The 60,948-nt window shown below is 38.5% G+C and overlaps 1 protein-coding gene across 1 annotated transcript; it reads left to right on the top strand.

Annotated features, from left to right (window-relative positions):
• Window positions 1-576: 576 nt before the first annotated feature.
• Window positions 577-55,433, top strand: RAMP3 (receptor activity modifying protein 3). The gene is made up of 3 exons (XM_020971573.2): window positions 577-1,223; window positions 29,169-29,301; window positions 53,755-55,433. Exons 1-3 carry the CDS (start codon window positions 1,172-1,174, stop codon window positions 54,008-54,010), a joined length of 441 nt encoding a protein of 146 aa, XP_020827232.1. The 5' UTR covers window positions 577-1,171; the 3' UTR covers window positions 54,011-55,433.
• The last annotated feature ends 5,515 nt before the right edge of the window (window positions 55,434-60,948 follow it).

Raw genomic sequence — 60,948 nt, 5'->3', positions numbered from 1 at the left:
TTCAAATTACCCCTCAGTCACTGATCAGGGACCATGAGCAACCTCTCAGAGCCTCAGTTTCCTCATCTTTAGGGCTACTAGTAAGACACTAGTAACGTCTTATAAATGCCACCTATTATTATTATCACAACTAAAAGAATATAGGAAAAGAGTTTAATGGTTTGGGAATAGGTAGCTATCTTTGGACAGCCTTCATATCTGCTCTTTCCATTTAGACCCATCTCAAGGTAGCTAAGTGGTACAGTGGTTATAGTGCTGGTCCTCGAGTAATAGTTCTTGAGAAGTCAAGAAAAATCAGAGTGGTCTTAAGCGGTGCCCCAGGATAAAAGGGAGCAGAAGCTGCTTAATCAATGCGCCCTAAGCGTTGGTGCTTGAAGAGAGAAAAAAGGGGTGTGTGTGCGTGTGTGTGTGTGTGTGTGTGTGTGTGTGTGTGTGTGTGGCCACTAAGCCCTCTGAATGAAGGTGTTTGGAGAGTCTTGGCAGAGAAAGGAACGATAACAGCTACATATACACATGTACACGTGCTGATGCACAAAGAAAGCAAAACGGATACACACACCCACACCCACACACACAAACACTCAGCCTCTCCAGGGTCCCGGCTTTTTTCTCTCCCTATGTCCGTCCTTCCTCCAGCAGTCCTGCTTCTCAGTGGTTCCGGCCCCTAACTCCCCTGGAGGATACCAGAATAGCCACTACATCCTCTTCATCCTCTGACCCATGCAAAGAGGACCTGCCGTGGGGGAGGAAACAAACCACAACCCCCAAAAAAAGAAGAAACAGGAGAGTTCCAGTTGATGGGCGCTGAGGGGCGGTCTGCCTCTGCTTAGGAGGCGGGGGCAGCGGGAGTCGGGGGGGGGGGATCGCAATGTCGTTGGCTCTCCTCCGGCTCCTGCGCCCCAGCTGGGAAAGCAGACGAATTGAGCCAGGGAAGCACGAGGCGGAGAAGAGAGAGTGCTGGATCATCAGGCACAACCAGGCTGAGCCGGGTTGGTGGGCGCTGCTGTAGCAGCTCACCTACCTTGGGCCGCCTCGGACTCCCCCTTATCCCCAGCTCCTCCTCCGATCCTCCCCTCCCCGTCCCTCCCTTCCCCGCCTCCACTAGCCCGAGCCGGCCCCTGGCTCTCCTCTTTTGGAAGCCTTCCTACAAGGCTTCTCCGGAGCGAGCGCGATGGAACTGCGAGCGCGGCGGTGGCTGCGACTTTTCCTGGTGCTGCTCTGGGGTAAGCAAGGGACCTGGGGGTCTGAAAGGGACAAAAGGACCGGGAGCCGATCGGGCCCGAGGGGGTTTCTCGCCGATGCTCTGGCAAGGCTTCTTGGTGCAGTAAGCCCCCCTTTCTGAATGGAGGGGAGCGGCCGCCCTCCCGCTGGATCCTCTAAGTTTTTCCTATGAAGTCTTGTCTGCCCGCCAGGAACTGTATACCTGGGAAGCCTCGCCCTGCCCTGCCCTATTCTGCCCTGCTCCACCAGTGTGCAGCGGGGGCTTGAGCCTCTGGGAAGGAGGAAGGAGCTGTTCCTGTTCTCCACCCGCGGAACTTGGGCGCATGGTGTGGCTGGCTAGCAAGGCTGTGAAGGGGCTCCGGGGGTGGGGCACTCTTCTGAGCGCCTATGCCTCTTCTGCTCGCTCTCTCTCTCTCTCTCTCTCTCTCTCTCTCTCTCTCTCTCTCTCTCTCTCTCTCTCTCTCCCATCCCTTTCCCTCCCTCTCCCATCCACCCCCGCCCCCCACGTCCTAGTCCGTGGCTAGAGGGCCGGAGGAGTAAAAGAAGAGTTAAAAAAAAAAGTTCCTGTGTTATATTCCTTGGCTGGAGGCGGGGTCTCTTTGTCCCAGGAGGGGAAGGGGAAGTGGATTTGGGGCCGGGCAGTGGTGGTCTGAAAATTCTCTGGCGAGAAACAGTATACCTGGGAGGAGGCTGGACTGTGGCCAGGGAGAGGGATCTGTGTTTTAGGATGCAGAGCTGAGGTGCATTGTTTTTCTGTTTCATTTGTCTGTTGGACAGTATACCTGGGAGGAGGCAGGTTCGGAAGGAGAGCTGGGAAGATAATATGACCTGAGAACGGGCCTGATAAAATTCCAACACCAGTCAGAGATTCAGTTAAGTCAGTGGACTTGGGTTAGAGTCCGGACTTTGTTACTGGCTACCTGTGTGATCCTGAGCAAGTCATTTACCTTCCTCTAAATTTCTCTTTCCTCATCTCTAAAAAGACGAGGTTGCAGCACATGGTCTCTAAGGTCCCTTTTAGCGTCAAGGATAGATCACTTATGAAAGCCAGAGAAAGCTCCTATTTCTTGGATTTTATATATTTTTCTCCCTGTGAAGATGGGGGAAGTGGCGACGGTGCCCGGGGAAAAAGGAAGATTAGCAGTCGTGAGCGGGCTGGATCTTTTTTTTCTCCTTCGGTCTTTGAGGCAGACTGTTCTTTGCACCCCTTCATGGCTTTTCAGTAAATGGCATAGTTGAGGTACAAAAGGCACCTGTTCTAATGAGTCTTAGGGGGCAGGAGTTTCTCTTTCCTATCCCCCTCTTTCCATCATCTCTCTCCCCCCACTCTCACTCCGCACCCCGCTCCCGCTGAGGTTTTGCAATAGCTCAGAGGTTGCGGTTTGGGCTCATTCTCCCCCCCCCCCAAGGAGTGATATCTCATATCTAACGTTGGAGTTTTTGTGGCAAGGACTGTCTTGTTTAAACCTTCTGTCTCTAGCCAACCCTCCCCCTCACCCCATCCTCTCCTTACAGTGCTCTGTATACAGAGGCCGTAATAAATATTTGTTGAATTGAATTGTGTTATATTCCCTCGATTGAAAATGAAAGGTGTGGAGGAAAAATGAGATGGGAAATAGGGGTTGGGGCAAGGGTTTAATTGAGTTTCATTTTTTTAGAACTGAATCGATTGTGTAAGAGTGAAAACCCATTTGTCATAGTTGTATATGAGTGGGTTTTTGTTGTTGTTGTTGATGTTTTTTGGTGGAGGTGGAGAAGAGCTGGTGGTGGTGTGGATTGGATTAGAGATCCTCACTTTCAGGAAGAATAATTGGGAGTGGTATGAGATGAAGGCCAGACATCTATAAAAGCAAAATTACATTTCTAAGGTGATATGGAAGGAACAGACCATTATCCCAAATGGTGGTCCCTCACTCCATCCTATCCTTCCCAAATTCAATTTTTTCTCATTTCTTAATTTGAAATATTCTTGGTAAGGTGATGGCATGACTTCCATTTAGTTTGCATAGACCTGGCAGTAACCTGATGCCATTAGAAGTCTTGTAGGTTAACATTTTCTTTTAATAACACCGAAAGTTCTGCTTTAACTTGCTTTAGCTACTCAAAAGGAGTTACACTAGATTTTTGGTTTTATATATCCTTTAATCGTTAGGAACCTAGAAATGTTTTTGGTATTTATGATGTGCTTTACTTTGAGAGTTAAAAGTGGTGTGGTAAGGATGGTTTGTATAGGCATGTTTTAAAGTTGGCTTTGGGTGTGCATGGGTGTGTGAATAGTGTGTGTACCTACCTCTTTGGCCTGAGGGCTAGATGGAAAGTGAAGGAAAGGAAACTTCCTCTCTACCAGTTTTATCAGGAATAGCTCATGTCAGAAAAGCTCAATTTTGTGATTTTACTCTTAAAATTCCAGATTCTTCATGACCATTCAAAGGAGATAGCACCTTCTCTTTGGATCCTAAAAGTGGTTATTTTGGAAGATCCTTGAAATTAATTATGTTACCTCCATGCATCTGGAGTTTCTGTTATTTAAATAAATAAATAAAAATGTGCTATCCCACCCTCCAAGTGTGTAGATTTCATCATAAACCCTAATGCTTGCCTAGCCCAGATTTTTCGCTTTAGCACAGGACAACTGAAACTGGTGCATATACTGATGCTAGGAGATTATGAAGGGCTTATTTGACTGAATGTGATTTATTAATTAGTTTTTCTCTTCTCCCCCCTCCTTCTCATTAGGATGTATTAATAAAAGGGATGCTTTTGGTTTTAAAGCAGTTTGTTATTTCCCCTTACCCCCTCTTTATTTTTTTTCTTGGACAATTCCCAGAGATTAACAGCATGCTATGGCAACTAGGTGGCACAGAGTGCCAGGCCTGAAGTTAGGAAGGCTCATCTTTATGAGTTCAAATCTGACCTCAGACACTTACTGGCTGTGTAACCTTGGGCAAGTCACTTAACCCTGTTTGCCTCAGTTCCTCATCTGTAAAATGATCTGGAGAAGGAAATGACAAACTACTTCATTATCTTTTGGAAGAAAACCCAACATAGGGTAACAGAGAGTGGGACATGACTGAAAAAATGACTGAGCAAACAGTGTGCTGTCTCACTCTGTGGATCTATAGCAATTGAGGAATGGATATCTTACCAAATATCCTTAGGTAAAATGAGTATTAAGGGGCAGTGCCATAGGACCAGGGTTGTACAAATAGGTGGGTGACTGGCTGCATGACCTTTTAATGCAATTTCCCATCTTGGTTACAACATTAATGTGAAATGACTTGATTGAGGCAACCTTGTGGGGATATTCTTCTAGTTTTTGATAACAATTTATTTAGTGTAATTTATAATGCAAATATACTTCACTTGTTTTTAACCATTTTAGTAGAATTATTTCAGTCAAATGTAAGCTCCTTGAGGTCAGTGACTATTTTTCTTCTTCATCTTTGTGTTCCTAACACTTAGTATGGTGCCTTGGACATAGTAAGCACTGTTGTAGTAAGTGCTAATTTGCATGGTTTGGGGTTCAATCACAGGCTCCTTAGAGCTGGAAGAGTCTTGAAGCATGACTTCGTTCAGTTCCCTTATTTTACAGATGAGCTAACTGAGCCCAAGAGAGTGACTTGTGCAAGTCATTCAGCTAGATTTTGGCAGAACTGATACTGGAACACAGGCCTGTTGGCTTCTGCTGTATGCTCTGCTAATGATATCACACGACCTCCTTCTACCATGGTGATCTTCATTGCTTATTTATTTTTATTTCTGCACAACTCACTTTCCATCTGTTTTTTGCCATTTACTGCTCCCCTCCCTCTGTAGTCTGGAAGTCATTGTTTAAAACAAAAGAAGCAAATGTAACACACACTAATTTATTTTTAGGATCTGTATGTTTTTTTTCCAGCTTTAAGCAGCAAAGAGCATTAGTATTTTTAATGTTGTATTTTATCCTTTTAATAATGTCACAGGTAGCATGAGTTGAAAGGCACCAATTTGTGTTTATAGAAAACCGGTTCCATGTGTTTACCACCTGGGCTGAAGTGTGTGTTTTCTTTCTGGATAGGTGTTTAGTCATTTGCTTAGCTGTATTTGTTCAGGTTCATTATAGATCTATTATAGACTCATAATGAGTATCATTATTCAGTATAATTTGAAAGGAACAAAGCAAAACGAAACACGTAAGTGATTCCAGTCTTCTACTCTGGGTTTGAGAGAGTAGGTCTGAAGAAAACTGGGAAGGGTAAGGAAATGCAAATCACTAAATGCATCACAACCATCTTCATTTCTGCCTTGACACAAAGGGTATCTTTTTTTTTTTGGCTTTTAGGCAAGTTGGGTTAAGTGACTTGCCCAGGGTCACACAGCTAGTGAGTGTCAAGTGTTTGGTCTGAGGCCAAATTTGAACTCAGGTCCTCCTGACTTCAGGGCCGGTGCTCTATCCACCACGCCACCTAGCTGCCCCTACAAAGGGTATCCTTCTGCAAGCAGGAGCAGCTGATTTGTTGTACACTGCTGACTTTACTGTTAAAGTTATGCACCGGGCTTGTAAGTTCCTGGAACCTCATCAAATAACCCAGTCTCAGAATTTCCAAAGTCATGTAGCTCGGCCCATATATACTTCGTGACATACTTAAGAAGTAGACATCCAGCTCCTGTTTGCACATCTCCAGGGATGGGAGCCTACTACTTCTTGAGTTAATTTTTCAAACAAATAGACAAAAGCCCTTATAAACAAAAATACTTCATTAGCAGCTTCAATTTGAACTTCCTTGCCAAATGGTGGAATTGACCTCTGGTGTCAAAGTAAAGAAGTTGGTCCCCAATTTGTTATGTATTTTAATTCTGCAAATTGCTGTCATTCTCCGTAACTAATATAAATGGGGATCTCATGAACTACACGGATGGCAATTTCATGAATTACATAGGATTTTCCAGGTGGTGGCAGCAGAAGACATCACAAATTCATGCCATAACTCCCCAAGCAAATTCTTCTTTGGAAGGGACGCAGCTTGTTACTTCAGCAGAAATAAGAGAGAGAGAGAGAGAGAGAGAGAGAGAGAAGAGAGAGAGAGAGAGAGAGAGAGAGAGAGAGAGAGAGAGAGTCCTTTCTTTTTCTGCCTTTTGGACAGTATATTTTAGCTGACCATTTGTTGTTTTCCTTTTGCTTGAGAAGATAAGGAAAACAGATACAGCAGAACCTATAGTCTCTTGGAAGTCCAGATTTGTGCTCTGGTACTCCATGTCATATGCCTTCAAGTATCTGGAGGAAGCTATTGTGTCTTCCTGAAGTCTTCTCTTCTCCAAGTTTAGACATCCTCACTTCATTTAACTAGTTCTCACTTGCTTTTTTTAAACCAGCATAACTAATCTTCATTCTTTTCATGAGAATTATTTGTTTACTAGATTTGCTTGACATATGAGAATCTAAATGCTTGATGACACGGCACCTTATATTTCACTGAAAAAATTGAAGCTATTCACCAAGAGTTCCTTCTTCTTCTCTCCTCTTCAACTCACAATACTCAAATGCCTTCCAACACTATCTCCTCTGTCATCCCTGTATCATATAACTCTTCTTTTTCTCCTCCTCCTCCTCCTTCTTCTTCTTCTTCTTCTTCTTCTTCTTCTTCTTCTTCTTCTTCTTCTTCTTCTTCTTCTTCTTCTTCTTCTTCTTCTTCTTCTTCTTCTTCTCTCCTCCTCCTTCTTCTCCTTCTCCTTCTCAAGACAAACTCTTCCACATGCACAAGTGATCCTGTTCTGTCCTGTTTCCAGGATATTGCCTCCTCTAACATCCCTACTCATTTTCGGTTTCTCCCTATCTCCTATGTTGGCTCCCTGCTGCCTATAAACACCCATGTATCTCCCGTCTTTAAAAACCCTTCACTTGATCCTGTCATCCTTCCTATCTGTCATCAGATATCTTTCTTCCTTTTTTCAGCTAAATGCCTTGAGAAAGCAGTCTATTATTGGTGCCTTCACTTTCTCTCCTTTCACTTGATTCTACATTTTATGCAATCTGCCTTTTGACTTTCTCATTCAACCGAAATTGCTGTCTCTGAAATCACCAATGATCTCTTAACTAAAAAATTGAATGGCCTTTTCTCAATCCTCATTCCTCTTACCCTCTCTGCAGCCTTTGACACTATTAGTCACCCCCTTTTGACACTTTCTTATTTCTAGGTTTATGTGACACTGCTCTCTACTGGTTCTACCTCTCTGACTGATCCTTTTCTGAATCTTTATCCAGGTCATATCCACTAACTGTGGGTCTTCTGGGGCCTCTTTTCTTTCACCTCCATATTATCTCTCTTGGTGATCTTGTCCACTCCCATGGATTCAATTATCTCTATGCTGATGATTCTCAAATCTTAAATCCAGCTATAACTACTCTCCTGGTTTCCTCTTTCACATCTCCAGTTGTCTATTGGACATCTCAAACTAGATGTCCCTTAGGCACTTTAAACTCAACATGTCCAGCATTGAACTTATGACGTTTTCCCCAATCCATTCCCCCTTTCTACCTATTACTATGCAGGATATCACTATCCTCTCTCACTTAGATCTATAGCCTGGATGTCATCTTTAACTCTTCACTCTCTCTCATCCCCCACATTCAGTCACCAAATCCTGTTGATTTTACTTTTGCAACATCTCTTGTACATGCTTCCTTCTCTCATCTGCCATTGCCACTGCTCTGATCACTCTTAACCCCATCACTTCACACCTGAACTATTTCAATAGGCTTCTGGTTTCCCAGTCTTTCCCTATTTCTCCTCCTCCTCCATTCAGCTATCAAAGTAATCTTCCTAAAGTGCTGTTCTGACCACCATGTTTCCTCTCCCTTTCCCATTCAGTAAACTTAAGTGGCTTTCTATTAAATCCAAGATCAAATATAAAATTCTCTGATTGGCTTTTAAAGCCCTTTATTACCTGGACCTTTTCCACCTTTCCAGTGTTCTTATACTTTATTCCTTTCCACATATTCTATGATCCAATGACATGACCTCCTTGCTTTCCCTTAAATAAGTCATACCATCTCCCAACTCTGTGCATTTTCCTTGGCTCTCACCCATGCTTTGAATTCTTTCCCTTCTTATCTCTACCTCTTGGTTTTCTTCAAGTCTCATCTAAAACTCTACCTTTTGCATTCTCCCTTAAAGCTACCACCTTCCCTCCAATTTATTCTCTCTCTCTCTCTCTCTCTCTCTCTCTCTCTCTCTCTCTCTCTCTCTCTCTCTCTCTGTCTCTCTCTCTCTCTCTCTCTCTCTCTCTCTCTCTCTCTCTCTCTGTCTCTCTCTCTCTCTCTCTCTGTCTCTCTCTCTCTCTCTCTCTCTCTGTCTCTCTCTCTGTCTCTCTCTCTCTCTCTCTCTCTCTCTCCCCATTTCCGTTTCTGTCTCTGTCTCTCCCTTTTTCTGTCTTCTTCCCTGTCTCTCTCCCTCTGTCTCCCTCCCTCTGTCTCTGTCTCTCTGTCTCTTTTCTCTTTCTCTCTCTGTCTCTCTCTGTCTCTCTTTTCTCTGTCTCTCTCTTTGTCTCTGTCTTTTTGTCTGTGTCTCTCTCTGCTTTGTACATAGTTGTTTGGACATTGTCTCCTTCATTAGACTGTTAGACTCCCCCATTAGACTGTGAGCTCCTTGAAGGCAGGGACTATTTTTGCCTTTCTTTGTATTCCCAGTGCCCACCACAGTGCCTGGCATATAATAAATGCTTAATAAATACTTTTAGACTTGAAATTTTTTTTTCTCCTTCCTGACTTTTTTTCACTCTAAAATAAGAATGATGGAAGAGAACTTTTATGAATATTCAAGTCCTGATTAGTATTCTTTTTGTCTTTTTCTTCTTTGGCTTCTTCCCTCCCTTCCTCTTTTGTTTATACTTAGTACTAATTATTATTGATACCATGAACAATAATATGCAGTCCATGACTGTAAGGAACTTATGTTGTAGTAGAGGACATAAAACATATATAAAGATATACTGTGACATAGAATGTTATAAACATATGAAGAATATAAAAAAGTGCTAGGAAACAGAATTTTAGAGTTGAATGTGTTTTCAGAAGCTGTATAGTCAGATCCCTACCTGAAAAATTATACGTAATCAATGTCAACCCCCAGCATAGTCATTCTGAGTCATTACAATCTCAAATGGAGATCACAGCTTATGATCTTAATGGATACTTAGAGTGGGAAAGGATCTTTGACATCATCTGGTCCAATCACCTCATTTTTATGGATAAAGAAACTAAGGCCTAGGGAGGCTAAGTGACTTGCCCCAGATCACGAAGGTATTAAGGGTCAGGAGTGGGATTTAAAAGCACATACCCCCCGGCCCCCCAGCGAGTGTTCTTTTCCTAGCTCTGTGCTACTTGGTGCTCTTTCCCCCAGCTGAGCATTCTCAAAGGCTTTTCATGTATTAATATAGTTCAATACCACCCAAGGTTCATGTTCTCTAAACCTTCTGGTCAGATAAGGTGATGGTGGATGTGATGAGAGGCTGTGAGGTGGTAGTAGGGTATAGCTCACTATAGCTCGCTCTCTCCTTTTACTCTAGCCAGTGCTTAGGAGACAGTGGGGACTTCAATTTAATGCTTTGTCTTTCCTTGCAAGGATAGCATATGGTCTATTCTTTTTTCCCCCAACAGTGGTTGTTTTTTTCAAAGCAGGCAAAATGAGATACATTTATGACATTATTTGGGAAAATTTTTTTGCCATTTTCTCCTCAGAATGGGCTAAAGGATAGAGCAGCATGAGAGGTAAATAAATATGCTACGATTTCTTAGGCATAGGGTAATCCTAGGTGTTTATGCCTAAGAAAATCACTTTGGAGATCAGCTTAGTTTTGAACTGCTGCAAGTGTACAAGTTCCTTAATTAGAACTGTGTGAAGGAGAAAATTATTTTGCTGGTAGAAAACTGCATTTTCTCTGGTTTTGTAAAATCTTAACAATTTTTGGTTTCACCTTAAGAATTCTGGCTGTGTGCCATCGAAGTGATAGGACACATAAATGAATAGCATTTTTCTGGGGCCAAATGTTTTAGCTCTCTCCCCTCCTCTCCCCTCCCCTCCCCTCATTTCCCCTCCCCTCATTCCCCTCCCCTCCCCTCCCTTCCCCTTCCCTCCCCTCTCCCCTCCCCTCTCCCCTCCCCTCTCCTCTCCTCTCGTCTCCTCCCCTCCCCTCCCCATCTCTCCTCTCCTTTCTTTTGCTTTCTCTGTCTCTGTCTCTTTTTATTTTCCTCTTTGGTAATGATTCCTCCCTTCTTTTCCTCCATCCGCTTTAAGGAAATGCATCAATCTACACAAAACTCAAGAATGAGATGTTTTGGCTTGTAGGGTTCCTCTCTGATACCGACAGTGTACTGAACCTTGGTTGGTCTCTGGATCCTCCAGATTGGGGAATCCAGTTCCCCATCTTTCTTGTAGGGCTGATGAATAAATGACCAATTTCTGCAAAGCCCTTCACAGCTATGGCTGCTTCCTGGTTATCACTTTATTTATGAGATAGCATTGTTTTTGCCCAAAGTGCAAGATTGCACATGGGTTCTAAATGCATATAGTTTTGCATGGACTGAGCTTTTTTTTAAAGTTATAAAGACTCATAAGATAGGCTCTTAAGACATGAGGATGATGGCCTGTGTTTGGATGAAGGAGTACCTTTGAGGGTCTTCCCCTCCCAGATTGATGTTTTTGTGATGGTAAATTAGGCCATCTTTTGTCACAATTCTTGCCTTGCCCTTAGTCTTGGCGTGAGAAAGCCTTGATTTAGAAAGGCCAAGGTCATCCAGTGCATCTTGATTCCATCTACTTCCTCCTGAAAGTTTGTGTTGGGGGCCTGTCCATATTTGCTGGGAGCCTTGATATCTCCAAGATGCCAGTGAAAGCCATGAGCTGTCCATCAGATATGCCTCAGTTTTCTGGTGTGACCAACTGGTATTTTTTTCCTCAGATGTTTCTTGGGTGATATATATATATATTTTTTTGGTGAGGCGATTGGGGTTAAGTGACTTGCCTAGAGTCACACAGCTAGTAAGTGTTATGTGTCTGAGGTCAAATTTGAACTCAGGTCCTCCTGACTCCAGGGCTGGTGCTCTATCCACTATGCCACCTAGCTGCCCCCTTGGGTGACATTCTTTACACTGTTTTTCCCATACTCTTCATACATTTATAACATTCTGTGTTACATTATATCTGTGTATATGTTTTATGTCCTGTACTACAATATAAGTTCTTTAAAGTCATGGACTGCATATTATTGCTTATGGTATCAATAATGATTAGTATTAAGTGTAAACAAAATATGCAGTATGGCATAGCCTGCTCACACCCATCATATACCTCTCCTTTGTTTATTGGATGGCCTTCCATTTGAAATCTTACTAGGAATAATGTATTTTAGAAGCAACCCCCCCCAAATTCTTTTAGCTGAACTTGTGTAAGCCAGTGTAATTAGAACTGAGGGAATAAAGGGATTTTTTGAACTGACACCCTGAGTGTGCTCGGTAAATATAGACTGATGGTCTTTTTTTTTTTGTGAGGCAATTGGGGTTAAGTGACTTACCCAGAGTCCCACAGCTAGGGAGTGTTAATGTGTCTGAAGTCAGATTTGAACTCAAGTCCTCCTGATTCCAGGGCTGGTGCTCTATCCACTGTACTACCTAGCTGCCCCCAACTGATGGTCTTTTAACACAGCTTTGGTATCATACTGATTTTTAAAAATAACAAATGTAGAGCAATGGGGAGAATCATAAATTTAATCAAAATAACTGACACTTATAGTGGGGTTTTCAAGGTTTAAAAAATCATATTCTCTGTTACAACCCTGTGTGGTATATAGGACAGATATTTTAGTCCTGTTTTTTAGACGAAGGTACAGGCTCAAAGAGGTTATATTATTTCCCCATGATTGCACCGTTAGTGAGTATCAGAATTGAGATTTGAGGGTTCCTGATTCAGAGCTTGGCACTCTTTCCAAATGTGGAAAATGGTGTGTGTGTGTGTGAAGATAGATGTGTGAGTGTATAGGACGGTGCAGTTTGAAATAATGGTTAGAGCTGGTCTTAGAGTCAGGATTGCTATTGTTCAGTCGTTTATCAGTCAGTAGAGTTGTTTGCATTGGTCCCCAGGATGTTAAAAGATACTAACAGAAGGACACTGAAAAATTGGGTAGAGCTCTTTCATAGGATTTCTGGGAGGAAAATGGACAAAAATTGTACAGGATGAAGAGGCCTGAATAGGTTATGAACTGTGTCATTGTAGGAATTACCCACATCAGTGAGACCATAGCTCCAGTGAAGTGTTATTCAACCCATACTGATGTCCAGTGAGCATTGCTTTTTTTCCTAAGTGCATACTAACTATCAAAAAAAATCAGTTATTTTGGAAAAAGTGAAGAAAAAATTCTTCATCAGGTATGGGAAGTTTCTGAGGTCCCTTCTGAGAAATTCAACACCAGGTTCAGTAGTCTGTAGTTACTAGAATCTATCAATTTTTTGTTTTTTTGGGAAAATTGTAACAATGTTTGCCTATTTTCTGGTGTACTACGCTTTTTTGTTTTCCACAATGTCTCAAATTCATTATAGCAATCCTTCATTTGCATATACAGATTATTTCAGTATCAGATGATGTAATCTATCTGTCTTTAGTTAGACACGACCAAATTTAAAGAGATGACTGCACTCTTAGTCTGTTCTCAATGTAGACCCTTCTGTGATGATTGGACTGTCCTTTGCAGTTTGAAGAGCATTCCTTGATGGAGAAAATGGAAGTAAAAGGGGAGCTCAGTAGTTTCCCTTTCTCCTTGTTAACAGCATTACACCATTAGGACAACTAGTTTATGTTTGTCTGTTACTTTTCAGTTTATAAAGTGTCTTTATGTGTATCCTCATTTGACCCTCATAATGACTCTGAGGGTTGGCCGGCTCTGCATTCTTTATATGAGGAAGCCAAAGCCATTAGAGATTCTTAGGGCTGTGTGACTAGGAATGGTGGGTCCGGGGCTTCTGACTCTTTCTATAGACAGACTGTGATGAATCTCCCTGGTCCTTTACCAAATAGGGGCATGATCTTTTCCTCCTTCTTCTTGCTCCTAATATGAGAATCTTTAGCATTCTCTGTGGTTCTCAATTCTTTTCCTGCCCTCACTGACATTATTTTTACAGTGAATATATATTTGTATATGTGTGTATGTGTGTGTGTGTGTGTGTGTGTGTGTGTATAATATACATATATATGCATTTAGCCATTGTTCTGTGCCCCTTCTTAATTTTTTTTGCAAGTATCTTTTTAAAATGTTTTCTCCTTGGAGAATTTGTAGTTATGCTGGTTTCTTTTATTTAAATTCAATAAACATTTTAACTACCTACTATGTATTATAAGGCACTGTGATTAGTACTGGAGATTCAAAGATAGATATGATATAGACATAGATATCAGTTCTCAAGGAACTTATAATCAAATTTTGCACATGTGTGTGCATGTGCTGTATATGTGTGTGTGTGTGTAGGATAAATACACAAATAATTGTGGCACGTGAGAAATTAAGAGAAGTGCGAAGCAGAGGCTTCACTCAGTATTTTGAGAAATCTGAAGAGGGAGATATCACCATTTCTTGGATGAGGAGTTGGAGGTGTTAGGAAAGGTTTCTTAAAAGATGTTAGGGAATAACACAGGCAGGGGGCAGAACTCACAGCTGACCCTTAGATTACCTTTTCTGAAGTTTTTCCTCATGTGCTATACTCCCTCAGAAGGAAATGAAACCCACATATGCTTTTTTTTGGCTCCAGATTGGAAAGACTTCTGCGTTCTAGTCCAGTGCTTAGCACACTGTCTGGCACATAGCGGGCACTTCATACACACACACACATACACACACATACACACACACATGTATATATACGTATATATGTATGTATTTATTATTGATTGATTTTAGTCAGAAATTGAAAAGATAAATGGGTCTTGTTCATTTATGTTTCTTGGTCACCTCCATTTATGCTTCATTGTTGTTTGTCCTTCCTTCTTGAAGGGGACCAATGACATCATGAGGCTGGTGTCTTGATTTACAAGTGAATTGGATTTGAGTTGTGCAAAGTCATTAGCCTCACTTTCTCCTCCACAGCATTGGAGTTCAGTGGTAAGACATAGGTTAGGATGATGGGTGATGGTGCTGGACGCAGTGAGAGACCTTAGCCTTTTAAAGCTTTCCCATGTCCCATGTTGTGTGAGGCAACACCCACTCAGTAGTTAAAGTCTGGGTAAGAATTGAGGAAAAAGATGGCCTAGTTTGCCTTTACAAAAGAATCAGTTTGGGAGGGGCAGACCCTCAGAGTTTCTGGCCAGAACAGGATTTAGGCAGTGGGGTAAGGAATATTTACATTGCCATTTGGAAATCCTGACTCTCAGTTAAAAATCCCAATTCACAAAGAACTCACATTTTTAACAAGTCATTAGTTTTGAGGATAAAAACTTATCTCCTGGAGCATTCAGACCCAGCAGTCAAAGTATGAAAGAGAATTAAGGTCGAGAGACAAGTTTATTATTAAGACACTATGCTTTTTGCCAAGTGGTGATTGACATTTCCTTGTCTCTGAAGACTGCTGCCAGGCTTTCGATTCTGTTATTCATCTCTTCCCTCCACTATTCTGACAGCTCAGAACGGTAGAATTGAACTATTTTTCTTGGCTTTTGCAGTGGAAACTAACCCTATAGACTTTTGTGAGCGCTGAAGTATGTGTGTGTGTCCCCCCTCACCCCCCGGAACAAATGATATCAATGATCTCAAAAGCCTGAGAAGTAGTTGACTCTGCTTAGAGAACCTATTCCTTGTTGAAGAAAATAAGTTAGAGAAAACTTGGCTTGCTCAGGTGTTCTATGGATGAACACCATGTATGAATGCTTATGATGTTTATTTCTTTAGCAAATTAAAAGGTGACATTCTTTTAAAAATTATTTTATTTTTAAAAATTTATTTATTTTTAGTTTTCAACATTCACTTCCATAAGATCTTGAGTTCCAAATTTTCTCCCTATCTCTTCCTTCCCCCTACCCCAAGATGGTGTGCAATTTGATATAGGTTCTATATACATACATTCGTATTAAACCTATTTTCACATTAGTCATGTTGTAAAGAAGAATTAGAACCAATGGGAGAAACCATGAGAAAGAAGAAAGAAACAAACAAAAAAGAGAGAGCAAATAATAAGCTTCGGTCTGCATTCAGACTTTATAGTTCTTTTTCTGGATGTGGACAATATTTTCCATCATGAGTCTTTTGGAGATGTCTTAGATCCTTGTATTGCTAAGAAGAGATAAGTCTATCAAAGTTAGTCATCACACAATGTGGCTGTTACTGTGTACAATGTTCTCCTGGTTCTGCTCACTTTACTCAGCATCAGTCCATATAAGTCTTTCCAGGTTTTTCTGAAGTCTGCCTGCTCATCATTCCTTATAGCACAATAGTATTCCATTACATTCATATACCACAATTTGTTCAGCCATTCCCCAATTGATGGGCATTTCCAATTTGCCACCACAAAAAGAGCTGCTATAAATATTTTTGTATATGTGGGTCCTTTTACCATTTTTATGATCTCTTTGAGATACAGCCCTAGAAGTGGTATTGCTGGGTCAAAGGGTATGCACATTTTTATAGCCCTTTGGGCATAGTTCCAAATTGCTCTGCAGAATGGTTGGATCAGTTCACAACTCCAAGGTGAAATATTCTTAAAAGGAGCTACATGAGTGGATCTTATTTCTATTCCAGAGAATAACCATTTTTATACAATTTATTCAAAGATATATGTATAGTTGGTAAAATGGGAATAGAAGCGGGTGTATCTGAATATTAGGTTGGATATATTAACACGTGGCATAATCTAAAATGTTTATACTTTTTTTCAGTGGAGGGGAGGTAATTAGCATTAATCTTCTGGTCCTAGAAATTATCTGCTGACTTGATATTGTAGGAATTTGCTCTGCCTCCTTTATGGAAGTCACTTAATACTATATACCTGTCTCCAGTAATACAAAGTAATGGTGTTTCTTTACATCTTCCTGGGTAGTAGAGAGAACGCTAGAGTCAGGATAAGAACCAATTTCAAGTTTTTGTTCTGTTGCTTATTAGCTGTTCGACTTTCAATCACTTCATCTCTCTGCTCTCCGTTTCCCCATTTTTAAAATAAGAGAATTGGATTAGATAGTCCAGTGCTTACACAGTGCCCAGCACATAGTAATAAGCACTTAATAAGTGCCTGTTGATTGACTGGCTGACTGTCCCAAAGGTCTCTTTCAGGTCTGACGTGCTGTCATCCTTGTAATAATTATGGAATGAAACTTCGAAGGCATTTCAGAGGTTATGCAGTTCAACCCATACCTGAATAGGAAATTCTTCTACAACATCTTTCCAAAGTTGGTGCCCCACTGTTGGAGGGCTTTCTGAGGAGGCTAGATGACCACTTGTCACATGTGGTATGAATGAATGAATGAATGATTGAAAGAGAAAGGACTTATTAAGCACTTACTATGAGTCAGACGCTGTGCTAGGCTCTGGGATACAAATACCAGGGATACTTCTTGTTCTCAAGGAACTTATAGTCTATCTATCTATTTATCGATAGATATCTATCTTTATGAAGCGAGGAAAATAAAAGGGAAAGAACAGTAGACTATATACAGAGTCTTTCCCTATTATATGTTATAGATACACAGTCTTTATTATCCTTCATATAATATATATACACATATATACATATGTGTATATATATGTGTGTGTGTGTGTGTGTGTGTGTGTGTGTGTGTGTATCTATCTTGTATAAAGGGAGGAAAGAAAGCATTTATTAATTACCTACTTCATGCAAGGCACTCTACTAAGCACTTTACAAATATTATTTTATTTGATTCTCTCAATAACCCTGGAAAATAGGTGCTATTATTATCTCCATTTTGCAGCTGGAGAAACTAAGGCAGAGAGAGGTTAAGTGACTTGCCCAGGATCACAGAGATAGTAAGTGTCTGAGGCTGTATTTGAACTCAAGTCTTCCCAGCTCTAGGCCCCACACTGTATCCATTGGGCCTCCTAGTTATCAACAAGGAATTGATAGCCAGGTAATAAAATTTTAGTTTGAGGCGTTAAAGGGATGGTGAGAGGAATCAGAGCAGTAGATTAGCATTTTTTTTTTAAGAAGCAACGGCAGTCATGATTTGATTGCACTTTCTAGACAAAAGATGGGAAGTGGGGTGGGTGGAGGGAGTAGAAGCCTAAGCCTGGTGGCAAGGTACCTGCAGTGAATGAGTGCATGTGAAGCTAAATATAGAGAATATGGGAATATATCATGGTGGGGTTTCCCTTTTGGAACAGCAGGACTGTATGTCCCCTAAAATCCTTTCTAGTTCTCAAATTCTGTAATTTTGTGGTTATCTAGCCACTGCTTGAAGACCTGCAGTGATGGGAACTTAATTCCTACAAGATAATGCTTTAAAATCTTAGAACTTATATGAAAGTTCATCTATTTGCATATACGAATTTTAAACTTACGTTTTGCCTTTATTTAACAACCCGAGCTCTTTGACATCCACCCTTCTCTTTATTGTACGTATTCCTTTGCTGGCTGTTAGAACTAGATCTAGAAACCTGAAACTGCTTGAAGCGCTGATATTTGTTCGCACATATTACAGTATGTGGTTGCAGTTTCTATTCCTTTTAGTATCTTTTCCTGCTAACTTCTTCATGTTCATCGTTATTATCATTACCAATCCTCATTGCCAGGTCCTGACAGAGAGATTTGTCCCTGTGTTTGGATAAATATTTATACAGCATCTATTATGTGCTTGGTGCTGTGGAGAATACAAACAAATATATAGCATAGAGTCTTAGAGTGGAATAAGCCTCTGAGGTCATCTACTCCTTATAAGTATAGCTAGGTGTTCAGTGGTTAGAGTGGTGGGCCTGGAGTCAGGAAGACCTGAGTTCAGATCTGCCCTTAGATACTTACTAGCTATGTGGCCTGGAGCAAGTTACTTAACCTTTCTCTGCCTCAGTTTCTTTATCTGTAAAATGGGAATAATAATAGCACCCATCTCCCAGAGTAGCTGTGAGGATGAAATGGAATATTATTTGTTTCCTATAAAATATATATTTATATAACAATTTTTGCAAGCTTTCAACTACTGTAAAAATCCTATTATCCTCATTGTTTGAATAATCCCCTGTTATTTGAAACAAACAGGGCAGTATTGCTACTATCATATTAAATTTATTATGTACTTAAAATAATCTATATGTAACAGGGATATAGTGTCATATACAGTTCTCTTTTCTGTTATTTGTATATAGAAGTGTTCATGTTTGTTGATGTTTGTCAAGTTCAAAAGAAAAACAAAAGCATTTTATAAGAATTAGTATTTTTATTATTAATTAACTCACCAGGTAGTATAATTTCCTTACAGAACACTAAGTTAATAATAAAAATAAATCCAAAATCTAATCTTCCTTCCTACATATCAGGAGTCTAACTTGCATAAACCTACACAAGAAAACCATGGATTGGTTCTCCCCTCCCTTGTGCCATAGCAGAATAACATCCCGTATTCTTTTCTTGGTTTCCAACCTCAAGGCAGTGTGGGCATAGTCTGTACATACTGTGGGCAATCTGGGGACCGAGCACTCATCCCTAAACTCCCACCGCATCACCTCTTTCAGAAGTATAGATAGAAGTATCACAGGTGGAAACCAAGTGCTCCCACACAGGGGAAGGATGCCAAATTTATATTCCCCCTGTGACAGGGTACAGCTCTGTACTGTACAGATGCAGGCAGCTAGAACTCACAGAACGTGATCCCTAAAGCTGCCCACGGGCTGCAAGTTCAAAACCAGATGGCTGTACCACATCTTTTTTTTTTTCTTCAAAGGAAGTCATACAGTTTAATGTAATAGAAGTTGGAACAAATTGGTAATTAGGAAATGAGGAGGAGGATTGAAAATATCAAAGAAAATCAGAAAGATGCACAGAAGTAATAAAAAGAACCAGAAACAAAAAATTTTATTATCTGAGAAATTTTATTTAAAATAACATTGTAGCTCTTTACAATACCATCACCATTTCTAGCCCCACAAAGTGTCTTTCCTGATTCTGTATGGAAGATATTATGTGTCTGTAAGACTGAGCTAGTGTAGTGGTCTGGACTAAGCAGCTAGGTGGCGCCATAGTGCACAGAGCCTTGGGCCTGGAGTCAGGGAGGCTCATTCCCTGAGTTTCATCTCTCTTCAGACACTTACTAGCTGGGTGACTTTGGGCAAGTCACTTAACACTATTTGCCTCAGTTTCCTCATCTGTAAAATGAGCTGAAGCAGGAAATTGAAAACCACTGTAGTGTCTTTGCTAAGAATACTCCAAATGGGCCTATGAAGAATCAGATACAACTGAACAACCAATTCAACATTTATTAACAATTACTTAGATGAAGACATAGACGTCACACTTATCACATTTGCAGAGGACACAAAGCTGGAAGAGATAGCTAACATTTTGGGCAACAAAATCGTGATTAAGAAAAAACGTCAGCAGTCTGAAATGTAAAGGGCTCAAGTAGACCAAGTGGAATTTAAAGGGGGGTCCTGCACTAGTTGGGGCAGTATGTGACAGGGGAGACTGAGCTTGGTGACCAATTCATGTGAAAAAAAATTTACGGATGATAGTTGACCACAAGCTTAGTATGAATCAATGTGATAACTGTTTGAAAAAAGAAAAGAAACTAATATAACCACTAATACAATCACAGGCTTCATTAATATGAAATGGCCAGAAATGATAAACTAATTATATTCTTTGCTGATCAATCCAATTTCCAGTGATATGATGTGCATCCCATTTTAAGAAAGACCAACAATAAAGCACAAATCACCTGGAAGAAATATCTTACTAAGTATTTGCTGCATTGATTAAAATTGTTGAGTGTTTAGGAACTGGTCAATAAAAGGAGGGGGGAAGTTACTGGTATGTTTAGCTAGGAGAAGGGTAGTAGAAGGAGAGGCATTTTAGTTGTCTTCCAGTATTTTATGGGTTATGATATAGAAGAGATAGTTGACTTGTTCCATATTTCTCCAAAGGAGTGGAAAGTGCAGGGAGTCAAATTTTGACTTAATATTAAAAAGACATTTCCAACAATTAGAATTGTCTGACAGTGGACCCTCACGAGGTAGAGTTCTACATAAATAGAGGTATTCAAACCAATGCTAAATGGTATTGTTATGGTGAAAGCTGTTGAAGGCATTCATTTAGGCATGTTTTACACATGCCATATACAAAGAACAGCTAAGAAGATTGTATATGACACTATGGATCTCTTGCATATATTCTGAATATCCTACTGTTCTCTTCTGTGTATTTTCTAAATGTTTCATTGACATTCTTTCTTTCTTTCTTTTTTAATCACTGTCTACCCCCACTACCCTATCTCATATAAAAGTTCTCCCTCATAATGTGTGGTCTATTTTTCTCTTTCTTTCTTTCTTTCTTTCTTTCTTTCTTTCTTTCTTTCTTTCTTTCTTTCTTTCTCTCTTCTCTCTCTCTCTCTCTCTTTCTTTCTTTCTTTCTTTCTCTCTTTCTTTTCTTTCTTTCTTTCTTTCTTTCTTTCTTTCTTTCTTTCTTTCTTTTTTTGGCTAGTCAATGGGGTTAAGTGACTTGCCCAGGGTCACACAGTTAGTACATCTCAAGTATCGGAGGCCAGACTATAACTCAGGTCCTCCTGATTCCAGGACCAGAGCTCTCTCTACTGCACTACCACCTGCCCCATGTGGTCTGTTTTACAAAGGATATTGTGTACATCCATTATCCCTTAGAACCTCAGAAATTCCAATCCTATAAGATAGTTGGGGGGAGAACAGGTGGCATTGTTCCCATTTTATAAATGAACAAATGGGGATAGAGAAGCTTAGTGACATCCCCAAATTCACATTGTTGATATAAAAGAGGGGAAAGAGAAAATCATATTAGATTTCAATGGAGAAATTGTGCAGTTCTTTAGAGAGCTCAAGTTGCTTGTTGTTGCAAAAAATATATTTTTAAAATACTTCTATTCTTCTAGCAATGCTATATGGCTTCAAATAACAGAATTCAGTCAGTTCAGACTGGTTAAAATTGCAGGTGATACCAAGGGCAATGGAAAAATACATGGCGGAAATGATACGCTGAAGTATGTTACCAATGATGACTTGCATTCTTGAAGAGGTTTAGGACGCATCAAGGAAATTCGTGACTCGAAAAGGAAGTGAGCCAGCCTTGTAGTGAGAATGAGAGAGAACAGATGGGTAGATTGAGTGTTGTTTTGGTTTTCAAAGAAATATTACCAGAGCCCCATGGCAAAGCCTCCAATTCATTGGTAGATTTCTGTGGAAAGAAACAAGAAAGAATCATACAAGTCAAGAAGGTATGCAGGAATTTCTCCCTGTATTGGTAAAGGAGGCCAGTGTACTGATGAGACTAAAGAGCCATTGAAATATCCAAAGATCTGAATAGCGCTTTGTAGCTCATAAATACATTATCTCATTCAGTCCTTATGATGACCTTGTGAAACTAATAGTGTAATTATTCTGATTAGGAAGCTGAGGCTTGATGAGATAAAGTGGTTTGCCCAATATTAAATGATTAGTTCAGTGTTAGAAGTGAGACTTCAACCCTGCTCCCATGACTAATAACCCGTTTTTTTTTTTTTACTAGACCACGATGAATGTACCCAGGAAGTTGAATGTAGTGGCAATGTATTAGGACAGTGAGGATCCCTGCTGAGAGGAGTAGAGGACTGTCTTCTCCAATGGAGTTAATTATCACAGTGGATAAAACTCTGGGTTTGAAGCCAGGGAGAACAGAGTTCATAACCTGCCTCAGATACTTGTTCTTGGACCCTGGGCAAGTCCCTTAACCTCCATCTGCCTTGATTTCCTTACCTGTTAAACGAGGGGGGGTTAGATTCTGAGGCCTTTAAGATTCTTTGTAGCTCTAAAGCTATAATCCTAGTTTCAAGTATGATCCTATGATACTGTGAGTTGAATTATTCTACATATAACTTTTTATTGTTGGTCTTGTCCATCACAAGTAGTAGGACCATGGGCCAAATTTCCTTTGAGAAATTCTGCCACTTTCCCTTTGTGTCCACGACAGCCTCCTTCCATTTCCTTATACTTGGCTTGGCACTGATTTGTTAATCAGGTTTGGGAGAAGAATAATACTTTAATAAAATAAGAATTAAGTTGACATTTCCAGGACCTAGATTTTTTGTGAGTTCTTTTTTTGATTATACCTAGATGCCATCTTTTTCTTTTTCATTTTACCTGATTTTTCATTAACCCTAAAAATTAGGAAGGGCACAACCATAGGCATCCTGAAAGCATAAACTTATACTTTGATTTTGTTTGGAACCAATTTTCCATTTTCTATTTTGTATTTTATCTACATTTACGCTGAATTCTCTTGAATAAATTTCTAGAGTCAGAAGACTTGAGTTCAAGTCCTTACTCCACTGGCTGTATGATCTCATAGGAATCACTTCCCCTCTGGGCTTTTCATATAAAAATATTTAAAATTGAAGAACTAGATTTTCTCAAAGGCCCTTTTTGTCTCTGAAATTCAACAAATAAATTAATGATGAACAAGCATTTTAAATCAATGGCTTCTTGGTATTAAGCTTGAAAACTTTGAAAAGTCAGGTCTATGCTTTAATAACACATCTACATTTAATGTTCGACACCTCTCAATCTTGTACTAAAATTTTAGGTGTTTCAAATACTGTAATTAGTAAAGCTACAGTAGCAAATTGATGATTTTCTTCAAAAAATTAAAGCATGGCCAAGTCAATACCACTCCCATAAAAAGTTGTGTTTCTAATTATTTCAATAATTGTAAATGTAAGAAAATTAAATGAATCCAGAACTTTAAGATGAGACAATTGAAATGAGCTTGGCTTGTTTCTGCGTTTTCTGGGATTCTCTTTCATTTTGTGTGTTCCTAAGAATAACGGAATGTTTCCTACTCAGAGAAATACCATCCCAGGAAAGAGCCTGGCTTTCCAGTTGGCAGATTCTCGGGGATGAGTCTCTTCACCAACAGGCTAAAAATATTCTCCCTGCTCCAGTTGTTTGCTTCTCCACACTGTGCTTTCATTGTCTCCAAGCTATCCAATTTTAGACAGACATACTCCTCTGGGAGAATTTCTCTCCAAATTCCAGCTCAGTTCTTAAGACCAATGGTCTCATAATTCTGAGTATCTCCTTTTTCTTCTCTAGGAAGCTTCATTATTTAAAATAATTAATTTTTTGAATTTTTTTTGGTTTTCTCTAGGAACATTGAGCTTATACTTCCTTTTCTTGATATTTATTGGGTTCCTCCTACGTGCTTAGCCCTTGTATGGGGGCAGGGAGGTGAGGGAAGAAGAATATAAGGAAGAATAATTTATGTTCCACCCTTGAAGGCTTTGTAAAACTAGTTGGAAGATTGTAAACTTAAGTAAAAATACAAGGTAGTATATGCTAAATTGAGAAATGTGTGTTACACAGTAAGTACATAGGAACCGAGAGAAGGGAAAAAGTCTCAGTGAACTAGGAAAGGTTCTAGTGAGCTGCTATGGTCAGGGAAAGACTCACAGAGGTGGTGTGACTTGAGCTAGGATCACTAGATGGTTAGGTGGAGAATAAGGGTTAGTGGGAGCAGGAGATAAGTATTTGTATATATCCCTTTAAACTATAAGCTTGATTAAGATAAAGTTCATGACTTACCTAAACTCTGTATCTACCTTGATGCAAAAGATAATAAATAATTGTTGTACAATTCTAACATAGTTATATAATGCTATATATAAGATTTAATATGTTATGCAATGTTATATAATTGTCATATAACAATACTTATTAAATAACTATTATATATAATAACATTAATAATGATGATATAACATATAATAATGATGCAGCCTTGTAGAGGGCTTTAAAATTTACAGAGTGCTTTCCTTATAATGACCCTGTGAGGTAGGCAAATATAGTTATCTAGGAAACTGAGGCTTAGAAAACTGAAGTGATCTTCCCAAGATTACACAGCCAGTAAATTTCAGAGCCAGGATTTGAACCCAATCCCTGTGCTTTTTTATGCTGTGCTGAATTTGTGTTGAATGAGTAAAAGTTTAGAGTCATGAAAACAGATGGCACATTGAGAGTACAATGGGTAATAAATTTGACTTGAAACAAAATTTATGTGGGAAGCACTATACAACTTGTGCTTAATTGTTAAAGGGAAAAATGCAGTGGAAGTGAAGATTAATTCTATAGATAGTTTGGGATATGATTGGGAAATAAAGACTACAGGAATTAGACAAGTAGAAGAAAGCAAGAGGTCAGAATATGAAAGAAACAAGACAGGTGAAGTTAAGGAAGCTGCAGTCTGTTTGCACTGACAGTGTGAGTAGAGGGTTTGAATGTAAAGGGTTTTGAAGCTTTGGAAAGGGAGATTTGAAGAAGGCTTTTGATCTCATTGAGATAAGAAAGTTGTGAGAAATGTTATTTGATTATTCCTTATGATATATAATATATAGAAATATAATTGCAGCATTGGATTATTTAAGGATAACATACCAAAATTCTATCTTTGAAGGATCGTTAGGAGGGTATATTTTAGTCTTTATGTGAGGAATATACATTCATAATGAAAATGCAATACTCACTTTTAAATCTTTGGCAGTAGACTAAGTAGGAGTAACTGGCAAAATATTACCATTTGAAATTAACCAAGTAAACCCAAACTTGATTTGATTGAATTTTTTTCTAAACTATGAAACTAAATTATGTGGTCTCGTTTACAATGAGATGTATTAGCCTATTAGGATAACTGTAGTAAATCAGAAGTAAATGCCAAATACATTGAGTACATGTCTCAGAAAGCCCAAGTTCAGGTCTGGTCTCAGAAATTTATTGGCCGTGTGACTTGATGTAAGTTACTTCACCTTTGTTTATCCCAATTTCCTAATCTGTAGAGGGATAATAGCACCTACCTTCCAGGGTTGTTGGGAAGATCACGTGATTGTTAATTGCTTAGCACAATTCGTGGCGCATGGAAAACCCTATATAAATGTTAGTAAATGTAAGTACTCTATATTGGTCTTGAATGCAATCAATATAGAATGCAGAAGGTGATGAGATGAATGATTTTCTATGTAGGATGATTTGGAAATACATTAGACTGAATCAATGCCAACTGACTGGTAATAAGTTTTGTTTCATGTTTTAAATACATGGTATCATGTATGTTATCACTGTGTTTCTAAATTTTTCTTATATTGTGAAATTTAGTGTGCCATCATTAGATTAAGGGAGAAGCTCCTTTCCAGCAGCATTCTGATACAGTGGCATACTGCAACTTCTCTTTTAATCTGGATGCTGTCAGATTGTGAATTAATCTGCTAAAAGAATGTGGTAAAATGTTTAAAAATGGTTAAATATTTGAGATGTTTTGATTTAAATTGGATAATATTAACAATGATAATAATTTACTCTTGGGAGAAAGAGTAGCAGTTATATTAATTGTTACTGCACACTTGAGATCAATAATAATAGCCTAACCCTAAACTGTGATTAGTGAAATTTTGCTATTTAAGATAAAATCTCTTGGGACTGTAATTTGATATTGTTCTAAGTTTTGATTTCAGGTATGGTTGTATGGATTGGTATTAAGCCAGTAATCGTCCAGCATTCAAGGGGAATGCCATATGTACTGAGGTCTGAGAACTGCTACAGGTGGATGTCTGTCCTTGGGAAAAGTTGAGGGGATGACTTTGTATAGACAAAGATAGGATCCTCTTGGCTCAGTTTCCCCATTGTGCTCTCTTTCTACACTGGAAATTTCCCCACCTGGTTAATTATGAACCTGGCTTTTGATTCCCTATGAATAATGTGGAACTATGCTATGTGACTGGCTGTTAACTATGCCTGGAAGCAAACAGAACGAAGGAAGTTTTCTCTTATTGTGCTTTATGTCAGGTCAGTAGGTGCTCTTGAGGGGACAGTCTTGATATCATCATAACCATGTCCTTCCTTTTTCCTTTTATAGAAAATTTCTGTAAATACAGCAGGTGAATAGTGAAAGTTTTGTGCAATACTAAATTTATTAATTAATAGATTAATATTAAAACATCTCTGAGTTTATATAATAGGGATGCAAGTATGAAAAATCTTTCCATTTTGATCAACTCATTCATATACAAGATTACTCATACCTTCAGGTGATTTAGGGATAATATTCTCATGGGGGAGGACTTACGATTTACATCTGAAAGCAAAAGGATCAGTTTCCTCATCTATATGTATATGTATACACACACAGTTGGTTTATATATGATTGGTTTCCAAATGTTTGTAATGGAATATACAGGCCTTGAGTATGTTTTCATAATAGTTTCTCAAAATTGGGTTAAGTATTTTAATTGCATTGATAATTGAAATTATTTCCCTATTTTGAAGTCTCTGTCTGATGTAGGCTCTTCCTTTAGCCTGTTGATAGCATTGTTCATATCAGGTAGAGGGTTCAAGTGAATATAGAATGAGCAAATGGTATGTAAAAAATAAAACTTTCAGAAGTTTCAGGTGAATGATGGGTTCCTAATTCAATGTTCTTCTTATAGCTCTGTTGTTAAAAGAATCAGAACCATAAGATTTGAGCTGGTTTTCACCACATGAACTGGTTAGAGGAGGAATTATACTAGATTTGCTTTTTCAATAACTGGTTCATGTGGCAGATTTTAGCAGAATTACCTAGGAATCTCTTCAAGTGCCTTGGAACCAGAGAAGCAGATCTACTAGGAGGAGCATCCTTCAGAATGCTGCCCTGAGAATGAGACCAAATCCGGAATGTCCAGGGGAAGATGTTTCTAGGGATCAGATGACTAACTGGGATGCCGGTGACTCAAGATGAAATGTGCTAATTAAATGAACATTGGGAATAGGTTACAGGCACAAGAACACTGAAATAACTTTAAGTAACCTGGTAACCTACTTGTTATTGTATTGCTTTGGTCTTTTTGTTTCATAGTATTTATATTTGCTGAATTTTCTTGGTTACCTTCTTGTTGAGTCAGTCCAGTGTGTCTGATTCTTTGTGAGCCCATTTGGGGTTTTCTTGGCAGAGACACTGAAGTAGTTTGCAATTTCCTTCTCTAGCTCATTTTACAGATGAGAAAACTGAGACAAACAGGGTTAAGTGACTTGGCCAGGATCACATAGCTAGGAAGTGTCTGAAGCTAGATTTGAACTCAGAAAGATGAAATTTCCCGACTCCAGGCCAGGCGCTGTATCCATTGTGCCACCTAGCTGCTCTTGATGACATGTACATCTCTCCTCTTAGTAAGTGTGTAGATGAGTGATCCATTGGGAACAGGTTCCTCAAGGATCAAATGGGGGGGGATGGAAGAGCCACATTAACTCCATTTTGTGAACAGCATTCATTTTGTGACATTAGACTTCTATATTCCTGTAAAAGCCTTGTTCATTTGGTTTCAGGGAAATACCATGAAATGTTCTGTATAACTTGTGGTTAGTACCTTTTGGTTTTGTCATACTCTGGCCAATCAGAAAGAAGAAATGCCCTTGTTGCTCAAGATTGTGGTACCTGATATGTACCTCATTACTGACTATAAGAAAGCTTTGTTATCTATTATTCAGTGTCTTTGTACCTATTAAGGTGCCTGGGATCCACTTTGTTATGCAACTGCATGCCTTGCGAATAATCAACATGCTAAGATGTAATTGCCTCAGCTTTTACGAATTTCATTTGTAACAGCAGTACAATATGTAGTGGGCTGAATGGAATCCAGAAGACCTGGGTTTTTACCTATTTGATTCTGGGCAAGTCATTTCACCTCTCTTGGCCTCAGTTTTCCTTACCTGTAAAATGTGTATTATAAGAGCACCTACCTTACAGGGTCATTGTGCTCATTGGACTTGGAATTGGGAAAACTTGAATTCAAATCCTGCTTCAGACACTTAGGTGTGTGACCTTGGGCAGCCTCAGTTTCTCAGTTTCCCATCTCTAAAAGGAAGATAATAATAATAATACCTACTTCACAGGGTTGTTGGGAAGATCAAATACAATAATACATGTAAGGCAGCTTGCAAACCCCAAAGCACTCTATACATGCTAGCTATTATTATTAGACCAATTTGTCAACATTTGTTCCTTTTTTTTTCGTTCTGAAACAGAGGCACAATCTTTCTAAGTATAGTATCTCAGGCAGTGTTCTGGAATTCTGATATACTAACTTGTTTGTTTCAGGGTTGAACCAAACCCTCGCTAAAACCACTCTGATTCTTAGTGTCTACATCCTTAGCGTCTCTGATGTTAACTTAATAGTTGTATCTTGAAACTAGGACATGATTAGGGGAAAACAATTGTCCTGTGGGGAATCATTACTGAAAAGCAATTTCAAGTGGTAATTCCTCTTGTAGAACCTGTTATTGCTGTGGCAACAGGCTGACTGCCCTCAACTCCTCCTCGAATGTCTTGTCATGGTGGAGAAGTGACTGTTGCTTTTCTGAAGCTATGACTTTGGAGTGTCAGCTTTGCAAAGGTCCTTCCAAGTCAGAGAGGCTTCAGGCATGAATTGTGTCTTTCATCTGAGGCTAAGTCTGGATAAGTGCTTGGAGATTCTTTTGCAGAAGCTTGACCAGGAGGTGATGATTTTTTTCCAGCCTCAGCGATTCATGAAACTATCTCCTAAAGCACAGAGAAGTTGGTGTCCTCACTGGAGAGTGTGTGTGTGTGTGTGTGTGTGTGTGTGTGTGTGTGTGTGTGTGTGTGAGAGAGAGAGAGAGAGAGAAGAATTTTAGATGCTGGACTTATCAAAGTGTTGTCATTGCCTGAACTCTATGGGGTGGTTTAATATTTTGCCATTCTGATATGGGTATTTATATTGGTATTTATCCTTTTCCAGGTGCTTGTCAAAGAACAAGTGGTTGCAATGAAACACTTATGCTGGAAAGGTTGCCTGCATGTGGCAAAGCATTTGAAGACATGATGAGGAAAGTGGACACAAAGAATTGGTGCAATTTGACTGAATTTATCATGTAAGTTCTTTTAGTGGATGAACAGATTGGGCCCTGGCTTCATGTTTGCAATGCTGAAAGTCCTCATTATTGTTCTAGGATTCTCCTAGAATTCTGTCCCAGAGACCTGGATCTTACTGAGTTATTCTTGGATAATCTTATTGAAGTCTATTAGGCAAGGATAGATAATGGGTGCATTAACTTTCCATTAACTGAACTATTTATCTCTGAACACCATGTGGAATCATGGAAACTCCAGCACACTTTCACACTCATTTCATAACTTCATTGTGTTCTACTGAAAAGTGTTTAAAAAATATTGTTCTACTGTAGCATAGCTTTATAACCAGAAAGGGAAGATATGTTCTCTTTAAAGAACTGAGTTATTTTTTGGAGCTTTAGCAATATATTTGATCTAGAATAGCCTAATCCTGTGCATACTGGTTGATAAAAGGAGGTAAGTGTGTAGGCATGAGTTTTTGCTCAGAAAGAAGGGCAAAAACCGGGAGCAAATTATTCAGGAGGAGAAAAGGGAAAATCTTTCCCTTCTTACCACAAAAATATGGACAAGGTGGAGATGGAATGCACATGGTCTGAATTTTCTCTTTCTTCTTCTATTTTCTGCTAAACCATGTCTAGTTGATAGTAAATTTTCCTTCCAAGTGACAGGGACTAGCTGTATAGTTGTATAATGAGAATGCTGAGCCACCTCTAGGCTAAGGCAGTGAAATGGCTCTTTGCTTCAAGTTTGAACTGATCTGGCAAGGAAAGCTATAACGGAAATTTACTGCAGTAAATAGGTCAGGGAAGGAATTAAAACTTCTCTTTTGAAAAAAGGAAAAAAAAGAGGGACATTCATTACTGTATGGGACTAGTGGAAAAGGTACCTGATTGTTTCTAGGTGTTTATATCTCTACACAGTATCTTAACCTAATTACCTATTGCTATTATAAATATAGTAACTAGTAAATGTTTATACTCAGTTTAATGAGGTAATTAAAAAAAAGTGTATTTGAATGGAAACTATACCATCCTCTTTGACTAATTTAAAGTGCCTTTGGTGCACCTAGACTTTGAACCATGAAATTATAACTAAGATAAGTTGCTGACCTTTCAAGTTTAAACACCTAACTAAAATGATGGCGATTGTCACAGTTTTATTGAATGTCTATTTTTGAAGATTTAGGGGACATTTTTCTTCTGGGTCTTCGGTGGCTATAGAGACATGAATTTTACATAATTTGCATCCTAAGTAAAAAAATAACTTTGATATATTCTCTTCTGATTACTAGGACTTTAATATTAGAGTTTATATGTTTGGGTCAAGACTTAGCTTTCACGAAGTCTGATAGATACTATTTTTTTTAAGACTGCTGACTCCTTTTAAGCTACTCCATAGCTAACCAAATCCCTGTGACTTTTTTTTTGTTAAAAGAATAAAACTATAGTTTTATGCAAGTTGGTTGTTTCAGTTGTGTCCTGCTTTTTATTATTCCATTGGTAGTTTTCTTGGCAGAGATACTGGAGTGGTTTGCGATTTCCTTCTTCAGCTTGTTTTATAAATGAGGAAGCTGAGGCAAACAGGGTTAGGTGACTTGCCCAGGGTCATACATCCAGTAAGTTTCTGAGGCTGGATCTGAACTCAGGGAGATGAGTCTTCCTGACTTCAAGATCAATACTCAATCCACTGTACCACCTAGTTGCCCATGTAAGTCAACAAGTTAACAGGTGTTTATTAAGCACCTACTATGTTCTTGGCACTGTGCTAAGTGCTGAGGATACAAAGAAAGACAAAAGGACAGTCCTTACTCTCAAGGAACTCACAGTCTATGGGGGGGGGGGAAGAACATGCAGACAACCATGTACAACTAAGATATACTACACATATACACACACACATATGATAAATAGAAGATAATAAATGAGTGGGAAGGCACTATCATTCAAGGGGATTAGGAAGGCTTTTTTGCAGAAGGTGGGACTTTAGTTCAGACCTGAAAGAAGTCAAAGGAGCCAAGAATGATTTCTCAACTATCTGCCTGCAGGAGACAGGTTATCTGCATGCAGTTTGAACATCATTTCCTGTCTCATGGCCAGCCCTGCTCCCTTTGCAGGAGAATCACATTACACCAGCTGCTGTGGCATGGGGGAGCAGGTCTGCCAACTGTGGTCCAAATGATGGATTTTCTTAGACCTCTTCTTATCTGGGCCGATGCTCCCCTTCCCTGATAGGCGGTGCCTTGATCACTGTAGACACTTCATAAATGATTGTAGGATTGGATTGGAAATTGTCGACTATAGTGTTAAATTTTTCTTTCAGCACTTTCTTTTTTATTGGATTTGTATCATTCCTTTGGGTGTTCTTCCTACCCAAGTCAGGGTACATGGTAGTTGAGTAAAAAATTGCCTCATCTTTGAAGGTTTCTATTACATTTAAGGCGTGTTCAGCCAAACTTTTCTCTGAGCTCTTCAGAATATAGCCCCGTGTCCTTAGAAGCTATAGAGGTGAGGATAACTTCTATTCAATCCTGGTGTTGGTGGGGGAGGAGGAAGGGTGCTTGGGGTTGAGATGGAATTGAAATTTTCTATCCTTTCATTTAATATGACTATAGGTTACACTTATATAGTACTTTCTGATTGAAAGGGCTAGCTAGGTAAAGCAGTGAACAGAGTGTCAGGCCTGGAGTCAGGAACACCTAGTTCCAATCTGGCCTCAGACACTTATTAGTGGAGTGACCCTGAGTAGGTCACTTAACCCTGTTTGCCTCAGTTTCCTCATCTGTAAAATGAGCTGGAGAAGGAAATGGCAAACCACTCCAGTGTCTTTGCCAAGAAACCCCAAATGGGGTCACGAAGAGGCAGACATTCCTGAAAAATGTCTGAACAACAATAACAGTGGTTTACAAAGTGCTTTACATGTTGTTTAATCCTTACAACACAGCAAGGCAGGTAGTTTATATGCAGTTAGGCACAGAGACAGGAGAAAGAGTGTCATGTTTGAAGAACAAGTTGTCCAGTGTGGATGCATCGTAGAGTGCTCAGAAGGGTGAAAAAGACTGGATAGATAGGAAAGGCTAGGTTGTCACATGTCAGTGTCAGAGACAGGATCTGAAGGTAGAAGTCTTCCTGACTCGAAGCCCAGAACTGAATTAAAAATGCTAGGCTGTCTCTTGGAAAATATTGTCTTACTGCTCCAAAGAGATAACAGTGCTCAAACACAATAGGCAATATATTTTGATAACAAACCTCTGGGCTTTTTTCTTCCTTTTTTTTAGATAAATTATTACCCAGGGATGTTACCCAAAGCCTAACTTTGAACATATAGGCTTCCAGGACTGTTGATACCAAGCCAGACTTAATGCACTATCTGAAACCTTCCTGGGATTAATCATTTGAGTGTTTATGAAATCACTTTGCCTAAATCACTAAAATTGTTTTCTAACATTTTATGATAAAGTAAATGGGAAGTTATTGACATACTTACCCATGTTCCCCTTTGCTGACAAAGTTGTTATCATGATGCTATGCAACACCATGTTTGGTGGTATTGCAGTTATTTCCAACTCCAGAATGAGCTTTATTCAGAGTGGAGATCCTCAGAAGATTCATTTAAAGTTATTCTTAATGGTTTGAATTGCAGTAATGGAAAGTATAATGGGCCAGACAATTCTTTTAATGCCCATAGATTTCCAGATAATATCTGGGTTTATTTCTTTAGGGCTTTCTCCTTGGTGTTTCATGTTAGTTAACAAAATGGCATTGCAAGTGGCATTTATGTTAAAGGAAACAACTGGACATTCTGTGATTCTGGAATTGGAAGAGGCCCCTGTACAGCCAGAGCTGACACTCAGAGTCCTTGTGCCTTCTCCCAATCCAGGATCCCCTCATTTCATACTTTTGAGCCACTGGAGACTCCTAGAAGAGTTTGATGTTAGTAATAAATAGCTGTGTGGCCAGAGCCACCTGTGGTTAACATGAGCTCAGGGCAGAGCATCACTAAAGGGTAGTAGACAATGAGGAAGACAGAAAATTGTGGTGGTGAGCTGCTTAAAGGGATACCTTGGGCCACTCACTATATACAAAAGTGGAGCTGCTTAAAGGGATACCTTGGGCCACTCACTATATACAAAAGTGGAGATATAATTTTAGTTAGATGAGATCAGAGTAGAAGGAAGTCTGCTGGGAAAATGGTGAGGTCACAACCTTGAGAGAGTCTTAGAGAGCAAGACAGGGAGGGAGGAAGTTAGATTAGTCAGAACAATCATGAACCTCCAGTCTAAGTTCAAACTCCTAATCAACATGTAGGGAGAATATAAAAGCCAGGACCTGGAGAAGCAGATGTGATTAAGGATGCAAGATGATTTCAGAATGCCAGTGGCTTAGCAATTGTGTGTGTGTGTGTGTGTGTGTGTGTGTGTGTGTGTGTGTGTGTGTGTGTGTGTTTGAGAGGAGGAGGATGTTGCAACTGGGGCGGCCCTTCAACAATGATGGGCCTGACTCTATTGCCTTTAGAAACAATGGCTCCAGGGCTGGTTGGGTTTTAGAGTTCTTTGGCCGAAAGGGTTTTGTGTAGAGGTTGATACCTGGAGTTCTTAAGGTTTATGTTCACGGTTTGGAGATGCTATTGATGAAAGAAGTTTAGCCACATTATGGATTGAATGGTCCTTTATTGTCCAGCATGGGATTCTAGCAGCTATTGATTCCAAGGGAAAATTTGTTCAGATTTCCCAGCTGAGTAATTTACAAGTGTACTTTTAGGACACAAGCCCTTCATGAATTGGCTTCCAATTTGTTTCTCAAATTCCTCTTTTATTTCCCTTTTCTCTCTTTGGGATCTGTAGACTACTCCAATGACAGGATGGTTTGTTCCTGACTCTGTTAATCTTTACCCAAATGCTTTCCAATATCCTTCCTTCTCGTAGGTTCCTGGATTTCCTCACTTAAGTCATAATATGGCTCTCTATTCCATGCCCTCTCCCCTCTGACCTTTTCCTGATCCTGTTTTTCCTTTTGAATAAAGTCATTCCCTTCAAGAGCTGTATTCCAATTATGTCTCCTGCCCATGAGGCCAAATCTACCTCCTTCTGCTAGGATATCTTAGTTCACCTTGCTTGTTGCCAGTACTTTGTATATTTCACATGAAGTCATCTGAGGCCATGTGTTTCATTCCTGACGCCTTCCTTGATTCCTTGTTTTCTGTGAAGTTCTGGCCTCCTGTCTTGCTATTCTTTCCCCTATATTATAGCTACCATTTGTGGCATCTCATTCAATTGATAGACACTTTTCCTCCTGCCTTTTACTTTTTGGTTGAAAGTCCTTTTGATTGCAATTTTAGGACTCCAGGCAATTACATTTTTACTAAATCTTGCTTGGCCCAGTTATTATTCCTGTCCCAGCTGCTGTCATCTGGACCACATTTTCAGTTGTGATTTGGAGCACAATCTGCTTACCTGGAAGGTCATTTCCAAGACTCTCCTTTCTAGCCTGAATCCCTTGTCTCTGATGGGCCGCAGTGATGAAATACCATGTGTATCCTTATGGTCTTCAGTTATGTGTCTGATCCTATGAAATCCTCTCCAGATAAATTATGATGATATCATTTGTGTCCATATGACTTACCAACAGTGAATAGTAATCATTAGGTCTGACTGGTCTTGAGAGGTTCTTTGTTACCCCCCTGGATATGTGCCATGGGAGCACAGCAGACCTCTCTGCTGTGCTTGTCAAGTTGACATGTACCACTCTGCAAAGAGTCATTGACCACTGCTAGTTGTCTCTTCTTTTGATGCTCCTTACACGTGGTTTCTTTTTTGATGGCAGCTGTAATTCCATATCATCATTCTTTGTAGGTCAAGAACCTTCTTCTTTCTCAGCTTCTTCTTTGTGAACAGCCAAAGCAAGTTAAGTGATGTGACCAGGGTCACACAGCTAGTTAAGTCACAAGTGTTAGATGTGTTATTTAATCCTGGGTTCAAACATTCTGTAATAGACATTAAGCATTGCCAATGTATAGAGCATATTGCTCAGCATTGAGGGAAATATGAAGTTTAGCTTATTAAACTTTTTTATGCTACTAACTAGCTTCACTTCCTTGTGGCCTTAGTTTCTCATCTGTAAAGTAAAGGAGTTGACTGATATCTCTCGACCCCTTTTAGCTCAAAAATTACACAATTTTTGAAAGGGAAAAGGACAAGTGAAAAATGGGTTGTTTCTTGTGATACATGGCAAGTGTATGGGCACTTGCCACTTAACTTTATAAATTGGTTGGGTAAAAATACAACATTAAAAGAGGAGCAATTATTTCCTTAGGAAGAATGATGTAAAATGGGCAGATTGGCTGAGCGGCGTTTCAGCAGAGTTTCACATTATCATGGTGGGCATTGGTTGTAATAGTATTATGGGTCATTGGAAAGAGCACTGTATTTGGAGTCTGAGAAACTGGGGTCAAATTTAGCTCTGCTTGTAACTAGTTATATGACCCTGAGAGAGTTAGAATCTTTCTGGGCCTCTGTTTCCTCATGGCTTGTTAGATTGGATGACTTCTAAGGTTCCTTTCCCTTCTGGTTCTACAGTCCTATGATCCGAAGATATGAATATTGTTTGGGACAGTGTTAGGCCTGGGGTATTGTGCATGAGCCTTGCCCTTTACCACCAGAGGGCTCTCTTGGATTGCTCAGGCAAAATACGGGCTGAGTTTCATTTGGCTGTAGAGATGGCGGAAAGTAGTGGAAATTGTTAAATTAGTCAGTTAAGTGGTAGGAAGCAAAACACAGGGCTGTTATGGTGCTTTTAGAACAGATCATCAGAGTACAAATTAGTGGAAAGTGGAAGAAGCTTATAGTTCTTTCTTACTCTCCAAGCTGGTACAAGATCAGAAAATTTTCAGTTGTAGAATTACAGGGTTTTAAGTTAGAAGGAAACTAGTCTAATTGCTTCATTTTATAGGAAGCCAGAGTCTCCCCACTCCTCTCCGCTTATTAAATCCCTTCGTGGCCTTCAAAGCCCAACTGAAATATCACCTCCCCTAGGACGGTGTTAATAAACTTGTACCCCAATAAGTAATAACCATCCTCCTTGGGTCTCATGGATACACTTGACTTGTTCCTCTCCAGACTGTGACCATGTAATATTATCTGTATTAGTGTCTTAGCCCTTTGTTTGACTATAAGCTCCATGAGGACATGAACTATACCTTATCTAAATTTTGTATTTCCCTTGACACTGAGCACAGTCCTTGATGCCCAAGCCTTACTTAATGTTCCTGAGTAAATGATTGACTTCATCATAATATAAAAAATGGCAAATCTTGTCTAGATGGTTTGTGGCTGTCTCGATGTGACTGCTCATTCTGGGCTATACTGAGCTTTTTATTTTCAAACCCATGGCTAAAATTATGGGTAAAATAGGGTCCCTGTATTCAGGTGTTATCAAAGAGAGAAAGTAATCCAAATGGCTTATACGTCCGTCTTTTCCCATTTCATAAACAAAAAGTGAGAGTACCTGTCTTTTAGGATTCCTGAGAAGCCTTCATGAGAACTCACAACCTGGGTGATGCCAATGTTAAGCCAAGAGTCCAAGCTTTATCATTTCTGCAAAGCTCTCCATCTATCTATCCATTACCCTTTTCTGAAAGTTCATCTTTTTCTTTTTCACTTTTTCATTATTTTCACTATCATCCACCACGCCTGGAACTCTCTCTCTCCCTCTCCCTCCTCATCTCTGTCTCTTGGCTTCTTTGGTTTCCTTTGTCTCAGCTAAAATCTCACCTACTGCAAGAAACCTTTCCTGGTCTTCCATAATGCTTGTGCCTTCTCCTTGTTGATTTTTCCATTTTACCCTGTGCTTTGCTTGTTTTGCACATAGTTGTTTGCAAATTGTCTCTCTCATTAGACTGTGAGCTTCTTATGAACAGGGACTATCTTTTGTCTTTCTTTGTATCCTCTGCATTTAGCACAGTGCCTGACACAGAGTTAGCACTTAAAAAATGCTTATTGACTTGATTTCTTTTTCAATCTTTGTCTTAGGCATAGAGGAAATGGCTATAAAATACAACATGAGTTTTATGCCTTTCTAGCAGTTTTTCTGTTTGAGATATGATATTGAACATTAGATGTTCTGGGGAGTTGTTTGGGATGGAATAATTTTCTAGAAAATATAAAAGCAATATATACTAAGTACATTAATAGAGCCTCTGTTTTATTTTGTCTAACCTCCCTGGTGGAGTGCTTCATTCATTCAGAGTTAAATAAAACATTTATCACATACCTTGTCTGTGCAGGGCATGAGAGGCAGTAGCACGTACTTATGGATTACAAAGTTGGCTTGGAGTTAGGAAGACCCAGGTTCAAGTCTAGCCTTTGAAACCTGCTGACTGTGTAACCCCAAGCAAGTCACTTTCAGTGCCAGAGGCAACTCTCTAAGACTTTCAGTTGCAAAGAAGATGCCAACCCCAATTGGTAGAAGGAGTTAGTTCTTCACTGGGAGCTTGTTACACTAATGACATCACAGGACTGAGAAAAACAAACAAATAAACCTCAAACCAAAATAAACTGGGCACAATGCTAAGTGCTGAGCAGCAAAGATAAATAAGACAGCCCTTGCTTTCAAGGTATCTACCTTAGATTTTGAAAATCAATTTTGAATACAAAAATTACCTTTAAAATATCATTTCCCTTGATCCCCACAACAATCTTATAAGGTAGGTAGGAAAAGGGTCATTATTTCCATTTTATAAGTGAGGCCACTGAGGCACAGATAAATTAAGTGACTTATCTAGTGTGCTTCACTGCCCATAACTAGTGCCTAGCATACAGTAGGTGCTTAAATATTGACTTGATGGAGCACAGCCTTGAATCTAGGTCTTCTGACTCTTGATGTATTCTTTTCTCTAGCATACTATGATGCTTTCTGCTTCTTCCTACTCTCTCTTTTCCTCTTATTCTTATTTTTTTTAACTCATCTTCTTTCTCCCCAGTTTTGAATAAAACTTTATGCTATAGAAATATTTTGATATGGAAAAATGGCTACATTAAAATCAGATGGGGACTCTCCTTCTAGCACAAAGGACTTCCTTTTTATGTTATGTTCAAATTTTCCCTACCGTGAAAGATTCCATCCTTTTGCTGGTAGACCTAGAGTTTCCTTCCCTTCACATCATTGGGTTGTAGTGTTCCCATCAAAGAACAGAGAATGTTTCTGAACTGATAAATGAGCAAAAGATATGATCAGTCTTCAGGTAAAGTAATCAAAGCTATCTATAGCCATATGAAAAAATGCTCTAATTCACTATTGATTGGAGAAATGCAAATTAAAATAATTCTGAGGTACTACCTCATACCTACTATATTGATTAATAGGACAGAAATGGCGAATGACAAATGTTGGAGGAAATGTGGGAAAAATGAGACATTAATACACTGTTGGTAGAATTGTGAACTGATTCAACCATTCTATAGAGTTGGTCTCAAAGGGCTATAAAACCATGCATAGTCTTTGATTTAGCAATACCACTACTAGGTCTGTATCCCAAAAGAGATTAAAAAACAAAAAAGAAAGGAACATATATGTACAAAAATATTTATAGCAGCTCATTTCTGGGGGCAAAGAGTTAGGAATTGAGGGGATACCCATTAATTGGGGAATGGCTGAACAAGTTATGGTATGTGATTATGATGGAATACTATTGTGCTATAAGAAATAATGAGCAGGATGCTCTCAGAAAAACCTGGATAGACTTGCATGAGCTGATGCAAAGTGAAATATATTATGTACAAAGCAACAGCAATACTGTAAGATGATCAGCTGTGAATGACTTAGTGATTCTCAACAATACAGTGATCCAAGACAGCTCTGAAGGACTTATGATGAAAAATGCTATCCATCCCCAGAGAAAGAACTGATGGTGTCTGAATACAGATGGAAACATACTTTTTAACTTTATTTTTCTTGTTTTTTTTTTTTTGGTTTATGTTTTCTTTCACAACATGACTATTATAGATATATTTTGTATGATTACACATGTATAACCTGTATCAAACTGCTTACCTTCTCAGTAGGGGGGGTGGGGAGGGTGGAAGGGAGAGAATTTGGAACTCAGAGTTTTAAAAATGAATGTTAAAGTTGTTTTAAACATGTAACTGGGGAAAATTTTTTTAAAAATACATTAAAAAAAGAACTGAAGATGTCATCATATCTGGGGAAGTCATGGAAATCTTCAAGAATTCCAGCTGATGGCACGTCATTGAAGTAGTCCAATAAATCATGTACATTTCAAAACAAGAAATAGCCTTAAAAGCACTTCTCTGTGCTGATAACTTATTGCAGACATGCAGCTGGGAAGATTCTGGATGAGGCCTGAAGCATAATTGTAAATGTTTATGCTCATGCTTTAATTTATGCCTACTTAGATTGAGTTTCTCCTTCCTACACATGTGTTAGATTGACTTCAGTGACAGACACAAGTGGATTGGGCTGGGTGAGTCAGACCAGCAACACTCTAGATGGAAGGCACTGAGGAGCTCTGAAGTTAAGTAGCTTTATAACTACACTTGAATGAGCCACCTTCACAATAATTTCCTTATAGTTTCTGCAAGGAGAAAAACTAAACGGGAAATAGATAAAAGTGAAAAAAAGATGTGCTTAAATTTGGAATTAAGTCCCCAAAGTTACTAAAAGCAGTGCATACCTTTTGACAAAAGGATACCACAGCTAGGCCTACCTCCCAAAGAGATGAAAGGAAGAGGAAATGGTACTATAGATACAAAAATATTGAGATAGGTTCTTTTTTTTGTGGTGGTAAAGAACTGGAAACTAATTGGGTTTCCATCAATAGGGGAATGGTTGAACAAATTGTACTATATGAATGTAATGGAATATTATTGTGGTATAAGAAATGAAGAAAAAGACTATTTCAGAGAGACCTGGGAGGACTTGTGTGAATTGGTGCAGAATGAAGTGGGGTAGATCCAGAGGAACTTACACGATAGCATCAATATTGTAGGAATGAACAATTATGAAAGGCATGAGAATTAAGAACTCTAATTAAATTATCAACTATCATTCCTGAGGATTTATAAAGAACAATACTGCTCTTATTAGTGGGTTTGATCTTCTAACATCTATCTGAGAGATGATAAAGGAAAGACAGTACGTGTTGTTTTCACTGTCTTGTTAATACTTCAGTAGATATATGACCTGATGGAAATGGGTATTGCCTCCCTTGGTGTTCATTGCAACCTTTCTCAGCTTATGCAATTTTGGTCCATGAAGGTCCTGATGGAGTATCAATCTAGTGTGCTACAGACTTTCCTCTGGGTCTTTTTAACATTGTGTTTGTACCAGTATTCTGGCTGTCCATCTGTTATCCCTTGCTATTGACACTTTACCTGCCCATCACCTTTTTCTGATTATACATTTCCCTTCTCGTACATAGACAGTTCTTGGAAACTTGTTGCTAACTACCATGCATGTCTCTGTTGCTATGTGGAATACTTCAACTTTGATTTGTCAGAGGTCATGATGTCCCAGGACTTGCAAACATTTGAGTTGCTGGGAGAACGTTGATGTGAATGTGGGCCTTTGTAACAGGGAACAGCTTGGTATTGTTAAAAACATCACACAGTTTCCTAAATGCAATGAATTCTGCTTTCTTTCTCTTCTTTAATTTAGGGTCCATTCATTGTCCATCCATAATGCCTGTCCTAATTAAACATACTGATGCATTAACTCACTTGATTAGCCTTCCAACTGCATAGCATGGTCTTAACAATTGACATTTTTCTTTTTGTTGATATCTTTTGTTTTCACATCAATTATATTGTCTATTCTTTCCCTCCTCCATTCAGAAAGCTATTTTTTATAACAAAGAAAAGAGGAAAAACCCAATTAAGCACAACATCAACAAAATCTGGTACTGTATGCAGTGTTTTAAATCCATATTCTACCACTTCTGCAGAAGATGGAGGTGCATAACTCCTCCTTGGGGTCAAGCTTAGCCATTATAATTTCACGGTATTTAGTACTGATTGATTTTGTTGTCTTTTTTCCATTTATGTTGTTGTTGAGTATATTGTTTTCTTGGTTCTACTTATTTTACTTTGTTTCAATACATATAAAGCTTCCCATATTTCTCTGTTTTCATCATATTCATAATTTCTTACAGTATAGTAATATTTCATTACATTCAAGTATCATAATTTATTTTTTCATTCCCCAGCCAAGGGAAATAATTTTGCTTTCGGTTCTTTTCTACTGCAAAAAGGGCTACTGTAAATATTTTGTTTGTATGGAATTAAAAAAAAAATTGACCTTCTTGGGTTATATGCCTAGCAGTGGAATTTCTTGATTAAAGAGTATGAACCTTTTAGTTACTTTCATAGGAGAACTTCAAGGTATTTTACAGGATGAATTCACAGCTTCATCAATGGTATACTAGCGTGTTTGTATTTCTACAACACCTCCAATAAGTATGGGTCTTTTATTAATTTTTCTTATACATACTGTTTGGCTAACCTCTCTTGAGTATTCATTGGTCTGTTTGAGGAAGCCCTGTAATGTTCTGGAGCTTGATGTAACAATCATTGTTTACTTCCCCCAAATCAGCCCTTTTCCCCAATTTCCCCATTTCTGTTGTCATTAAGCTAGTCAGGGTAAGATCTAGGATTTGAACCCTCGTCTTTTGACTTCATGGTAAGCAGGCTAATGATTGTCTTGCTATAGAGAGGAAAAGACCTCTGCAAAGTTGATAGTATCCAGGTTTTATAAATAACTATGGCAATATTAAAATGTGTTTTTAATTTTTAAAGAGACATTAAATGCCCATCTTAGTGTACTTTAAAGACCTTTCTTTCCAGAATGATGATGATTGGGACATTTTTCATTTTTTAAAGCAACTTCATAAATAACTGGAATAGTAATGGCTAACATTTATTGTACTTTAAGACTTACAAAACATTTTAAGTACATTATTTCATCTGATCATCATTATAAGCGGGGGGGGGGGGCCCGGTTAGACCCTGCAGTTATTATTATCCCCATTTAGCTGGTGAGGAAACTGTCTTGAAGAGGCTTCAAAGGTGAGATTCAAACGTAGGTCAATGTTGACTCCGTGTCTGGCATTTTACTCACTGTGCTGTCTTGTAGTGGTAGTGATGGTGGTGGTGTCAGGGGCAGTGGGGGCGGTGGCGCTACATATTGTGGTCAATTGGAAACTGATCAGAAATTTTTTTGCTTTAATTTTTATTTAGAACACTTGTACAATACAGTTTCTCTCATCAGAAGGTTACCTATTGACAACTTGTGTGTCTATGAACTGTCAAAATTGATGTCACAATGTTTGCATACTTTTCTCAAAGCAAAGTTGTTCAGTTTTGCTTGGAGTTTTTTGACTCATACTTTACACTTAGTTCCAACATACTTAGTTATCTAGTTTCCCGGCCCCAACATATTGGAAGCAGCAAATTAGGAAAAAAAGGGAAGAACTTTTATGGATAATTTTGTTGGCAGCAAGAAATGACAGCTAACAATATGAGCTTGAGGAGAAAAAATGAAACTACAAAAAGCAGACAAAAACAGAGCCATCTCTCATGAAAGGGATAGGAACTGATTTCATTGCCTCACTTGAACTCCCAGGTAAGGCAGCTCCTTAGATCAATACGCTCAGTACCTTCTCTATAATTTAGTCAGAGAGTCTGCTAAAGCAATGAGAGCTTACATAACTCAGCCAGTGCCACATGGACAGTGTGTGTCAGAGGCAGGATTTGAACCCAGATTGTCTTGGCTTTGAGGCTGACTCTCTATCCACTATACGACACTATCTCTTATAATAAAGAATAAAGAAGAGGAAAAGGACGTTTGGTGAAACTGAGCAACATCAGCATTCTCTTTGAACCTTTTCCCTTCCTCTACCCCAAGAACTGTGCATTTCTCCCAGAGATCTAACCCATCATTTGGGCTTAGGATGAAGCAACAAAGAAGCAGCAGCAGCTGCATAATTTAGGAAACTAGACATACTTGACCCTATTTTTTTCTGCAATCTTAAGGAAAACAATATTTTGTGGGTGATAAATTGAGATCTTTAATAGAATTAAGTAACTCCATGAGAGATTTGTTTTCCAGCCAAAGCATTTCCCGTGACTATTGGGAATATTACGGTGGAGATTGGACTATTTCTCTAGAAGCAGTAATGGATTCCAAATCCTTTCTTTGCACTTGGCACTAGTAAAATTTCAGAGTAGCAAAGAATTTAGATCCTCCTTTCTACAACCAAACCAAGTTGTCCTAGCTGAGACATGGAAGGGAAGGAATGAGTCCAACTGATGACCAGACCTGCTTCACTTCACCTCGTTAGAATCCCTTTCTGTTTATATCCACTGTCTCCTTGGAAGTTAGGGTTCTAAGGTGAGGAGGAAGGGAGCAGCAGAGAGGTGCCCCAGCTAACAGAGAAAATGCAGCTCTCTTCTTTTGCTCTCACCGCTCTTTCCCCTCAGCTGTGTTTAGTGTAAACATCTCTGGGGGCTAGAGCTGTGCTCATTGGCATATTCTGGAAAACATTTGGGACATTGTGGCCACCATCAGGCATCTGCAAAGAAGATGAAAATCATCTGGCCTCATTCTTCCAGGGCTTGGAAGTGGAACTAAGGAGCTTTGGGCCATCTATCTTATACATGGCAGAGAAATAATGAGACATTTGTCCTTCTCCAAGAGTGATGTGATGCCATCTGGTGGTAACTGTGCTACCTCCTTCCCAACAAATATGGAGGCCCAGAAAGCAACCCTGGGTTTGAAGCACCATGGGTCAGCAACCTCTCAAAATCATAGCTCATATGTTTCCACCAAGTTGTTTACTTTTATAAGGACAAAAGGCACATCAGTGAAAAGCAAAAAGTACTTAAAAAGAATAACAAAGTAAGTGACTAGAAAAAATTCCCCCGTCCGTACACTGGGTACACTCTTCTCTGAGTTGTCGACATACCGGTGGAGAGAGTACATACACATAGATGTATGACTAGAACACTTACTTGAAAGGCATATGTATGAATAATGAATGTAAAGCACACTCATGGAGGGCATTCACATGGGGGACATGTCCAGAGGGCATTTGATGGAGACCACATGTGTCAGGCTATGCATGAATGTTTGGGACAACCCATATTTCTAATGTCACTAAGTCACCGATGACTTCTGATTATGCAATCATTTTGTTCTCTACTAGACGCTGCCTACGTGCAGGCAGCTGGGAGTTGTGTTGTTTCTATTGGACGGCTTGTCCTTGCTTCTTGTCACGTTCTTGCTTTCTACACATCATCTTTTCATCACGTTGTAGTTCCACTCTCCACTGGATGTCTCCACTGGTAACAACAACATGCAACATGAGCAACAAGAATAACTAACATTTATATATAGTTACTTAAAGTTTGCAAGAATCCAAAGCCTTTTATACATACTGTCTATTTTGATCTTTACAAAAGCACTGCGAGGCAGCTATTATTGTTAAACCCATTTTACAAAGACAGAAACAGAGGCAGAGAGAAGTCAAGTGAGTCACCCAGGGTTGAACAGCTTATAAGTATCTGAGGCAGAATTTGAATTTGGGTTTTCTGAAAGCCAAGTCTATTCCTTTCTCCATGACATGACCTAGTTGCCACTAACTAGTTTAATGGTGGCTGAACTTTTCTTAACCAGTTGTTAGTCTTTAGCTATTTAATTTAGCTTCTTTTGGGCCACGTTCTACTCTCTGCTATCATTTACTGGAAGCACAGTGACTAGTAAGACTTTTTCAGGCAACGTAGTCAAAAGTTGGCTAGAAATGTTTCAGTACCTACCCCAGGACCACAAGCCATCATAGCCAGAAAAAGCCAACAGAAGCTCCATATTGAGATTGCCTGTTCTATTGACCATCATTCTCCTGAATCCAAGGTTCTTGGCTCTAGACAGTTGTCTGAATTAGACTGATAAAATTCCTTTTAAGTCCTCTCAAGTCCTGGACATTCAGTATGAATTTCCAAAGCCTACATTGGGGTCTCCACCTAGATTTGTGTGGCGGTGTAGCTTAGCTGCTGTAATGCTCCTTGGTTAGCAAGCACTTGAGCCTGAGGACAGGAACAAAAGGGGTAGGTGAAACCTAAAGGGCTACACTTTCCCCTTTTTTCTTCATAATTGACTTTGTTAGGTATTTCTGCTGGTAACAATGTTTCTGACTTTTGCAGGCATTGTGGCCAGCACAAGCCTCTTTGATTTTCCTACACGTTCATTACAACATTTTCTTAATGTGCATTTTTGTTTTGGACTGGGCTTGTGATTTAATTTGATTAAGGAGTTGTGATGATGAAATTATTAATATGGATTGGCACTTTTTTTTGAAACTTAGTGTCTGAGAGGGCTTCCTAGGATATGGAGAAGTTAAGTGATCTGCTGAGGTTCCCACAGCTAGTATGCCAGTTGTGGGACTTGAACCCATCTTTGTCTCTTTGAGGCCCACCCTCCTATACAGCCTCTCATACTGAACTGAAGGGGATATTGCAGAAGCAGTTCTACATATCCAGAAATTACCTCCACAGGGTAAGACCCCCTTGCCTTGATGTTTTTACAAGTATACTTTTGTTATAGCAGTCTCTCCTGCAAAAGCCTAGGCTACTGTGCTTGTCAAAGGGGGAAGGGATGAAGAAGAGGTCGTTGAGTTAGCACTTTCTTTTGATCCAAGCAACATATCTGGCTGAAGAGGTAGAGGAGAAATGTGAGTTTGGAGAGTGGGAGAAAGTCATGAAGAAGAGGAAGGGAAAAAGGACTACTGAGCACTTGAAGCTAAAAACAAATTTGAGACTTCCAAAAGAGAAGGGGTTTGGATGCTTAGGAAGGAAATAGTTGTTTGACTTCAAAGGGATGTTAAAGTAGATCCATTAGGTGAGTAATAATACAATAAAGGTCATGGGAAGGCCTTTAGTGATGGGAAATAGTGATGGTTGGTAACTCCCTGATCAGTGGTACTGAGGCAACTATTTCTTGGATAACAACTGGGAGGTGTTTTGGCTTCCTAGGATAAGTATCTGAGATACAACAGAGAAGCTCCTAAGATTTTGTCAAAATGGATAACCATTAGTTGCTTTTGGTGACTGATGCAAGCACAGATGATACTGCCAGAAGGAACATTTAAAGACATGCCAAAGATTACAAGGTCATGGGTGAGAAACAGAAGCCCAGAGGGGTTACAGGTGGTGTTTTCTTCCATGAAGCCCATTAAAAGCAAGTAATGTATAAGAGAAAAATGTTTTGGGGAAGTGAATATGCTTAAAATGATGGGGTCTGAAAGTGGGTTTTAGATTTCTGAATTATAGCTTTAAATATGGGGAGAACTGGCTATTGGCCAGGGATGGAATACACCTTACAAAGGCTGATAAGAATATATTCACCTGTATGTTTAAGATGATTGTATATGTGTAGTCTGTGTAAGATTGCTTGCTGTCTTGGGGGGGAGGAGGGGAGGGAGAGAGGGAGAAAAAAAATTGGAACTCAAAGTCTTATAAAAGTGAATGTTGAAAACTATCTTTACGTGTAATTAGAAAAAACAAAATACTATTATGTAGCTTTGTATATATATTTATATAATACACACTCACATATATATATATATATATATATATATATATATATATATCACACATATGTATACACATAATATACACACACACACATATTCACCTGGTGTCTTGAAACTCTAATCAAAAGAATTTTAAACTGAAAAGGAAAGGAGAGGAAGAAAACTACCTCTGTGTATCCATATACCAAGTTAAATATTGTAGATGCTAGTTACAGTGTAGGAAGATGGATAGTAATAAAGAAGGTAAGAAATTCCCAGGAGACAAAATTTAAGAAAGGAGCAGTGGAATGTGAAAAGGATAAGCAATAAGCAAGATAAACTAGAGGTCCTGATGCATGGAAATGTATTTGACCTCATGAGAATCACTGAAACTGAGTGGGATGAGGCCCATAACTAGAATGTGATTCCGGATGGATATGCCTTATTCAAAAGAAATGAGATAGTTAAAAGGGATGTGGAGGAATGGTGAGCGTAGCATTATATATTAAGATGATAGACTCATGTGAAGAAATCCAGGAATTGCAGAGGAGAAGCATAGTAAAGCATACCAGTTGAGTGAAAATTAGTGGTGGGAGAAACAATTTTTGTCATTAGAGTGTATTATAGGCCATCTAGAGGGAAAGGGGAGACAGATGAAGAGTTTGAGAAACAGATAATGTCTGGGACAGAGGTGTGATAGAGAAGACATAGGGGTCCTCAATTATTTAGATATCTGCTGGAGCACGCACTCACTCTAACAATAGCAGAGAAACTTATAATTTCTTGGCCATAAGATTTGTCATAATGATACTCTCATCCTTCAAAATGTGGAAATGTCAAGGGGAAGTTCTATTATGAACTTAATTCTCACTAACAGGAAGGAACTGGTTGCTGACACAAAAAGGATGAGAACCTTGCAGAGGAGGAGGAGAGGCCACTCTCTCTTAGAATTTGTGTCAGAGGAAAGGAAAGCTGGACATAGTCTGACATGCTCTTTAGATTCTGAGAACAGCAAATTTCCAAGGGTTCAGAGGAAGGTTGGATGAGAACACATGGACTAAAATTTCTTCAGGGGAAATCAGTCCAGGAAGGATAGGAAGCTCTAAAGAATAAAATTCTTAAAATTCAAAATAAATTCTGATGACACAAAAAAGAAACAATTTAGATGAGGAAAATGGCAGTTGTCTGAAGATCTCGATGTGGATGCTTAAAGAATTCATCAAACAACTTAGATTTAAAAATATGCATAGGAAATAGAAACAAGGGCGGATGACAGGATGAATACAAAAGCATGCCAAGTTATTCTAAGGACATCATCAAGAGTTCTAAAGCTCAGAATGAGCTAGGATGCTAAGAACAACTTAAAAGAAGCTATCTTGGGAGTAGACTTTCTGGAGCCAAGATGGTAGAGTAAGCAGTAAATTGCTATAACTCTCCCATATTCACCTCCAAACACCATAAATTAGGTCTATTTTTTGCTTTTGCTTTGTCTGAGATCAAGATTGCTACTCTTGGTTTTGTTTTTGTTTTACTTCAGCCGAAGCATAATAGATTCTGCTCCAGCCCCTTACCTTTACTCTCTGTGTGTCTCTCTACTTTGTGGTGTTTCTTGTAAACAACATATTGTAGGATTCTGGTTTTTGATCCACTCTGCTATCTGCTTACATTTTATGAGAGAGTTTGTCCCATTCACATTCACAGTTATGGTTACCATGCATTTCCCTCCAACCTAGTCTTCCTCCTGTTTGTCCTCTCTCTCCTTTTACTCTTTCCCTCCTCAGCAGTGTTTTTTTTTCTGTCTAGTGCGTCCTCTGGTCTGCTCTTTCTTCTGTCAATTTCCTCTCCACCCTCTCCCACGCCCATACCCCCCCCACCTTACTTAATCTCCTCCCCTCCTACTTTCTTGTTAGGTAAGATAGGTTTCTATATTCAACTGATTATGTATATTATTCTCTCTCTGAGCCAATACTGATGAGAGTAAGGTTCAAGTGATGCCCATCTCCCATCCTCTCATTTTTCCCTCCACTATAACAGATTTTCTGCACTTCTTCATGTGAAATAATTTACCTCATTCTACCTCTCCCATCCTTCTGCACCCAGTATACTTCTCTTTCTCATCCCTCAATTAATTTTTTGTGTGTGTCATTTCCTCCAATTCACCTTATACCCTCTATCTGTGTAATGGGACAAGGGAGGAAACTATGTATTTGCTAAACAGTACCATAGACAATGAAGTAATATCAATACTAAACATACATTCACCAAGTAGTATAGCATCCAAATTCTTTTCTTTTCTTTTTTTTTGCTTTTTGGTCTGGTAATTAGGGTTAAGTGACTTACCCAGGGTCACACAGCTAGTATCAAGTGTCTGAGGCCAGATTTGAACTCAGGTCCTGGGCCAGTACTCTATCCACTGTGCCACCTTGCTGCACTGTAGCATCCAAATTATTTTTTTAAAAAAACATATATTTATTTATTTATTTTGGTGAGGCAATTGGGGTTCAGTGACCTGTCCAGGGTCACACAGCTAGTAACTGTTAGGTATCTGAGGCCGGATTTGTACTCAGGTCCTCCTGACTCCAGGGCTGGTGCTCTATTCACTTCGCCACCTAGCTGCCCCCCATCCAAATTCTTAAAGGAGAAGTTAAGTGAGTTACAGAAGGAAATAGCAAAACTATAATATTGGGGGACCTCACTCAGAACTTGATAAGTCCAACCAAAAAATAAACAAGAAACTCTGGAGGTGCATAGAATCTTAGAAAAGTTAGAGATGGAAGACCTTTGAAGAAAACTGAATAGGAACAGAAAGGAATATACATTTTTCTCAGCAGTACATAGCACCTACAGAAAAATTGACCATATCTTAGGGCATAAAACCTCAAAATCAAGTGTAGAAAGGTAGAAATATTAAATGTATTATTTTTGGATCATAATGCCATATATTCAACAAAGGGCAGTGGAAAGATAGATTAAAAATTAATTGGAAACTAAATAATGTAATCCTAAAGAACAACTGGGTCAAAGAACAAATCATAGAAACAGTCAATAATTTCCTTAAAGAGAATGACAACAATGAAACAACATCTCAGAATTTATGGGATGCGGCCAAAGCAGTACTTAGAGGAAAATTTATTTCATCAAATTTTTACATCAACAAAATAGAGACAAAGCAGATCAATGCATTGGGCATGGAACTAAAAAAAACTACAAAATGAACAAATTAAAAATCCCCAATTGAGCACCAAATTGGAAATTTCAAAGGTGAGATTAGTAAAATTGAAAGTGAAAAAATTGTTGAGCTAATAAACAAAACTAGGAGATGGTTTTATGGAAAAAACCTAATAAGGTAGACAAGCCATTGGTTAATTTGATTAAAAAAAGAAAGAGGAAAGCCAAAAATCCAGTATCAAAAATGAAAGGGTCAAATCATCACAAATAAAAAAGAAATTAAAATAATTATTAGGAAATATTTTGCCCAATTATATTCTAATAAATCTGACAATCTGAGTGAAAGCAATGGATATTTATGAAAAAAATTACTGAGATTAACAGATCAGGAAATAGGATGCCTAAATAACCCCATCTTAGAAAAAGAAATTGAACAGGTCATAAATTAACTACCTAAGAAAAAATTCCCAGGTCCAGATGGATTCACAAACAAATTTTACCAAATGTTTAAGGAACAATTAGTTCCAGATATAAACTATTTGGAAAAATAGGTGAAGGAGTCCTACCAAACTCTTTTATGACACAAATATGGTTCTGATATCTAAACCAGGAAGAGCTAAAACAGAAAAAGAAAATTATAGACCAATTTCCCCAGTAAGTGTAATGAAATACTATTGTGCAATAAGAAATAGTGAACAGACAGATTTCAGAAAAAGCTAGAAAGACTTGTATGAACTGATGCAAAGTGAAATGAGCAGAACCAGGGAAAACATTGCACACAGTATCAGCAACATTGTGTGATGATCAGCTATGAGTGACTTGGCTCTTCTCAGCAAAACAATGATCCAAGACAAGTACAGAGAACTCATGAAGGAAAATGCTATTGAAGCATATTTTTTCACTTACTTTATTCTTTTTTTGTGTTTTTTTCCTTCTGATCTGTTTCTTTCACAACTATGACTAATATAAAATATTTTTTACATGATAGCACATGTATAACCTATATCACATTGCTTGCCATTTTAGAAAAAGGGGAGGGAAGGGAGGGAGAAAAATTTGGAACACAAAATCTCGTAGAAATGAATGCTAAAAATTATCTTGACATGTAATTGGGGAAAACACTATTAGAAGATGGAAAAAAAAACTACTGGGAGAAGGAAAGGGATCAGAAAAGAGCTATGACTGTTGCTTAGAATGGATGGGATAGTGATAATGGGTGATAGAGAAGTTACAACTGATCAATCCTTACCTTGCTTATATTTTTCTCTGCTGATGAGAATTTCCTTTGTATTAGAAAGGACAAAACAAAAATGACTAATAGCAAAATAAACTCTCATCTGTTGCACTTGTTGAAATCCTTTTCTTTTTTTAAGCTTAGGTGTCACCTCTACCATGAAGTCTTGTCTAATTTCCTTTGGGGAAAATGATCTCTTCTTCAAATGTACACAAATCACTTTGTTATCACTTTGAGCTGCCTCTTCCTTGCATTATACTTAACTGTGTATGTGTTATAACCTCTTTCTCCCACTCCCCATTCTCTGAGTAGATTGAGTTTCTTGAGGTCGTGGACCATGCAATTTTCAGCTTTGTAGCCCCAGCACTTAGTTCGGTAGCCTGCACAGATAGACATTTATTAAATGTTTGTTTGTTTGAATTGTTCCTTTGCTCACTAGAATGTGAACTCCAGAAGATCAGGGACTCAGCTAAGTACTAGTCCTATAAAACAGATATGCATTAAATATCTATTGGTGAGATTAAAAAGCAAAAGATTGTATTTTGTAAGGCTAAAGCATTAAATAACCATGGTTATATGATAGTGCTAGTTTTACCAACTGTGCTATCCAGAAAGCAAAAGGTGCTTGATTTCATCAGTATGAATATTCCTCCTACCAATGCTGATCACATCCTTCCCTTCTTCGCCCTCTCCTTTCCTTAATAAATAGCTTTATGAATTGTTGTGGGCCAAAATAATTCATTACCTGTTAGGTCTTTTAGTGAGGACCCTCTCTGCACTTAGCTCTGCTGATTCTTGAGTGTAAGTATAAGTCCATTGCTGGCCTATAGTTAAAGACTCTTCAGCTGAGTTCTTAATAGAAACTGCTCTGTTAAGTATTTGAGAAAAAGAGATTTGAGAAGAGGATTTTACATAGTTTTCAAATACTTTACTTGGGATACTTGTCCAGATGACCATAACATGACCTTCAAATGATAGCTTTTTCTTTAAATGATAGGATGCAAGAATTTGAATTAAGAGATGTTCATAAGTTGATTGTGTCAGAAATTATAGTTGTTGAGATGGTCAATTGTTTTCAAATTGTTTCCAATCATTATTTTTTTTAAACATAGTTGAACTTGGTAAGCGCCACAGTGCATAAATCATTACAGTGGAGTGAAAGATATGATCCAATGTGATTTAAACTTCTGCCAGAATCCCTGAGATACTTAACATCAAACTTCAGATTATATTGTGAATAGATATCTAAGCTGGAAAAAGAATTGAATTTTTTTTTCTGGGCATATTCTTTTATTAACTTCATATTTTGCAGGAAAATGGTTTATAAATTACCAGTCAATAATTCATACCTTGGTTCTGTCTCCACTTTTTTTGGTGTGAGTATGATCAGAAACAAACAAGTTATGAATTTTTCATACTTTAAGTGTTTTTAAGGTTTGGTTAATATGGATATGGAAGATATGCAGCTGCGAAGAGTTCTCCAGTTTTTCATTAGTTAAATTATTGTCCTGCCAAATAATATTACAGAGGGAACCATAGTTTAGATATTTCTACAATGAACAGGAAACTAATGTGACTGGGAGAGAGCTAACATTGATGACTGTTAGAAACAGTGACTTAGTGATAATTTCACTTGTTATCAGCTTCTTTGGGTGGTACTGACTGGGCGACCTCCCTGTGCTTTATGCATTAAAATAGAGAGAGAGAGAAGTGCCCTCCAAGAAACTGTAGCTACTAAAAGTCATATGAAGATGATAACAGAGTGCAACAATTCATGGGAGACTGAGGTAGAAAAAGACATCTCCAAAAAAAAATGAGGAAAGCATTCTAATTATTCAAGAAGATTGGAGACCATTGGCAAAGAGTACTTAGCACATGCCACATAAGGATTGTCTAAAGGAATTGGGAATGTTTAGCCTAGAGAAGAGAAAACTGAGCAGACAAGAGAATTGTATTTAAATGTTTGAACAGCTTCATGAGGGAGGGGGAATACACTTGTCTGTTTGATCCCAACGGGCAGAACTAAGATTAATAGCTAGAAGCTGTAGAGGAAAATTTAGGCTTTAAGGTAAGGAAAAACTTTTTATTGAATCAAATGACCCAAAGTGGAATGGTTTGTTTCTGAAATAGTGCGTTCCTACTCATTGCAGGTCTTTAAGTGCAGGATAGATGGCCATTTGTTAGATATTTTGTAGGAGGAATTCCTCTACAGGTACGGGTGAAATAGATGGGCTTTGAAGTCTCTTCCCACTCTGAAACGATGTGATTCAGTAATGAATCATAAAATTCCCAAGTCTTTTCTTATGTACAATTGTTAAGTTGAATCTTTCCAAGACTGTACTTGATTGGTTGGATATATGCACCAAAAATGCAAGAATTCACATTTACATTCTTTAAAAATTAAATCTTGTGCTGTATTTTATCTGGACTTGGAAACTTATAGCAGTGGGTTGCTCTTTTCATATCTTAATTCCAGTTTTCCCTCTTCTTCCTTCTTTAGGTACTATGACAACTTTACCTCTTGCACAGAACTTGAAACCAACATTGTGGGGTGCTTTTGGCCCAACCCCGTGACAGAGGGCTTCATCACAGGAGTTCACAAACAGTTCTTCTCCAACTGTACGTCGGACAAAGTGCATTGGGAAGATCCACCAGATGAAATTCTCATTCCGCTGATTCTGATTCCTGTCCTGCTGACAGTGGGCATGGCGAGCTTGGTGGTGTGGTGCAGTAAACGGAATGATGTTTTGGTGTAGCCTGCATTTTCCTCTTTTGACTTTCCTTGTTTCCCTTTTTTTTTTGGAAAAAAAAACAACCCAGCAGAAGTCAAGCATCAGGAACCATTGTCTATGTAAGGCTGCTTCAGCCTAAATAGCTCCTATCCAGAGGAAATCTTTCTGGGCTTGAAAAGTCTTGATGAAAAGCTGCCATTTTGGAGTTTGGTTTGTGTCATGAAACCGACTCATTTTTAATGATGTAAAGACACTGGGTTTCATCATATTTCTAACTCTACCAGGGACAAAATGGAAATTTCTAGAGGAATTGACAGTGTAGAAGCTGCTGAATACAGAAAGATGAAAGGCAGTGTGGGCCAGTGAGAACTAAGTTTATCCATTGTTTCTAGCTAATCATTCATCTCACAAATAGCTATGGTAAAGTTTGAGTTACTTGTCTCTGAGTTGGTAGAAGGCTTATGTTGTGAGCTTGACACCAAAGGTCTTCCACTAATGGATTTCCCAGAAGGTTATCTCAGTTCTTTTATTTGTAGCAAAAGGAAGACAATACAACCAAAGATGGGTACTGCTGTTTTGAAGACAACAATTCAAACAAACACCTTTAAGGAGAAAGGACCATATCACACGAAGGGATGTTAACAGAAGTGCTTCGTAAGGATGGACTTCTTGACTTGAGAAGGACATGAAACTAGCTTCAAGAAGGATGCAGACCCCTTTCTCACAATGAGGAAAGAGTGATAGGAAGTGAACTGCCTTAATTTGTCAAGGAGTAATGAAGAAGCTAGATACATCAGATTCCTTCATTTGTTCTTTAATTATTGCTGTCACTTTTATGAAAACATGAGTACTGACTGGTTTCTTCCCATGCCTCTCTCTGCTCCCAAAGGGATTGTGTGTGCACAGTGTTCTATAAATAATAGAATACCCAGGCGGCAGAGATGCCTTTGAAATGTTAACTGTCAGAAACTGGCTTTCTTTTTAGATGGATTAGGACATGCATTAGGAGTGAAAAAAAAAGCCACAAGGAAGCTTGTAGCAGACAGTGTGGATTACATAGAATGGGGAAGAAAACAGCTTCTCCAGCAAAGTGGGAGAAATCTATTTCTACAGGTTGCCATAAAAATGTGGATGCCTGTGTGTTTGCTGGGCAATTGTTTTCCCTGTTCCTTCTTTGAGCCCCTTTCCTGTCACTTCTCAATTGTCCTTTAAATAATCCATGTGAAGTGAATAGTCCAGTTTGGCTTCTTCAGCCAAAATTTTTCATTCTTTAAATGTATCTTTCTTGGGTCCCAGTTGGCTCTTTTATTCTTAAGGGAGCAAAATTTGTGTTTGTAACAACTGTGTGTATAATTCCTACATGTAAGATGTGTTTATGGTTTTGAACTATTCAGTGGTCCTCTGTTTTTAAAAAGTCTCTAAGTAAATGTGTATATTTGGTGTTTTATTTTTTTTTTTGTCTTCTTTCACACTGCTCTAGTAAACAGCAAATGCTTTCATCAATGCTGAGAGAAGTAGACCATGTTATTTATTGCTGTTGTTCTAATGATCATATTTCTGTTGATTTTCTCCCCAGATCAGTTATGCAGATTGGGTTGTTCTTTCTTCTTGTCAATTGGATTACAGATGCAGCAATGGTTTTCTTTTGTAGCAGTCTGACTTTCTATTCCTTGACAGTGATCCAGGAATTAGATTTAGAAGTTCTTTGTGAGTGCTTTGCTGATACCACACCAGTGAATTCATTTACACTGAGATGTTTTAAAAGCCACAGATTGCTAAGCAGCCTTGTAAAATCTATTGGAGGAATTGTTTTCGTTTTCTCAAAATATCTCCTATAACTTAGAGAATCATTGCTTAATCTATCCCTAGTGGCTGTATGGGACTCTGAACATTTGTTGGAAACTTAATCACAGGCTCTCAGAGTTGGAAAAGATGCAGAGATAATCTAGTACTGGTTGAATAGGAATTTACAACATTACCAGCAAGTACTTATCTACCCTATGTTTGAAGACTTCTAGTGATTGGAACAAACCTATTACCTCCTAAGGCAGACTATTCAACTTTTGGAAAGCTATGGGGATGATGATTATCATGATAGTAACTGACAATATATGTCAAAACTTTAAGGTTTGCAAAGTGCTTTGCATACATTATTTCATTTGATCTTCACAGATGAAGAAACTGAGGCCTAGAGAAGACATGTGCCTTGCCCATGATCATATAGCTAGTAAGTTTCAGAGGTGGGATTTGAACCCATTTGTAATTGTTAAGAATTTTATTTCCTTACATCAAGCCTAAATCTGCCTCCCTGTAGCTTCAAACAATTCTTCTAGTTCTACTTTCTGAGGCCAAACAGAAATCAAGTCCTAATTTTCAACATTATAGTCCTCTAAATAGTTACCCTATTCTCACCTTGCCCCAAGTTTCCTTTCCTAATATCTGCAGGTTTTCCAACTCATCTTCATATGCTATAGTCTACTTTTGCCTCACTGTCATGGGTGCCTTTCTTTGGATGTGTTTTGGTTGATTAAATTCCTTCCTAAAATATACCCAGAACTGAACAAAATACTTAATGTGTTCTGACCATAGCAGTGTATAATGAGACTATCACATTCTTCATTCAGGACCCAGTTCTTTTGTTAATCACACTAATATTTTGGCCACCCTTTCACACTGTTGACTCACTTTGAGCTTACAATCTGCTAAAAATCTTCCAACCTTTTCTATTTAAATTATCTAGCTGTGCTGTCCCCATTCCATGTTTCTGCAATTTATCTTTTTGAACCCTGGGCAAATAATTTCACCCTATTTGCCTCAGTTTCCTCATTTGTAAAATGAGCTGGGGAAGGAAATGGCAAACCACTCCATAATCTTTGTGAAGAAAACCCCAAATGGGGTCACAAAGAGTTGGACATGACTGAAATGACTGCACAAACAGTATTTTACTTGTATCACTGTTAAATTCCATCTAATTAGATTTAGCCCATTATTTTAGTCTGTGAAGGTATTTTTGAATCTTGGTTTTCAAGTTATGAATATTAGCTATTGTTATTATTGTCTCTATAATTTAATGTATTAACTACCTCTATCAGGTTTAGATTATTAGCAAAAATGCTAAGCATGTTATCTGTGCCTTCATCCAATTAATCAACCAATCAGCAAGCATTTATTATTCATTTACTATATGTCTGGCACTGTACTAGATGTGGATATACAAAGACATTGATTAAAATTTTGAATAACATGGACTAAGGACAAAATCTCGCTGACAGTCTACCAGAGATATCCCAAAGGTTAACATTGACCTATTAATCACTGCTCTTTGAGTTAGGTCATTCCACTAGCTCTGAATCAAAGTATACTATCTTTTAATCCACAATAATAGCATGAAAAAGTTTGTCATGTGTTATGTTAGAATTAAGGCCTACTATATCTAGGTCATTCTTCTGATGTACCAGTTTAATAGTATTGTTAAAGAAGAAAGATTAGTTTGGCATCGTCTTTTTTTAATGAAGTCATTTTCTCCTTGTCGATCAATGCTCATTTTTTCCAAATATTCACAAATTATCCCTCCAATAATTCATTCTGAAATTTTTTTCAGGAATCAAATTTAAGCTCACCAGCTTATGGTTTATACTCTACCTCTACCTGCTTCCCTTTTGGGAAAATAAGGTTATTTGCCTATCTTGAATCCTGTGGTACCCCTCACACTCTCCATAGATTTTTAGAAATCATTGATAGCAGCTTATTAATCACATCTGCTAGTTCTTTCAGTACTTTGAGATGCGTTTTGTCCTGGCTTGGATGACTTGCTTATGACATCTTTTACAAAGTCCTCTTCCAAAGTATCATCGTGGCATGGAGGTGTGACCATGGGTCCTTAAATATGCCACTAAAGCCCCAGTTTTGTCAAATCTGACCAAACTAGAAAGGTTTTGAGTATGTGTTTTATCTGGGAATCAGTCTTAGAACAGAAATGTTTATTGGAAGGTTGATTACTAGTCTTAATTTTTTTCCCCCTACAGCTACCCATGAAGATGATCCAAACTATAGAGGGAGAGGGAGTCCTCTGATTGATGCAATCACAGCTCTTAGAAATATTACAATAGATATAATACACCTATAAATACCAATAGTTCTAGCCTTCTTGGATAATTAAAAAAATGTACATACGCATACATATATACATCACGCACGTATATATGTGTTATGTGTATATGTATGTGTGTATATACACATGTGTGTTGTGTATATGTGTGTATGTATATGTGTGATATACATACATATAGCAGCATAGTGGCATGAGGGTATTGTATAGCCTATACTATGGTAGTACTGGGTCAGCAGATCAGGGTTTCAACTGGACATATATGAAAGCAAGACAAACTCAAGTCAATCCTGAAATGGTTCAGGCAGGCCAAGGAAGCAGGGTAGACTTTTTTCTTAAAGGTGGGTGGAAATCCCCAGGCCAGATGTGAGCACCATGGATAGTTCTAAAGGTCCCTCACTCCCTCTGCCCCTAAAGAGTCCATAAACTTGGGTGGATCATTTTAATATAAGCCACATATATTTCTGTATAATTGATTTCTTTGCAGTCCTATTTGTTTTATTCATTTTAAAACATTCTGAAAAGGATCCATAGGTTTTACCAAACTGCCAAGGGAGTCCATGACACAAAAAGGTTATGAAACCTTGTTAGGGAGGTTGAAATAAAATAAGCACCTTTTATTTGGAGGCAGCCTTATGCCTTTTTGGCTACTTGTGCCCCAAAGTAAAGCCCGCTGGCTTTTAAAAGTCTTGTCCTGTTACATTTAATTCCGTAATGTTAGAGGCTGTTTTCTGTCCAGGATCTGAAACAAGTGAGAATCTGTGGGTATTATCATGCTTTCCTGATGGGTTAGGGTTTCAATTTTCGCTTAGTGGTGTTAGCCTTTACTATGGCTCTCAGATTTAATTTCTTTAGAATCTTCTTTTTCTGATGTCTTGAACCCATTTTTATTGGAATCCCAAATTCTGAAAATGGATACCCTAGTTTTGACACCTAGGAATAGTTGGTAGAGTGGCCTGCTACAGATTACAAAAAATTAACATAGATTTAGGCTATCAGCAAATATTCATTAAGTGTCATTTGAATGTTACTTTTTTTTCTAGTGGGAATTCAGAAATCCATTGATAGCTCTCTCTCACACCAAAGATAGATCTGTTACTTGAGTGTTTTACTATTAGAATATACTTTAGAAAGAGGAAAAAAAAATTAAACATTCTTCTTAATATTTTATTTCTTCTAATTACATGTAAAAACAATTTTTAACATTCATTGTTAAAAAATTTGAGTTCCAAATTTCCTCCTTCCCTTGATCCTCTCCCCCAATTGAGAAGACAAGCAATTTGATATAGATTATACATGTGCAGTCATGCAAAACATTTCCATATTAGCCACATTGTGAAAGAAAATAGAGACACAAAACCCCCAAGAAAAATACAGTAAAAAACAAATGTGCTTTTGTTTGTATTCAGATTCCACCAGCTCTTCCTCTGGAGGTCAATAGCATTTTTCATCACAAGTCCTTTGAAATTGTCTTGGATTACTGTCTTAGAATAGCAAAGTCATTCCCAGTTGAGCATCGTATAATATTGCTGTTACTGTGTACACTATTCTCCTAGTTCTACTCATTTCACTTTACATCAATTCATGTAAGTTTTTTCAGGTTTTTCTGAACCCACCCTGCTCATCATTTCTTATAGCACAGTAGTATTCAATCATAATCATATACCACGACTTGTTAAGCTATTCCCCAATTGATGTGCACTCCCCCAACTTCCAGTTCTATGCAACCACAAAAAGAGCTGCTGTAAGTACTTTGAACATGAAGGTCATTTTCCTTTTTTTTTTTTAAATTTATTATACAGACCTAATAGTGGTATTGCTGGGTCGAAAGGGTATGCATAGTTTTGTAGCCCTTTGAGCATAGTTCCAAATTGCTCTCCAGAGTGGTTGGATCAGTTCACAACTCCACCAACAGTGCATTAGTGTCCCAGTTTTCCCACATCTCCTCCAACATTTGTCATTTTCTTTTTCTGTCATATTAGCCAGTCTGATAGATGTTATGTGGTGCCTCAGAGTTGTTTAATTTTCATTTCTCTAATCAATAGTGATTTGAAGCATTTTTCATAGCACTATAGATAGCTTTGATTTCTTTGTCTGAAACTGTTCGCATCCTTTGACCATTTATCAATTGGGGAATGATTTGTATTCTTATAAATTCGACTCAGTTCACTATTAGAAAAATGAGGCCTTTATCAGAGAAACTTGCTGTAAATTTTTTCACAGTTATGATTACAGTTGTGTATTTTCCTCCATCCTATTTTTTCCATCTCTCTCTCTCTTTGTCTCTCTCTTTCTGTCTCTGTCTCTGTCTGTCTCTCCCTCCCTCTCTCTTTCTCTCATCCTGTCCATCCTCTAAAGTGTTTTGCTTCTGACCACTGCCTCCTCCCATCAGTACTCCCTTCTATCAGCCCCTCTCTTCTCTTATCCCTTTCCCCTCCAACCTTCCTGTAGGGTAAGAAAGATTTCTACACCCAAGTGAGTATTTTATTCCCTCTTTGAGACAAAAAGTTCAAGTGTTGTCCACCAACCCTTTCATCTTCACCTCCACTGTAAAAACTCTTTCCCATCCCTTTTATGTGAGATAATTTACCACATTCTACCTCTCCTTTTCACCTTCTTCCAGTGCATTCCTTTTTTCACCCCTTAATTTTATTTTTAGATATAATCTGATCATAATAATCCCTCAGAAAGAGGAAAATTTAAAAAGAAATTAATACCATCTTAATGTAAGCAGGAGTTAAACATTTCTTCATTCAGGTTTTCTTTGGAATATAGTGTAATGATATGATGTACCTTATAAATGTTATCTCTGGGGCAGCTCCATGGCACAGGATAGGATAGAGCACTGGCCCTG

The sequence above is a fragment of the Phascolarctos cinereus genome, unplaced genomic scaffold (assembly GCF_003287225.1).
Source record: "Phascolarctos cinereus isolate Bilbo 61053 unplaced genomic scaffold, phaCin_HiC Scaffold_4;HRSCAF=312, whole genome shotgun sequence".
Taxonomy (NCBI): Eukaryota; Metazoa; Chordata; class Mammalia; order Diprotodontia; family Phascolarctidae; genus Phascolarctos; species Phascolarctos cinereus.
This window is presented reverse-complemented; position numbering and strand designations above follow the sequence as displayed.

Bases quoted from the DNA above. Each gene is read 5' to 3' on its own strand.
- RAMP3 (XM_020971573.2), top strand. From the start codon at position 1,172: ATGGAACTGCGAGCGCGGCGGTGGCTGCGACTTTTCCTGGTGCTGCTC. The intron at 1,224-29,168 runs GTAAGCAAGGGA...ATCCTTTTCCAG, and splicing joins TTTCCTGGTGCTGCTCTGGG to GTGCTTGTCAAAGAACAAGT. The intron at 29,302-53,754 runs GTAAGTTCTTTT...TTCCTTCTTTAG, and splicing joins AATTTGACTGAATTTATCAT to GTACTATGACAACTTTACCT.